The 67,050-nt window shown below is 53.3% G+C and overlaps 1 protein-coding gene and 1 long non-coding RNA gene across 2 annotated transcripts; one reads left to right on the top strand and one right to left on the bottom strand.

The window, feature by feature from the left end:
- Window positions 1-11,757: 11,757 nt before the first annotated feature.
- Window positions 11,758-16,007, bottom strand: LOC132648329 (uncharacterized). The gene is made up of 2 exons (XR_009586701.1): window positions 14,955-16,007; window positions 11,758-13,604 (listed from the first exon to the last, which is right to left on the bottom strand). It is a non-coding gene; the product is annotated as an uncharacterized LOC132648329 (long non-coding RNA).
- A 16,505-nt stretch (window positions 16,008-32,512) lies between these two features.
- On the top strand, window positions 32,513-43,892 carry Sik1 (salt inducible kinase 1). The gene is made up of 14 exons (XM_021645161.2): window positions 32,513-32,664; window positions 33,308-33,478; window positions 33,941-34,057; window positions 36,616-36,679; window positions 36,810-36,971; window positions 37,081-37,205; window positions 37,300-37,423; window positions 37,966-38,189; window positions 38,433-38,588; window positions 38,991-39,113; window positions 39,219-39,435; window positions 39,891-40,172; window positions 40,823-41,051; window positions 41,455-43,892. The coding sequence occupies exons 2-14, from the start codon at window positions 33,323-33,325 to the stop codon at window positions 41,804-41,806; spliced, it is 2,331 nt and encodes a 776-aa protein (XP_021500836.1). The 5' UTR covers window positions 32,513-32,664; window positions 33,308-33,322; the 3' UTR covers window positions 41,807-43,892.
- Window positions 43,893-67,050: the final 23,158 nt, after the last annotated feature.

Below are 67,050 nucleotides of genomic sequence, written 5' to 3'. Positions count from 1 at the left end.
TGATGGTAGGGATGATGGTGAGGTGTCCTCACAGGTGCTATGTTTCTCCAGTAGGAAGAAGTCATCTCTGGTTGCTTCGGATGGGTGGCTCTCTGTGAGGGTCACCACTGTGTAAACTGCCACTGTCCTCCTGCTGGCCAGTGTAGTTGCCCCTGGGGACAGTTGCCTCATTCCGGATTTCATTAATTGTTTACTTGAGTTTTTATTGTTGTCGTTTGTTTTGGTGTTGTTTCTGTTTGTTTGTTTGTTTGTTTGTTTGTTTGTTTGTTTGAGATAGGGTTTCTCCGTGTAGTCTTGGCTCTCCTGGAACTCACTCTGGAGACCAGGCTGGCCTAGAACTCACAAAGATCCAAGTACCTCTGCCTCCTGCAGTGCTTGGATGAGAGGTACGTGGTACCGCACTCAACTGATTGTTTACTTGTTTTAAAGACTTTATGCATGTGTGCACCTGTCTCTGTGGCTTTACATACATATGTGTGCATGATTGCCAGGAGAGGGTATCTCTTGGAGCTGGAGTTATAGGTGTCTGTGAGCAAAATGAACACTGGGATATGAACACTAGTCTTCACGGTTTAGCAGCAAATGATCTAAACACTGAGCCTTCTCGCCAGCTCTTCTTAGTTATGTATATTTCTTTCTTTCGTGTGTGTGTGTGTGTGTGTGGTGTGTGGTGTGTTACATCTGTCTGTAATTTCCTCTTTGTCTTCTCCTCCCAGGCCCTCCCCCTGCTTCTTCCATCTGCCCCTACACCTGTCTACTCTTTCTCCATTTCGTTTTAGAATAGTGCAGGCCTCCCATAGTCTTATTGAAACTCAGGTTTTTTTGTTTTGTTTTGTTTTGTTTTATCGGCCAACAATAGGGTTCAGTTCTGCCTACTGGAAGAGCTGTCCCTGCTGCTGGGGTGCAGGACCCCAGGATGAGAGCAGCGAAGCAGTCACAGAGGCTGGTCTTTACAGGGTGGGCGTGGCTTCTAGGGTTTCGGGCAGCTTCCTGTGTCCTATCACGGGGAAATTCTCAAATGCCTGGTTGGGAGGATGTCAGGGCATGAACGGAGGGCAGGGCCTTCAGGGGTTCTCAGCTGACCCTACTGTCAGCAGCAGGGCCATGATAGGGCCCTCCTGCGGCAGGCCACGCCTGTGCGTAAGGGGCAATAGGTGGGTTCATTTCAGTGAGTCCAAGAGCAGCTTCTACTCTAATGTGAGCACATTAAATGCGGCTGGGAAAAGGAGAATGACTGTGACACCCTTCCCTGCAGTGATCCAGGAGGAAGTGGGGCTGATGTCCCGAGATGTCCTTGAGTTTCCTTCTCTTGACACCTAGAAATGCACCAGCTCCTCACTAACTCAGCACACGGAGGACCTAGCTGCTTGATCATTTCCTATAAAGCCCATTCTCTTCAAGGATGACTGAGAAAAGCTGGTGGAATGAACTGTGGGAGAAATGGGTTTTAAGTATGTGTGTCTGTACGTGTGTATGTGTGTGTCTGTGAATGTGTCTGTGTGTGTGTCTTTGTGTATGTGTCTGTGTTTATCTGTGTGTTTCTCTGTGTGCATGTGTCTTTGTGTGTGTGCACCTGTGTCTGCTTGTGTGTGTGTCTGTGTGTGTGTACGTCTGTCTGTGTCTCTTTAGAAAAGATGAGGCTTGGGTGTGAAATGGAGAGATTCTGTTATTTCCCCAATTACTGCTGTCAAGGGGAGTAGCTCATCATTGTTCACTTTCCCTGTGGGCCCCTCAGGCTGTGATTACTGACACGCTTCCTGGGCACAGTGCTACCACCATCAACTGGACATGGCCTTTTCCACCCAGGGCTGGCTGCTGGGCAGGTGGCGTGGGCACTGCACCTCAGCCACAGATCTTCTGGACTTAGCCAGCTGGCAATACCCTGTGGTGGCATCCACTCAGAACGCCACAGAGAGATGGGAGGGCCCCCGGCCGAGGAGTCTTAGTCATCGGTGCCGCAGTGAATCACGTCCTGGCACCTCCAGACTAAGTGGTGATTTGTCAAGGCAACTGGAGACAGGCCCCAGCTGGCTGGCTGCCCCAGGCACAGCCTGGAGTCAGGGAGGCGAGGAGGCCCCAGGGGTGCCTCCTGACGAGGCCAGGAGGTGGTCAGGTTACAGGGTCGTCCTGAGAGCCCAGAGCATGGCCGCTCATCTAGACTCTGCTGAAGGGAAGCCTCCCACACAGGGCCGGACTCTGAAAGCTGCCCACGCCCCAGAGAGTTGGAGTTGTTAAAAAAAATAAAAAAGTCTTTGACCTGCTAATTCTCCTCCTCCTCCATTTTCTGTTGGAAATGGAAAGACGTTATTTTCTTAGAGTAGTTTTAGTTTTACAGAAACGAGAGTACAAAAAGACTCGCATAGCTCCCCACCTCCCTTCTCATACGGATTGCCCTGGGAAGGGACATGAACACACCGATGGAGTGGATATGCTAGGCATTTAGGGAAGTGCACAGCAGCACATGTCCCAAGTGACAGTGACTGCAGAGTCGCTTCCCAGCTCGAATCTCTTCCTCGCCCCACCCCTTTCCCTACCTCCCTCCCCCTGCCCTGCATCCCAGAGAACCACTGGCAAGTTTGCTGTCTGCGCTGATCTGCCTTTTCCAGAGTGGCCTGTGGTTACAATCTCACGGCGTTGCAGCCCTGCCTGGTTCTTTTCAAATGACAGCGTGTGGAATTCTAAAGACATTCAGGGGTGTGTCGGTGTCTCGGGCTCCCCTGGAGTTTTGTTCTCTGGCACTCGAATGTGTACAGCCAGTCTTGTTTTCTCTTTGGCTTCCTAGACTCCATCTGAGATCCCAAGGCCGCTGTGACTCCTGGGGTTTCAAGGAGTCGAAGGAGGTGTCTCAGAAAGCTGTTTAGAGAGATGAGGAAAGGGAACAAGGCCTCAGCTCCTCCAGGGTCTCGGCTCCTCCGGGGTGTGTTGTGTGAGTGTGCTCATGAGTGTGAGCAATGCACATGCGCCGACCGAATGTGGCACTGAATCTGTCAGGGCACTTTAAAGGTGAGTGAGGATGCGTCTTAGATAATGCACATGCACACACACAGAGAAAGAGAGTGAGAGAGACAGAGAGAAAGAGAGTCCATGTGTTTGCGGGGGGGATGGAGATATCCCAGGTGCTGGGAGGTCAAGCTCCATCGCCGTGGCTGAAAAGCGAAAAGGCTCCTTCTCCAAAAGAGTTCTGGGTGGGCACAGGTGCAAGTGTTGTTCTCGGGGTCGTTGTTCTCTGTTTGGAGGTCCTAACTAAATTCTCAGCAATGGCTGCAAAGAGCGTGCCTCCTTGCCTGCCTTGCCAGGGGGTTATTTGGCTTTGGCTGTTGCTTCCTGGATACTGGGGGCAGAGGCTAGGCTCCCATTGGGCTGGGGTACCAATCTCCACAGTAGAATCACTGAATGTCGACAGGGCTTCTGTGGTGGGCAAAGGCTGGCGCGGGGCCTTCTGGAGGCAAAGCGTTCACCTGAGGGTAGGGCTGCTGGTGCTGACATGGAGCTGGGCTGGGGTCCCTCCTGTCTCTGCCTCTGTCCTGGCCGCTAGTCCTTGGAATCACTTGCTCATGACCCAATTGTGGTATTGGGGTTCTCAGGGCTTCTTCTCAGGCTGTTCGTGTGCACCAGAACCCCAAAGGTCTGCAAGTTGATGGTCAGTTCATGGGCAGGCCAATGGACTGCCTTGAGTTGTGGAAAGGAAAAGCCCTGGAGGCCAGGGAGGTGGAGCCTTCTGCCCGGCCCATGAACCTCAGAAACACAAACATCAATAATTCAGTGTTTCAAAACTTCAGAACTCTTTACAGGTTTTTTTTTTTTCCCTCTCCTTCTTCTTTTGACTCAGGGTCTTAATGAAAGTCCAAGCATTCCAAGGATAGTTTAATATTTAAACAGTAGTTTCGCTCTGAAGGTCAGACCCAGCATGTGGGGTGTGAGACAGAGCCAGGGTTGGAGGAGGTGAGGGGGGCATGTGGGGGAGGGGCTGGGGTGTGAGGCTGGAGGCTGGAGGAGGGATGAGAGAAGGGTGGTGAGGAGGGGTTGTAGAGCCTTTTCTGCCCTAGGTTTCTAGATATGTCAGCTAAGTGTTTTCATGAACACTGGGTCCCCCTCCCGTCCTCCCCCCCCCCCAGGCTCCCACAAGGGACCAGCTTCTAGGCCTTAAGCACAAGGCATCCTGTGTGTTCTGGCCACACATGGGGCCTCCCTGCTGGGTGCAGTTGCCCGGCTGTTAGGGATGGCATCCTGAAGGAGATCCTGGAAGCAGGACCCTCCCAGCTCAGAGGGTTCCGCCTGTCTGCTCAAGGCTGGCGCTTTGTAATCTCTCTCTCTCAAAGCAGAGCCCTCTGAGACAGATGGGTGCTGTGACAGCTACACCCGGAGGACAGGACTGACCTGAGTGAGTGGAAAGGAGGGAGGAACAGCTCTGGGGCCACTTGCTAGCCCTCAAGTTAAACCCCTTCCTGCCTTTCCCAGCAAGGCTTCCCCCAGCCTGAAGGAGCCTTTGGCAGGAACAATGAAGGGGCTTCATTTATTTGGCCATGGGTGGTTTAAAAAAGCCAAATACAGCCACAGGCTGAAGCACTCACAGGAGAAAGCGACTCCAAAGCACAGCCCGGGCCACCTTCAGGGTCTCTGAGGTCAGTGGAATGTGGCAGGCGATGGCACACAGCTGAAACTGAGGCTGTGTAATCAGGCCACGTTTGACCATTTATGGTGCCCATAATCCAGAGTCCCCAAATAGAAGAGCGTCCGGACTCCGAGCCATGTATGAATGATCAGCCCGGCGCCCTGACCATGCAGCTCTCAGTGTGCCCAGGCCAGGGCTTGAGGTGCTGCTTCCATAGTTAACGTATCTAAAAGGCTCAGTGGATCACTCACAGCAGGGCCGGAGGAGGTGAGCCAGTGCTGTGCTTAGCGTCTCTGTGGACATGCTCACTGGGTCAGAGGAATGGCCAGAGATGGGCACATCATCCCTGACCCTAGCACCTTCTCATGAACCCTGGAGCAGCCCCGGGGTTCCTGTCTCACATCATCCTGCCCCCAGCCCTCTGGGTGACTCCCAGTCTCACTAGCACCTTGCAATGGAGGCTTTTTTTTTCCCCTGCCCATAGCGGAAGTGTCCGCAGGGGTCTCAAAATGCCCTCTGGGGCCCTCCACTCCCTCTCCAGCCCACCTCTTCATCAACACTGTCCATGACGCCCAGCACCACGAGGCTTCAGGACATGCTACACATGCACACGACACCACTAAAAATGGCGCCTGCTCCACCCTGGGACAAGGAGGTTGAATGAGGCAGGCGGGGCCCTGCCTCCAGGAAACCCTGCAGAGAGCTTTCAGGGCGCTGGAGCGACCTCTCACAGGGCCTGCCTGACTTGCCAAGTGCACCTCTGAGGCTTCTTCCTTGGGGAGCTTTGGATTTTGCAAAGGCACCATGAAAACACCTCGTACGGCGTGTGTGTGTGTGTGTGTGTGTGTGTGTGTGTGTTTGTGTGTGCTAGCTCACACCATAAGAGGCAGGAGATGGGGGTCCACTTGGCACTCTTGCATTCACCTGCACCATGCCACCCCATTTTGGGTCATTGAGTCAACATTGTCAGGATTCCCAGTACACCCTGAGTTCCCCTTGACCCCTCAGGGTCCCCTAGGATGTTCTTTTCTCTGACCTCTGTCATCCACTGTGTGTCCAACTCCTCTCCATGAGTGTCTGACTATGACCTAAGGCTGAGCCTATGGCCTCAGCAGACTCCTGATCCAAGACCCCAGTCAGAAAGCATCTGGTTCAAAGTGTTGGGCACCAGTCGGTCCCACCGGAAGCAAGAAGGAAGCATCTCTGACCTCAGAGGGAGGCCACTCTTCTTGAGTGACCAGGACAAGGCCCTGACAGACCATTCGACAAGTGGCCAGCCACATTCTCACAAAGCCTGGAGACAGAAACTACACACCAGCACCAAACAGGTGCTCATCTGAGTGAGCCTGAAAGGTGGGCTGTTCTGGCAGAGACATTCCTTTGACTAGCACCCAAAGGAACACTGCGGCTATGGGGAAGTTCTGGACCTCATGCAGCCACCTGAGAAGATCCTCAGTATCCGGTAAAGACAAGGCATGCCCTCCTTCCTCTGTCACACACCCCCATTAGGACCCCATGAAGCTCTGCTCCACTTACAGCTGCCAAAGGGTCACAGCCGGTGACACGGAGCCTGTGGCTGGCTCCTCACCCAGGATTGAGTTCCTGAGGTGATGCAAGCCTCACCCATGTGGCTCTTTCTCACTGCCCTGCAATTATCCACAGTTCAACTTTTACACTGAGCCTGGGGCCCACAGACCTGAGGACACTATTGTGCATGTGTCCTGATGTGTGACTCTCTGGCCAGTGCCCACACAGGGGTTACCCCTCCTTCTTCCTTAGTCAGAATAGCGTTGGCCCCATTGGGGAGTACTTGGGGTGTCTGTTGGTTATCTTGCTTGTGACATCAGACCCGTGAAGTAGAGCACACACTAGGGTAGAGATGGGCACATGTGGGGAGGAGTGCATTGTGGACACTCTGCTCCCAGCATTTGTAGGGGCAGAACAGACGGTGCTAGGGAAGTGTGGTGCCTCTCTGCCCACCCCGCCCCGCGTCTGAAAGGACAGCTGGAAAGACGAAGATGAGCAAAGACAGAGACCCAAAGGGCGTTCCCACTGCCCTCTTCACAGCTGGTCCTGCTGCAGAGCAGTGGCAGTGGCAGTGGCTTGTCCTAGGTGCCGAGTTCCTGGCCACACGTGGCTCTGCTACACGGGACCCTGCCGTAGATATGTGCTGCTCATGACCCTGGTTCATCTGTTAGGCCTGCCTTGGACTTTAGGGAGCGGATGGGTGCCATGCACCTTGGCATGTGTCTCTGAGGTTCCAGGAACCCCGGAAACAACAGTGCTGGGGAGATGCTGGCTCACCCAGTGTGGTTCTGAATGGACCTCAAGGGCTGGAATCCAGGTACATACCCAGGGTTTTGAGTGAATCATGATGAGTACTGGGTTTTCTTAAAACACACACTACAGTGGGCATGGTGGCCCACAATCCCAACACTTGGGAAGGAAAGGCAGGAGTATTCTGAGGTTGATGTCATTATGGGCTATATAAGGAGATCCTATCTTAATAAAACAAACAAACAAACAAACCCACGTATTGTATTAAGTAACATTCCCCAAAAATCCAAGTCAGCTCACAACCTCAGACGTTAACTCATGGGGAAAGAGGGTCTTTTAGGAAGTGTTGCTTCAGACGGGGTCACGCTGGAGTGAAGTGGCCCGAATCCGATGATCATCCCTCTGAGAAGAGGGATGTTAGATCGACAGTCTCAGGTGGAGAAGGAAGGCAACCTATGACAGGAGGCTGGAGGGATAGGAGGGACCCTCCCCGGAGCCTCCAGGACAACAGAGAACGTGTTCTTGCTGCTTGGAGCCCCCTATTTGGTAGCAACTGGCTCACACAGACACTCAGCCATTTAGGATCTCCTGAACATTGCTCCTCCACCTGTCAGGGACATCTGTGGCCCTCTTTCCACAGCGGTGGAGCTGACGACGGTCACATTCTCAGGGACCTTTCTCTGTTCTCAAAGGCCCTGCCTGTTCCTCTGCTAACCACCCACCTGGTGCAGGGCCAGGGCTCACCAGCCCGCACGTGTCCCCAGGGACAGGGTGACTATGGGGACCCAACCCCTGTGAGGGTGGTAGGTAGGACAGCAACCTCTACTAGTGGCTGGTCTCTTCGTTGCTGTGGTACAGCAGTGACTCTGCTCCCCAGGCCGGCCGGCCAACAGCCATGGAAAGCTCTAGAAAGAAAAAAAAATCCTTGGCAAACTCCCCCTGTGCCCATGCAGCTGATGGCAGTCTCTGACTTCACAACAGTCGCGGCACTGAAATCAAGGGAAATGACAGTACTGAGTAGAGTCACAAGGATTTGACATCCCGGTGGCATGGGGGTGGGGCTGGGTGGGAGGGCAGCTGACATCATCCTTTAGGAAAAGGTCTGGAATGACCATTCTGGACACAGTCCCTCAGCAACCGGCCCCCGACAGCCAAATACACCGCCAACTGCAGCCGGGTGACATCCGCAGAGCAGTCCCACCCACCTGCACTAGACCCTGAGTCCACCCAAGGGCCCTCAAAGAGAACAGGTCACGCTGGGTCCACAAACCCACTCAGCCTTGATGGGCAGCCACAGGCCTTCTGTAGGAAGAGCCTTCCATCTGGGTCCTGCATCCCGGAAAGTGACCTCTGAGATCCAAGTAGGCAGTACGAAGGGAGGAGGGGAGAGTGACAGGGCTGTCCTTGTAGACGGAGAACAGAGGTGTAAATGAGCCACGGACTTGTGGAGCCAGTGTTTGCCTCTGGCCAAGGGTCAGGCCCAGGAAGCTGGGGCAAGGGGGTTGCCCAGTGGGCTAGAATAGCTTTGCTGATAAGGTCATGGAAGGTGCAGGGTGAAAAGTGCAGACTGCAAAGAGGCTCAGAGAGAGGACAGGCCCTGATGGTTAATGCAACTGAGTTAGTGTGGGCTGGGGGTGGAGGGGGTGGGCAGGATGACAGGTGACGATGCTGCTGGCCAGCCAGGCTCTGTTCTAGGGCCAGCTTGAGCCAGAGAATGTGGGAGAGATTAGTGGACTGGACCCGCAGGAGTGCCTCCCACCAGAATGAGGCAGTAGAGTCTTGTGACGGTTGGAAGCATGGGCGAGAGAGAGATCCTAGTAGACCTCTAATGGTTACAGCTTAGACTGTGAGCCTATCTTGCCAAGTCTGCAGCCAGCTCTGGGCCCTTTGCCCTTTGTGACCCCAAAGAGAGCCTAGATAGTGGCTCAGGACTGTGAGCAGGGTTTGCACAGTGCCTCAGCTGGGGCTGTGGTGAGAGGAACATATGAGAAGATAGGGAATGACGTCATTGGAGTCCCTGTGGGGTAATGTTTGCCCTAGCTACAGAAGCCCCCATGTCTACCTGGGCCAGGGAACCCAAGATTTTGCTCCCAAACATATGGCTCTTGGACAGAAGTTTCTAGACCCTATTATTATTATTATTATTATTATTATTATTTTATATTTTCTTTTTTTTTTAAAGACAGGGTCTTTTTATATAGCCCAGGCTGGTCTGAAACTCTGAAACTCACGATCTTTCTGCCCCAGTCCCTTGTGCGCTGAGATCACAGTGTGTGCCACAAGTCAGGTAAAGCATAGCTTTCTCATTATGGAGGAGTGGGTGGCAAAGCCAACGCACCAGGGACTTGACTGTTACACTCTAAGAAGAGCCATCCCTGAGGGAAGCCACAGGGAGTAGCCAGGGGTCAGCCAGGAAGCAGGGGGAGCGAGGGGAAAGGTGGGCAGGGGCTTTGTGTGGTTCCTGTGGGCGGGAACTAGTGAGGCCAGGCAAACAAGCAGCTGAGAATGGAGTGGTGTGGGAGTGAGGAGCAATGGTGATCAGGGCGGCTTGGGAGCTATGGGCTGTGTTTGGGTAGGTACTGTTTCTGGAGGGAAACCTTTGGATGTCTCTAGGTGTTAACTTATCCTGAGTCTGACTGTCTGTCTCTTCAGAGGCAGCGGGGCCCATGTCAGGGATAAAGAAGTTATAAAATGTAGCTGCTCCTCTCCAGGCCTGGGAGACTAGCTTGATTGGAGGAGAGGCAACAGTCAGGTGATTGGCATAGCCAGTGATGGGCATGGCCAGCAGTCAGCGCCATGCAGGCTTCCACCTGTATAAACATCGCTTATCCCATATGCTGGCATCTGGCCTGGTGCTCACCGGAACCTATTGCCCCATCCCACAATGGGGCCTTGGGCCTGTGTGGCTCATTCTCCCCCTCAAAATGTCTTGAAAGAATCTTGAATGAGGATAGGGGGGTCTCAGGACTGACCCTCTAAGGGCTTGGAGGGCATCCACAAATGGAGATGGGGGGAGCATGGGTGATCTCCAGTCCTTACCAGCATGTCCAGAATAGCATTTTGGATGCTGAGGGGTTTCCCTGTTCTGTTGGGTTTCCCCTGAAAGATGGCCCTGCCACCAGCCTCCTTCTCTTTCTCCAGGGCCTAGAACTAGGTGTGGTTGGAATCAAAGGGGGCTGGATTGCCTCAGGCATCGGGGAAGCCAGCCTTCACCAGCAGCCAGGACACAGCCCAGCCTGGAGTCCCTGCAGGCTTCCCCAGTGACAGAACTCTCTCTGGGGCCCCAGCAGTGTTTTGACTTCCACACGGGCCCATGAGGAACACCCCGAGGCATCTGCCGGATGTGCTGTCAGAGGGTTTCTGGAAGACAGATGGCCAAACGGAAGTTTGGGACGAGGTGTAGCAGCGTGGGTGCAAATGCTAACGACGCCTACTTCAGCTGAGAAGCATTCTTGGTCTTCTCTGAACCTCCATTTCCTCTCTTGTGAAGTAGAAAGGACAGCAGGCGTTCGTCAGAGAGCCGGGGAGACTGAGAGCTGGGGCTGGGCAGGAGGTGTGAGCAAACACCAGCTGCCGTGGGTGCTGCAGCAGCAGAGGCTCCGGGGAGTCGGGGAGCCAGCAGGGAGAGGAGGGCCCTGGAGTGGTTGTCTCCACCAGGAAGGAGCAGGGAAACGCTTTACCGGGAGGGCTGGAACCCCAGCACAGCAAAAGAAACAGCCGTGTTGCAGGATCTAGCAAGCCCTTGCTGACGCAGGAGGAGCCATTTCAACAAAGGAAACCAAACAAGCAAGAGAAATCCTCAGGCTCGTACTAGCCAGAAAGAACCTTCTAGAAATGCAGCACGCACTCCCGTCTTGCCTCCCACCCTTCATCCAGGCCCGCTTGCAGAAGGAGCAGAGAGACAGTGGTTTGGGAAGCCAAGAGTGCCCAGCCTCTGGCCTAGGAAGCTACTGTGGGGGCCAGCCAGGCTGACAGACTGTTATGTAGAATGCCCTTTTGCCTATCTGGACTCTAGCCGTGGCTTTCTACCCTTGACCCAATGCTGCTGGTCCTTGCGCCGTCCTCTGTGGATGTGCTGGCTCATTCAAATAGACACTCCCCCCCCCCCCACAAGCCACTGTGCAAAGAACAACTTTCAAAAAAAAAAAAAAAAAAAAAAAGGGTTCGGTATAACCCAGGTTTCTGTGGCCACAACTTAGGTATCTTACATGGCTGGCCAGCCTGGGTGAGGCTTCTGTCTCTGCCGTTGGAAGCTCTGCAAGCCCATTCAGGACCTGCCCATCTGTGGGACTACCCACACTGGCCTTAATAGAGTTTGTTCTTTTGAGAGAGCTATTCCGTGTGGAGAGGAGGAAGGGATACAGAGTATCTGTTGCCTGGCAGGAGCCACCAGCTGCATTTTATGTTTAATTTGATGTGAAGCCGAACACACACAGTTGGCTCTTCCCTGGCATCAGACAGGCCCAGGGTGACCCTTGTCAGAGCCCTGCTGGTGTCTCCACGGCAGGTGAGCCACAGGAAGTCCTGTCCAGCTGATGGCCAGGGGCTCCTTTGCCCACAGGAGAACATACATCTATCTTCAGGGACACTGTCCACCTACACCGCAAGCTCAGGCCACATCAGACCCAGAAAGCTGGAAAGCCGGAGCCCCACTGCCCATCCCACCTTGGACCCAGAGGGGCAAAGCAGAGGGACAGGAGGGTTGAAGTAGTTCTCAATCAGCGTCATTCTTGGTTGCTCAGGAGCTTCAGCCTAGGCCTTCAGTGAAAATCCCAATTCTTGCCCAAAGCTGGACATACCCTGTCATGGAGTCACAAAAAGGGACATTTCTGTCGGCTGTCGCATGTGAGGTCACACAAGTCTGTAGGTGCTATTTTTTAAATCTTATTTTAATAGGGTTTCCTCTACCTTCCTTCTCCATCCCTTATACCCCCAACACCCTAACACTAGGTAGGAGAGAAAGGTTATCGGGGAGAGGGGCCAGAGTTCTCTTCAGCTACTTGCAGTTGTTTGGGGTTGTCGGGTTCTTTGGGGAAATGCTAATATCAGTCATCAGGATATCTAGTAGTCCAGTTAACCAGCAAAATGCAGCCGCAGCCTTCCTCTTCTGACTGTCTCCTCAAATCATCCTGGAAGCCCTGTCTCTCTTGGCTCCATCATTTATCCCCTCTCCAAGTCCCCAGAATTAAACTATCTGCAGTTGGTAAAGACCACGCCCTTCTCTGAGCCACACGAGGCTGTCTGTTACCAGCTGGCAAAGACCAAGGCCCTGATGAGACAGTTATCTGTGGTAGATAAACTAAAAGCAGCTCCATATCCCACACTTAGGATTAAAACAGAAACCCGTTTACATAACATAACCGAGTTTTTAAAGAAACCAAAACGTCCACAACACAAGTCTGTCTGTTCAAGACCACGTAGGGCCACAGCACGCAGCCTGGTCTGGAGATGGAATCTTCACAGAGGTGCTTGAGGTGAATCAAAGTCCTTAGGGTGGACCTGAGCCATCAGGACTGTGTTCTCATGGTGCGCAGAGTGGAGGACCCCGTGAGGACATGGCGAGGGAGAGCTGCCTCAGGAGATGTGGCCCTGTGATAGCTTGACCATGGACTTCCAGCGTCAGGATCCTCAGGATGCGATGGTGAACCTGGCTGATGGCCTCAGTGTGAGGTGCTTCGTTGTGCAGCCTCAGAACATTTGCACAGGACTCCCACGGTGATAGTTTCTGAAGAGTTCTCTCCCTTGGGACGGGATCCCTCCCCACCATGCTGATGGCGTCGGGTGAGGCGGGGTGAGCTCTGTAGTCTGCATTGAGGAGGCTTCTGAAGTCCCACAGCTGATTTCCTTTGTGGGTGAGGGGGCTGGGATTACCGGCCTGCCAGCTCCACCTGGCTTTGTGGCCATTGGTTCTGTAGGTCCAGGAAACTCACCTCCCATCTCAGTAAGGTAGTGAGTGGCAAGTGCCCAGATCCTGCCTTCTGACGATGCTGGGACATCTGTCCCCTTGCTTTCTGTGGCATTCGCGGTGTTTTCTGCCTAATGCCTTCTGCCTGAGGGTGCCCTTCACATTCCTGGCTGTCAGTGATGCCCAGCTACAGCAGGGACCAGGCAACAGCGCAGCATGGCTAAAATTGATGCCTTTGTTTGTGAGACAGCCGATCACTGATGCCCTGAGGCTCCCAGTGTGCAACCTGTTTGATTGTCCCCTTGGGATGCAGAGTTCCTTGGAAGTCAGGTCTTCCCCGTCTCAAGCCTGGCGTGCCCAGCTGGACCCCAGCTGAAGTGACGTGGGGTACGAAGAAGAGGATACAATGTCTGTCAGACCATACTTCCTGGAAACCACTACTTAACTTCTCAGTAATTTGCATTGTGTTTCAATTTAGAATTTAACAGGTCAGACTTCCTCAGTTGGGTTCCCCAGGAAACCCCAGTGGTCACCCTGGAGGAGATGTTAGCTGCTGATGGGATTTTCCCAGCATGCTCTGCTTGGCTGGGCAGAGATGCAGATAGGAGTGCATCTACCTAGCAGTGTGGGGGTAAGGGGCCACCCCACACCAAGCTCCCTATCAAGGCCTCCAGAGGCAGAGAACTACTTTCAGCCACCAGGGATGACTTCATTACGAATCTGAGTTCTAGCACATTCCACAGCTCTAACACTGATAAAACAGCCATTAATTCTAGCTGACATTATTTCCGACTTCAGGTGGGGTCAGGTCTGGAAAAGAAACAGACAAACAGGAGTGCTTGACAGTGATGACATCAGTTCCTTGATGATGGCCTTGAGTGGTCAAAGGGGCCGAGTGGAAATTTGTTTCTGCCTCCCTTGCCCACGCCACCCACCTGGTCTCTGGGTCGGTGCTTCCTGCTGAACTTCTGCTGTCTGGCTGAGCCAACAGGGCAAGAAGGGAGGCCATCACTCACCCTAGTTCTCAGCCCTTGCCATGCCCTGCCTTTGTGGCCCTGTAACTCTCACCTTTCTCTGAGCTGCCTCATTTGTCCACACAGAACTTGGATTGGTGTGGGTTCCCCCAAAGGGTAAAGGAAGTTGTTTTTGGAGTCCATCCCAGGAATCCAATCGATCCCCAAAGGGGACGTGGAGACCGAAGGACAGAGAAGCTTCGAGAACAGCTGACTGATGTGTGCAAAAACAGTGTCTGCCCTCGGGAGGTCCCGTGGAGGAGTGGTAGAGAAAAGCTCTGTATTATAGCCTTACAGTGATGCCAGCCAGGCATGACCAGCTCCTAGTCCTGCTGGCTGACCTTTGTCCTTGGGGGCTCAAACAGGCTGAGTACAGATTAGCATCAAGCAGGGACATATTGGGCACAGACCAAATAAGACCGTTTTCTTTCACCTCATTAACAAAAGCTGGGTCTCCTTGTGCTGCTCTCCAACTGTTCCAGCTGAGGGGACTTCCCTGGGCTGACAGGGAGATAGGGGCAGAAGGCAGGCCACAAGGGTGAGGCAGGCTAGAAGCAAAGCTTCCCTGATGAGCTTTTGGGTCACCACCCCTTGGTCAAAACAGTACCTAGAGAGGCATGCTTTGCCATGAGGACTGGTCACTAAGGAGGAGGGACATTTGGCCTAGTTGCCTGGGGCTCTTCCTATCCCCATCCAGGGGATGGGGATCTCCAACGCAGTCACTTTCCTGGATCCTATTTTGATACGGAAGTTTAGTACACAGCGCTGACCCTTGCCCTCTGTGCAGCTGTGTCTCGTCCAACTGGGTGATCTCACCCTTTTTCCTGTTCGTTTCCAATTAGGCTGACTCACCCTGACCCCTCCACGGGTCACTCACCCCAGCAGTTGGGTGCTCTGCCCAGGCTCCAGGGTAAATAAAAGGAGCACACATGCCCGCAGGCAAACTCAGACATTCAGGACGCTATATGCATAAGCGCATGTACTCGGGGAAGGGTATACGGCAAGCCCACATTCATGACACACACACACAGTCCTGTGGACACACAGACAGTACACATGGGCACCCATGAGCAGGCACGCGCACAGAAACACAAACATGCAAGCCTGCACAGACGCTCCTCTGTGCATCGATTATGCACTAACTCACCATCCATTAGTCAGCGGCCTTGAAAGCCGGAGTAGGCTGCACTCCAGGTACCGAAGCCAGCAGCAAACACAGGGCCGTTGGAGACCCCCAGGAAGCACCTGGTTGTGCCTGGCCTCACACTGGGCTTCCTTTGAAGGACAGAAGGCTTTCCCCATAAAAGGAATCTCCTGGAGTTGGTGATGCCTGCCGCATCCCGTCCAGCACTGACTTCCCTTGGACCACAAGGAGCAGAGCTGCTAGGAACAGGGCACCCTTCTGCAAAACACGGGGGCTGGTACTTGTTGGGAAAGTCATGGCCACTGAGTGTACTGTGCTTATCCTGCCGGGAACTTGTCTCCCCAGTGTCCTGGCCCCCAGTCCTCACCCTAGCCCATGACCTTCAGCTGAGTCTCTCCTATTGCTCCTTCAAAGTGTTTGTGCCTTGGTGGCTTTGGTATGGCGTGTCTCATCCAAGCCCCTCCCCACCACACACACAGGGCATAGGGTAGCCAGCATCTATTTTGGCCTTATCTAGGTAGAGAGCAGCAGGGGGCATCTGCCCAGAGGGTTGAGAGACTACAGATAAAATGAGGGAGGGGACCCTGAGACCGCACATTGCCAACAGACCCCCGAACCAAATGGTGAACGCTTTGAGTGCCTGCGCTTTGCCTCGCCCACCTAGCTGTGTGTGACCCTGCACGGGACCCACAAGAGAGGCCCAGTTATCTCAGTCTCCCTCAGGGGTGGCGCTGGAACCCTCACCCTGAGAGAGCAGGTTACCCTCCTTAGTTGAGGAGCTCTTTGAAGCCTCCTCACGCCAGTTTCAGGCTCCCTGTGTTTCTGTGTGAGCCACGGACACAGCGTGAGGCTGTGCACACAGGGCATACTTTAGTAGAGGCCCTTGTCACCGTCACCCTTGAGAGACGCCTGGGCTAGGTTTCCTTTCCTTCCCATCCTCCCCCTCCCTCTTTCTTCGTCCCTTCCCTCCGGTGTTCCTTCAGCACAGGAGAGGCAGGCAACTCCAGCTGCACTGTTGCCCCACCCCACCCCACCCCACCCCACCCCCGTTCTCTAACTTGCCCCTCTCTTTGCTGTTTATGTCCTGCACTAAGTCACCTCCCAGGGGCTGCTGTCAGTCAGCGTTGACATCTTTCCTTCCTGGGTAGTGACAGTAAGTGAACGGGTCAGCCCCTGCAGCCACAGCCAACTGGACCCTGAGGGATGCCTCCCTGAAGTTTGGGGGACACGGTTCCAGCACGGATAGGGCCGCTTTCCCCGGGGACACTTCTCTGATGCTCCCCCAGCCACTCGAAGCTATGCAGTAAGGATCAAGTCCTTCAAGGGCCTTCGGCAACAGAGCCCTCGTCCTCCTCCTCTTCCTCCTCCTCCTCCTCTTCTCCCGTGACTCTTGATTTTAAATCACGGAAAGGGAAAAGCCGGGTGCCAACAGAGATGCTTCGGAATCTATCCTGACCAGACCCGTGACTGGAGGGTACACCACGCCATGCAGACTTCTCGTCTCTTCCCTGGCTCCACCTGGTTCCTCCCACGCAGGGCAGTACCAGCCTCCGGGAGAGATTGGCATATCACCTATTTGCCTTTAGTTCACAGCTCAATCAAAAGGCTAACCGGATCAAAGTTACATTTCTTATCGCTTTTTAAGATTGAGTGAGGACTTGTGTACTGGGCGGAGCGGCCCCTGGTGTCTGTTCTTTCTGCACAAACATAGGAGCTTTTATTCCTCCTCCCCACCCCCACCCCCAACCACTGACCTTCATTAGGGGCAGCCACGGCCGCTTGGCTCCAGTGTTTACCTGTGACGTCTGTGTGAATGACGATAAGCTTCTTGATGCCAACCACTCACTGAAGCACTAGCTGCACATTCTCTTGCCTCCAGTGGCATTGTTCATACCCTGAGAACGTGGCCTGGTGAGAACCTCTGATTGTGTAATGAGACTACCGAGCAAGGGTATCATGGTCACATTGGGATTCAAAGGCAGCCTCTGGCCTCATGGTGGTGGTGGTGGGGGGAGACCCACCAAGGCAAACCTAGGAAACATAAGAAAAAAAACAAAAACAAAAAAAAACCCACCAACAACAAAAAAAAAACCACACACACACAGGTGAGAAAGCTGTAAAGGACCAATCTAGAAAGAGCTCTCGGGATAAATAAGAAAAGCATGTATTTACCTTGGGCATCTCTTGATTTGGGTCAACCAAAGAAAACTGGGACCTTTGTTTGGTAATAGCTTCCAGGAACAAACTCTTTGCCACTGCGTTTCCGGGGCTTGGGCGGCTGACCCATACACCACTCCCAGAGTTTAAATGCCACTTTCCCTGGCTGATAAAAGTCATCCCCAAGACAAACCAGAGCTATGGGCATAGACATCTCTCTGTAGCCCATAAAGCTGGAACACCTGTCCGAGCCCACTCTACTCTGCTGTGAACAGACACCCAGCAAGCACAAAGCAGGCCATCTCCAGGGAGCAGACATACCGTCTCACCATGCAGGAGGCTGGGAAGTCCAAGATGGGGGCGGGGGCACCCGATGAAGGCCTTACCCATGTGTGAGCCTGTGGTGACAGGCAGAGAGCAAGATAGGACAGCAACGCCATCGTCTTTCAAGGGAACCTCTCTTGCTGATAATCTTGATCCCTCTGTGTGGGAGATCCCTCACACCTCCCCACACACAGCATTGGGATCAGGCTTCAACACATACATCGTAGAGAACACAGCAAAAGCATGAAGTTTCCTACGAAGGGAAGCGAGAGTGGGACCGAAGTCCACACCGGGAGCTGGGCTGAGATGCTGGGGGAAAGGAGGGGAGCAGCACAGCATGGGGTAGGGACCCGTGTGCTTTGATCTATCTCACCTTTTGCTCCTGCCTGTGCTAACCGCCAGTTCTCATTTTTAGGTTAAACAGGCTGGGCTGCATTTCAATGAGAGGCCTTGGCTGAGATCCAGTAAGAGAAACCTGGGTGGAAGATGATAGCTGATCCTTCAGACTAACACGCAGCCAGTGGTGTGACCGTCCAGTGGGAGCCCTCAGCCAGTGGCATGAGCTCCCATCATGGCTGCCAGAAAGTTCAAACGGGTCATTTTGGCTGAACTGTATCGTCCCAAAGATGTCCTAAGTCCCCAGCCCATGTGGAAATAGAGCTGTTGCAGTGTCCTTGGTCAATCAAGATGGGGTCATCCTGGAGCAGTGGGATATCCTAAATCCCAAACTGACCTTGGATCCTCATAGAAGAAAGAGGCAGTGGTGGCACACACCTTTAATCCCAGCACTTGGCAGGCAGAGGCAGGCCGATCTCTGTGAATTCGAAGCCAGCCTGGTCCTACAGAGCTAGTTCTAAGACAGCCGGGGCTACCCACAAGGAAACCCTGTCTCAAAAGAAAAAGAGAAAGAGAGAGACAGACAGACAGAGACAGAGAGAACGAGGCGAAGAGAAGAGACCAGCAAGACAGAGAGGCCTCTGGGGCTTTCTGAGGCCTCCAGACCCTGTAGTTCAAGAGGTGTGTGCCATACAGACCAGGCTCAGTTCTTGAGCACTGGCACACCATAAAGTCTGGAGAATCCTGCGAGCCACCCTCCTCCAAAGGAAAAAGTCACACAGGAGTTCAGTGTGCTCCAAAAGACATCGTGGCCCCGCTTCAGAAGGCGTGCACACAACATCCATCCAAACGCAGGAGGGTACCGGACAAAATGTGAGGCACAGTGAAATATTAGATACTAATCACAGTGCTTCCAATGTAAGGCGCAAGGATCGTCTTTCTAAAAATAGGAAGTTCTAAATATGAGTTTCTAAAGTTCTGATATATGAATTTGTATAATATAAAAAGGCATCATGTTTACCACATCACCAGAACAGTGAAATATGGATGAGCTTATTGTTTATTCATATATATATAGTTTATTCTTTCATATATATATATATTTCTCATAACTATATGTTAAATTTCTCTTTTGAGATGGAGTTTTGCTTTCTTCCTCAGGTTAGCTCTGTACTTGTAGGCTCAAGCAATCCCCCTGCCTTGGGGTCGGTGGGACCGTGGGTGTCATATCACCACACCCAGGTTACAGATCCCATTTCATCATGGGGAGGGATGGGAAGGGGGAGGGGGGTTCAAAGCTCCATACTGGGGCAGTCACACTGATCTTTGAAACTGCCATGGAAGACCCAGAGCCGAGATAACCCTGCCTACCCCAACTTCGGCAAACTCCCTGCGTATTCCAAGTCATAAAGTAATTTAAATTTGGTAGCAAAGGTCTCCTTATGGGCTTGGTGTCTCTAAGTGACATCTGGGAGGCAAAACAAATAGTGGAGGCTTTCTTCTAAACCCTCTGGGGTGTGGCTGCACTCCAACTCTGGAGAGCTGCACTTTTTCTCCGTGGTCCTCTCTGTGCCCCAACCCCAGCCTTGGCCACTGAGTTTCACCACTCTTTTATCATATTTGCATAACCTGTATTCCACAGATTATGCTCCAGAAGGGGCGATTTACACAGGACAGCACCTACACCTGACAAGGTGGAATGGCTTGTCCCAGGCCAAGAACCAGTCAGTGACAGTCTGGAGAGAAGATCAAATTGGCTAGCCTCCCCCCTGGTTGTGGTCCCTTTCTGGAGGAGCAGCACCACTGTCCAGGGAAATGTGTCACCCGCCCTCCGACACCATCCTTTCAGAGTCATGTGACAGGCTCTCTGAGACCTTCCTGACCTCAGCGTAGACAGATCTCCTGTCCTGAGGTCCTCCCAGACTGAGGCTGTGGCAGTTACAACCGGGTCACCTGCTGCGGGGTAGGGCGGGCCCCACAGCTGATTCATCGTTCCTGCCCTCTCTGCCAGCATGAGTGGGTGAGTGGGTAGGGCCTGGCAGAGTCCCTTGGAGCCTCTCTGGAAGGAAGGGGACATCTCTGCCTCTTGGCTGACTAACCCTGCCAGGTGCTTGAGTCTCCCAGGACCACCTTTGCCCTGTGGCAGTAGATGCTGACCTCTCACTGCAGACCACACTCAGAGAAGTTCCGGATGTCCCCTTGCTATAGTGCTGGTCCTCAGTGCCCAGTTGTCTCTTCTGGCCTGGCCAGGCTGCCTATGGCCTCACCCCCCACATCGGGTTTTATGAGGCTGCAAGAGTCCCCCACCCCGACCCTAGTGTTGCATGGACTTACTGGGTGCAGTGTGGCCAACCAGGCCGCCATAGTTGCCATCAACTAAGACACAGTCACATGACCCGACCCGGGTCAATTAGGTACCTACTTACTTATTTATCCACACACATTGCTTATCTGGCCACTCAGCCCCTGGCTTCTGTGTGGATTTGATGCAGCAGACACCAGGGGCCTTTTGAAGCTTAGATCGTGGCTGAGATCCAAGTCTCTCCCAGCAGGCCCTGCCCTCCACAGAATCCACGTCTTAGCTGAGGAGAACACTTCCCTTAGGTCACTAGCTGGCACCTGCTGTGTGCAAAGGGGAGTCCTGACATTGGGGTGCTCCAGTTTTCGAGAACCCCAAGATCATTTCCCACGGATCAATTAGCATTTCTGACGTATGAGTTGGGGTTTATAAGTTCCTGGGGGTCTCTGTCTCCTGAAGGACCCCAGACCAGAGTAAGCCACAGAGAACTGTGGCACATAGGACTCTCCGTTCTGTCCACCGTCACCTGTAAACACAGCAGACACCCGAGAGAAGCCAGTCACCTGGGGTGCAGGACGCTTTGGCGACTGTCTGTCCAGCCTGAGTTCTGTACGTTCCTGTGTTAGGTTTGACGTGCTTGTGTTGCATGGGCAATGAACGAAGCACAGAGCCCTGGCTGAGCTGTGTCCCATGTAGTTGCTGGCCCCCGCCAAACACTGAGAGTGAGCAGCCTCAGGCCAGACACTGAGCCTACATGTCCTAGCCTATCTGCCTGCAGGGTGGAGCCTCATCTCAGGGCGCTTAGGTTACCTCTGCACCCCTGTGGCCTCTGGAGTCTCTGAAAAACAAGATGGAGACTCCTAGGAGGTTTGAGTATTTTGCATTCCTTCTGAACTCTTGGACTTGGCTTTAGATGCTTTTTACATTTCAGTGAAACATAAAATGTAAATTATACCACTTGGCCACTTATTTGTTTATTGGGTTTTTTGTTGTTTTTTGTTGTTGTTTTTTTTTTTTTTGAGACAGGGTTTTTCTTTGTAGCCCTCACTGTCCTGGAACTCGCTCTGTAGACCGAGTAGGGCTGGCCTCAAACTCAGAGGTCCGATTGCCTTGGCCTCCTGAGTGCTGGGATTAAAGGTATGCACGACCACTGGCCCCTGGCCCCCTCCCCCAAAAAAAACACAGGGTTTTGCTGTGTAACTGGAGCTGTCCTTGACCTGATGACCCTCCTACCTTGGCCTCCTGAGTGCAGGGACTGAGATTATGGCAAGACCACGTCTGGCCACCTTTAACCATGGTTGAGGATACGGTTGCGCTGTATCCACCTCCAGAGCTTTCCCATCCCCCAACTGAAGGACTCTCTGTCCCATTAAACTCTCTGTCCCTCTCCATCCCCAGCCTTAGCCCTTGCCACTCCACTCTCTGCGTCTATGACACTGATGCTTTAGGGACCTCGTAGGAGTGGCATCACACAGTGGCCTCTTTGGACTGACTTATCACACCGAGCATGGCACCTTTGCTGCCCAGCCGTGTCGCAGGGTGGACTAGAATTCCCTTCCTCGATAAGCAGAACCTGTTCTGTTGTAGGAATTGTGTTGCTTCTCCACTTGTCCACAGATGGGCACTTGGGTTACTTCAACACTGTGCCGTGTGGACCCTTTCCACGGTGGCTTCATGCCTATCCCTCCTGTGCCTAGGGCTCAACTTATTTCATTCCGCTGTGCTTTGCCAATGGTTGTCCTCATGTGTATAAACCTCACTCTTTAAAAGGGATGAAGAGAAAGCAGTTGGTGGGAGGTGGATGGGACTCAGGAATTTTTTCACATCCCCCATCCTCCCGCTGTGGAGAATGTGGCAGAAAGAGCAGCCAGGTTCAGCCCACTGTCCTGCGGGGTCCTGTGCTCTTCCACCAGAAAAGCTGGCTGAGGGAGCCATCACACACCTTGCCGTCCTTCACCCACAGTCAGCAAGTGAGGAAGGGGCTGAGCCTCCCAGGGGCCCAAGAAGTCAAAACTGGCCTGTCATTTCTTGGCGTCCTGAGAAAGAAGTGCCAGACCCCACCTCAGCCTGTTTCTTTGGGGTCCACATGGGAGCCAGCCTCTGAGGTGTTTTCTCCTTGCTCATCTTTCCTTTCTTATTTGGTTTTGGGGACAGGCCTGGGAGAACATCCCGTCCCAAAGGACTCTTCTTAGTGACCTTGGAGGAATACTGTGGACGACGTTGAGGTTCAAGAGGATGATGGGATTATAGAACAGTCCTGGGACTAAGGGACTCACACAAAAAGCGGGGGCGGGGGAATGGGAGATGGAATGGGTATAGCAGACCAGTCTCTAGACACTCTACCTCCGGGGACACTTCACTAGCCCAGGGCCTGACTCTTGGGCATTCTCTCTGAGTGGAGGAGCCCGTGCTAGGGTCCCTGGAGCCTGGCAAAAACGGACTAGGCACCATCAGGATTGTGTCCGTCTCCAAGCCCCGCCCCTTTGGTCTCCCTATAACCCCAGCCTTTCTCACCGTCCTAGCTCTGGATTTGCCCCTGCTTTAGGTTTGCCCATCAAGAACCTTCTACATTCTATCCCGGCTCAGTGCTGTGTCTGGCTGAAGACTATCTTCCGGGTTGCTGGCCCCGAAACACAAGTGTGGGTCTCTGGTTTTCAGACTGGAGAGGACACATCTGCCATGCTATGCCCAGGCTATGACCCTCAGCCCTATTACACCATTGATGCAGCTGCTTCCGGGATGCTCATGGTGGCTCCAGACTTTTTGATCTGAGCACTAACACGGAGCCTTGGACCCTAGGCAATGCGCGTTTCCTCCGTGCCTGTCCTTTTCCTGTCTTCTGTGGCTTCCCTAGACTAGTCCACAGAGACAAAGCCAGCCTGACAGTGTGTGCTGAGGCCACTGGCTCTATTCCACGCTGCTGCACATCTTTGCATGGCTCCTGGCTGTCATGAGGTCCCTGTGTAGGATCTTCGGGGGGGGGGGGATGTGTGGTATGACAATAGCGTAGCCATTTTTACTAGCTGATCCAAGGATGTTTTCACCATCTCATGACACAAGTTGGTACATTTCTCCTTTAAACAAACAGCAACAATTCCTGATGCCATGGAAACCAGGTCAAAGAAAATGAGTATCCTTCTGCTGGCCAAGAAAAAAAAAATGCCTGTCAACCCCTGCAGCCTTCCTCACAGGCGGGAGCCTGGGTATCGCCTTGGTAACCCAGGCACAGGCCTCCACATGCGACATGGCCTGGCTGTTGGTTGACTGTCAGCCTCTGTCCCTTGACTACCAACGGCGTCTCCTGTGCCTGTTTTCATCTCTATGGAGTTCTGCATCTTTCCGGTTTCTGCTGCACATTTCCCAGAAAAGCCATTTTCCCCCTTCCCCGACCTCATTTCACTTTCATGATGTCGGTTACCTGTGGTCGTGGTCGGGAAATGCTTCATGGAAAATCTCTAGAAATAAATCATTGCACAACACCTGGGCACCAAAGGTGAAACCTCAGGCCACCTTGTCCCACCCTGTCCAAGACTTCACGAGTCAGTGTATCCGCCGTGTATACGACACCCACTCGTTTGCCTCACTGAGTTTCAAGGAGACTGGCTCAGAATTCCGGTGCTTGTGTTCAGGGGGCCCATGCCAAATCCCACATGACCACAATGTCTGTGTCACGTGCCTCACTTCATCGCATGCCAAGGGCCCACGGTCATGGAACGTCATCCTCATAAGAAAGGTGAGCACAGCCCAGTGATATTCGGGGAAGACAGATGACATTACAATAGCTTGTGTTTGATGCTTTCCGCTGTAGTTTGACTTGTCGATGTTAATCTCTTACTATGCCTAATTTATATGGCATAGTGTATATATATATGTATATATGTGTAGATATGTTCATATACACATACATATGTATATATATGTATGTGTACATATATGTGTATATGTATATGTACATGTATGTATGTGTGTGCATGTGTGTGTATGTACATATATATGTATGTGTACATATATGTATGTGTGTATATATAAGGCCCGTATAAGCAGAGAAACATGGCTCTGTGTTATACTGCTGTTATTACGGGCAAGCCTGTATATCTGTATGTACACCATGCTGCTTGATCTTGATCGTCAGCTTGGTGAGCTTTGGACTCACCGAGGAAATGACAGTTGCAGGCGTCTTTGGAGAGACTTAACTGAGAAGGGAAGCCCACCCTGAATATGGCAGCCCCAGGCCGTGGGCTGGTGTCTGAGACTGTATCAAAAGGGAAAGGGAAGGGAGCCAGCAAGTACCAGCATTTGTTTCTCTCTGCTTCCGACAGGAGACAGCATGGCTGGCCACCTCATGCTCAGAGCTAGAGCCCCACCACTCTGATGGACTGTAGCCTTAAGCTGAGCTTCACGAGAAACCCTCCCTTCCTTGCTTTTGTCGGGGATTTTGTGAGAGCAGCAAGGAAACAACCGATGCACACCCGCAGGGGAAATGGAGACACAGCTGTGTACACAGCATATCTGTGGCCTGGCACTTGGCTCGGTTTCAGAAAAAAGAAGGTCTTTTGTGCATGAAAAGAGACGGTTGTAATTTTATCTGAAAGACCCGTATGCTTAGGGGGCCATCATCTTCTCCCCACATCAAGCAGCTGGAATTGCTGGAGAACCATCCAGCAAACAAGGGGAAAGACAGACCCTGGCCCTTAAGTCTCTGACTGTCCCGTTGGGATGATCTTTCTGTGCACTGGGTAAAGGTTGTCCTTGTATTATTCAAATGCTGACTTCTGTAACCAGAGACTCGAGTACAGGTCAGACTTAGGTATTGTCATCTTTATGAATCATCTACGTAGGCTCAGTATTTGGTAAACATTTTTCTCCATCACCTTCTGATTGTCTGGATAAAGAGATGAACGACCTATAGCAAAGGCAGGACTTCCTGGCAGATAGAAGGTCTGGGAAAGAGGAGTAGGAAAAGGATTCAGTGAGGAAGAGGTAACAGCTGTGTGGCGGACCATAGATTAATATAAATGGGTTAGCATTGGTTATAAGAGCTAGTTGGGAACAAGACCAAGCTAAGGCCTAAAGCTGCTACAGATAAACATAAGTCTCCGTGTCATCATTCAGAGGTGGGGTGGACATAGAAAGTTCATAAGGTCTTACTATTCCTCCTCAGACCACGGAGGGTCTTACCGACAGATCGCTGTGGGTCCTCGCCTTTCGCAGGGTCTGAGCTGTGAGAAATGGCAAAGAATTGTTTTTACCTCTTAAGCTACTGGGCTCCCAGCTCTGGGCTCCCCCTCCCTCCCTTTCCCACCTTGCTTGCCAAGGTCAAAGCCCAGTTTCTTTGGCTTTCCATCCTCCCCACCATCCTTGTCAGCAATGCCCCAAGGCTGGGTAAACCTGAAGTGCCACACCTGCCCTCAAGCACCTCTGGAGGAGCCACACAAACATTGGGGCAACACACTGCAAACAGACACTTGGCCACACTCAAGGTCAATGACAGATTTTCCACCCTGACCTCAGAGCTTGTCCCAGGTCCCATACCCAGCTCAGAATTCACAGGGAAGAGGCAAATGTCTGCCTCCTGCCTGCAACCTCTGGCCCATGCCAGTGCCCACACCTCACCTCACAGGCAGTGTCCATCCAAGGCCTCTCTCCCTGCCAAGCCCTCAGTTACACTGTCCTGCATCATTAGCCTCTGCAAGCAGCTTGCTTAATGGTTTCCTGTCCCAAATGCCCATCTGTTTTTTAAATATATATTATTAGCTGTATGTGTATGGCTGTTTTGTCTGTGTGTTTATCAGCATCTCGTGTGTGCAGAGGTCAGGAGAAGGTGACGGATTCCCAGGAACTGAAGTTACTGTGAGCTGCCACCTAGGTGTTGGGAGTTGACAACAAGGCCCCCAGAAAGGGCAGCCGGTGCATTTAACCACCGAGCCATCTCTCAAGCTATTCAGTTGCCTGTCTTCTTAGAACCAATGCCTTGGAGAGAGGGTGTCTGTGGCATCCAACCCCAAGGCTTCCAACACCCAACAGTGCTGGCCCACAGTAGGTATCCCATGAGCCTTTGGGGACCGCCTGATACAGACTTCCTGACAGTGGAAATCATACTTGGGTTGTCCTGCTCCTTCTCACCTCGACCTTGGCAGGGAGTCTTCCTGTCTGTCACCATTTCTTGGCAGTCTCACTCGCGTTCTTACCCATGGCACCTAGCACAGCTCTTACAGATTGCAGAAAGCTGTATGTGTGTTTTCCAGATGACTAAAGAAAAAAAATAAAAAATAAATAGAGCAAAACCGGCAGCCTGCTGCGTGCGAGGCTGATGGATGAGAGGAGGAGAGCTGCTACGGAACATCTGTCGTGGGAGTCACGGTGCCCTGTGCAGCCCTGCAGAGAGCGCAGAGTGAAGAGCAAGGCCAGCTCGGGCCTGGGGCTTCCCAGGCTTTGCCATGTGGAAAGAGTCACTCCCTGTGCTGCTTGAACGTGCTGTTGTCGCAGCCCCCTCCCCAACCCAAATTTATATGTTGATGTTTGGTAGAGCTGAGGCTTTGGAGAGGTAATTGGGATGAGATGAGCTCATAGAGGAAGGGTCCCCTGACACCTTTAGTGGCTTTAGAGGAAGAGGAAGATACGGGGCCTGCGCTGGCACACTTGCTGCCTGAATCAAGTTACAATGACGCCACAGTGCAGGAAGAAGGCCCTGGAGGGAAGCCAGCATCCTGCTCTTGGACATCCCAGCCTTTAGAGCCGTCAGCCATATAAACTATAAACCATCCTCAGCGACCAAGGAAGCCTGGAGCAAGGCAGCTCCGGTCTCAGGCATTTTGTTATAAGCAACAAAAAACAGACTGACATTCCCCAGTTGCTTGGTACCTCTGATGGGACAGTGGAGAGCTGACCTTTAGAGACACAGCTCCCTTCCCCCTGAAGGAGACACAGAGGACTTCCTCCAGACATGCCTCCTGAGGGCAGGTAACCAGGCCCAAGCAGGTGTCAACGCTACAGTTCAGAAACACCTCCCCCAACTAGGTTCTGATGCTCCCGCTTTGGTCCTTGCTGACCCTCCTGGACACTGATCTCATCTTGTGCTCTGTCTCCAGCTGTCTCACGATTTTGTAGCACAGGTTAGGGACACAGGCATCCAAAGGCTTCACAGTCCTCGGGTTCGGAATAGGTTTGCTTGACCATCAAGCAAGACCATCAGGGGCAAGCACCCATGATGCCTCACTAGGGCTGGCAATGTAGCTCAGTGGTAAACCACTTACCACTTACTTTAAGGCCTGAGTTCCCAGAGAGTAAAATATATATATTTGTCACAACCTTTATTTATTGATGGGTGGGACTACAAAATTGTGTAGCCACACTGGTTAGTATGGAGGCACTTTCCATTGCTGTCATAAACACCCCAACCGAAAGCATCTTGGGGAGGAAGGGGTTTATTTTAGCCCATTATGAAGGGAAGGCAGGGCAGAGGCTAAGGCAGAGGCCATGGAGACTCCACACACCATCCAGTATGACCTACGCTGGGTGGGCTCCTCCCGTGTCAACTGTCTATCAAGAAGATGCTTGTGGGCGATCTGATGTTGGCATCTTCTCAATTAAGGTTCCCTCTTTCCAAATGCCTTTAGTTTGTGTCGAGTCAGCAAAAACTAACCAGCACAGGAGATTTCTAAAACAAGCAAACAAAACAAACAACGAGAACCCTAGAAATAGAACTATGAGATGACCCAGCCATACCGTTCCAAGAGAACATAGCACAGATGTTTTGTAAGGCCATGTTTCCGGCTGCACTGTTCCCAGCAGCTAGGAGGGGGAAGCGGCCTGGCTGTCCATCAGTGGGTGAACGGCTAAGGAAAATGTGGTCCATGTACACAGAGGAATTTCGTGCAGATGTGGAAAAGAAATGAATTCATGACATCTATAGCAAAATGAATAGAACTAAATATTCTCTTAAATGTCCTTGTTCAGAAAGACAAATACTTGCCTTCTCTCATATCTACATCCTGGACTTCATTTCTGTGTGTGTTAGAATTTAAAAAAGGTTTTTTATATGCCTGCTCTAGCCCCCAATTAATGAGATGGAAACCTGTTAGATTTATAATAAGCTCCAAGCACCATACCCGAGCTGTATGGATCTATTCTGACTCTTTTAGCCTGGCCTACTTCCCAGCCATGTGTCCTGTGACCGGTCCTCTAGTCTCACCCTGGCCGCCTCTGCTCCGTCCTTGTCCCCATGGTGACTTCTCCATAGTGACCTCCTCCTCATAGGCATGGCGATCATTTCCTTCTCCTCTCTGCACCACCCCCTTCTCTGGGACCCTCCAGATTGAGAAAGTCCCGCCTACTGTCTCCTCCGCCCAGTCATTGGCTCTTGAGCTTCTTTATTGGCCAATCAGAGATAGTTGGGGAATAATTCTTTCACATTGAGAAAGGAGATTCCTCAGTAGCAATGACACTACCCGAATCTGTTAGCATTTAGCTCTCTGCCAGTTCAGAATATACAGAGACACACCTTAATGCAATATGAATGAAAGTCACCTCTACATATGTGTGTGTCTATACGGAGTACAGGCCATCAAATGAGGTCTTCTGGGAAGGCTGGGGGGGGGGAGAGACAGTTAAAGAGAACACCTGAAATGTGGAAGAGAAAGGAAGATGCATGGAGAGAAAGGACTGGGGGAGGGGCAGGGGATGAGAAGACAGGAGGGACGAGAATAAGTAAGACAATGTATGAAAGCCTTATGGCGAAACCTATTGCTTCATGTGCAAATCTTACAAAAATTAATGAAAAATGAAATTCAAAAGACCCAAAAGTTGAAAAACTAATCAAGTTCCCCACTACAAACAGGAAGCCCAGTGCTCTGGAATTAAGGCCAGCTGGTCACGGGTGCTGGTCATGGATGCTTTTGAATCTGCTGTACACTGGGGTCGCCTCTCCAGAACTCAGATACTTCCCACTCTTGTTCCAGTGTCCCCAGGTCCTCCACCTCCCTCCAGGGGAGCTGAGGGGCTCAGCTTGCTTTGTTGTTTTGGTGATCTGTTAAGTGGTCCCTGCTGGCTGATCCGTCCTGAGAGGCAGGGGTCCCTGTCCAGGCCCACTCCAACAACAGTGATGCTCTAGCCAAGTGCTGCTGTGCAGGTCAGATGCTGTCAAGGTCAAGGCCAGGCAGCCTTTGGGTGGGCTTGCTCACTGAGCTCCTGGCCCATGACTGGGGATCCCTGGTCTTAGGCCCTCTCCCAGCTGTCTTCCCAAACCTAGGCTGTTACTCCTGCCTTAGCACACACAACAGTTTGTCAAAGTCCGGAAGTAAGGGGGAAGGGGACAAACAATCCAAGGCAAGGGGCCAGACTGAGGTAGCCCACTTTTCCTGACCACTTCAGAAGCCACCAGGCAGAAGCTCTACGAAACAACAGAACATGAAGCCAGAGGGACTCCCGTTCAGTACTGAGAGGAGCAGGCCAAGAAAGAAAGGTCCTGTCCAAGTCTTGATAATACAGGAAGCCACCCCTCTCCTGAGAGGGACACCAAGGTACCTCCAAGGGACAGACAGCTCAGAGTAGTAGGCCCATTCCTACTTAGTCTCAAAGTGGTGCAAAACTCCGCTCTCTGTGCATGTCGACTTAGGTCGTTGGAAAGGTAGGACCCTCGCACAGTCGTGCAATCATGAACACTGAAGGGTTCCGACAGAGCCTCCGGTCTCATGGTCCAAACAACAAAACCAACCTCCAGGGACCATCGCACCCCCGGGACAGGCGTGAGAATTCCAAATGAAAAAAGAAAGAGTGGTTCCCGTCTTCCAGTCAGAATGCTATTTCAAGAAGGTGCCTCACCGGCGAGGCACAGCGAGGCACAGGCCCTCCCTTGCTGTAGGTGAGGAATCCCTGAGTCATTTGCTCGCGTCTCTAGAAGCTCATGCCAGGTGTTCTCTACCTCCTCAAGTGCCAAAGCATTACCACAGAACTCGACCAAAGGTGCTGGAAGGATCAACGACACAGAACCGCCTGGGGCAGACGGGGTTCTAAGAGGGTGCCAGGTCCCAGGTGGGCCCAGGGGGCCTGTTCCTCCCCACCTTCTGTCTTTGTGGACAAGCTCCTCTTCTAGGACCTGGGAGGGGCAGATATGATGGCCACTGCTGGCACAGGACAGTTATGGGAGGTGGGCACTCAGGAGCAGCCAGATAGCAAGCAGACCTAGATCCAGGTTTGCCCCCGAGGCAGCACCCTCCATGGGGTCTAGACCCCAGGTTTTCCTTTGGTGCTGACTGAATGAAAATAAAGACATGACAGCGCTTTGGTGTGGTTGAAGAGAAGCTTTTTTATTGTAGGTATGAGGGAGGGAACATCCAGAGGCATCTAGAAGGGTCCAGACTGGGCATGGCCAGCACAGCCGACTAGGAGAGGAGACAGAGAAGGAAGAGCAAGAGAGGAAGTGAAGAAGACCAAGAGAAGAACAGAGCAGAGGAGACCAGAGGGAGGGAGAGAGACAGAGAGACACACAGAGAGAACAAAGCAAGGGAAGGAGGGCCAAGAGAAGAATCAAAATGGTTTGGTTATATAGGAATGAGAAGCTGAGAGGAGGGAACAGAGCTCAAGAGCTGATGAGATTTAGGGTACCGGGTGGTAGTGAGAGGTGCTGAGAGGAGCCAGCAGGTACAGTGAGAGAGACTGGTGGCCAGTGTCCTCTTTGATACATTACTAGGCACCTCCGTTAGCCATTTGTCCTTAGTTTCTTTGGGACCTAATGCTGAGGACGTGTTTGCAAACATCTCAGACCTTTTGAAAGGTCCTGGCTAGACTGAGGCCAGTGAGAGGACGAGCTGGGAAGGGAGGGCCGGTGAGGTGAGAACAAGGGGGCTTCTCACCTGGTTTCTTACCCTCTGTACAGTTCCCTCCTAGGAACAGAGCAGGTCGTTAGGACCCCCAGGGGTGAGGGGACCAGTGGTAAGCTGCCCCGAAGGGAGAAACTAAAAACACTCCCCCAAATCCTTGATTTGGGACAAATAAAGGGAGCACACCGAAAGACTAAAGGGACTTTGAGACGCCTTCAAGGATGAAGGTCCTTGAATGACCTTCAAAACACACTGGTCCCGGAAAGGCAATGCTGAGAATGGTGAAACCCTGCTGGGGCTGAGAGGTGTGGCAGCAGTAGCACGAGGGGGGGGGGGGTTGTGGCCTCCCTCAGGCCAGCCTGCACCACTCCCATCTGCCCCTAAATGCTTCCTCCCTTGAGGAGGTATACCTGCTCAGGAGCTGGTCTGTGAAGTGCTAGTTCTCTCTCACACAAGAAGCCACAGGGAAAGGATCCAGAGAAATTTATCCCCCAACGTCTGCCTTCCTAGCCTTGAAGAATCGTCTGTCCATGACTCTCATGTCTGCTGCCCCTTAGAACACGTCTTACTCTCTGATGAGGTGTGAAGCGCCAGCCCACCACAAATAAAAGGAGTCACACACTTGCCATTTTCCCTCTCCTCCACACTCCATCTCCCCTTTAATGGGCCCTGCTTCCGGCAGGCACTCTCAGGGTCAGTCCCAAGGTCCTAGGCGCCCTGTGTCCTATCTGTTGTCTGGAAGCAGCTTGGGGACAGACAGGGTGGGCCAACTGGCAGACAGCATCAGCCGCCAAGGGAGTGGGCAAAGTGCCCAGTCCTCCTAGGGCCCCACCTACCAGCCCTGAGTGGGGTGGAATGTTGGCAGGGGTTGGGTCCTTCCGCTGCCTGGGTCTGAAGCACCCTCCTATTCAACTGTCCCGGGACACTCAGGACCAGTGTGGTGGGCTAGTCTTGGAGGGGCTCCTTCAGGGCCATTAGAATATCTGGCTTTAACTTTCCAACTTGCTGATTATTTTGAGGGTTTTTGTTTGTTTGTTTTGTTTTTCTGTAACAAAAGTAGCTGGCGTTCAACTAACCGTTTCTTAGAGCCAGGCATTCCGGCAGCTGGCCGGCTCTGGGAAGAGGTGAAGGTCAAAGGGTAACCACTGCTGGCTGTACACCGAACGCCCGACATAGTTGGAGTGATCAGTCCAGAGCCATCAGCTCTACAGCCCCACGCCGAAAATCCCGTCCTGCTGCGTCCGAAGGGGTCAATGAGTACCCACGGGGCACCGTACCCGCCACGAGGCCCCGGGAGAACTGGTCCCCAAGCAGGCTCGGCCTCCTGGTCGGTGGGCCAGAGCAGTGTCGCCCGTGCCCGGCAGGGGGCGCCGACAGTCTCAGGCGGCCGCGGAGCCCGGCCCCTGACGTCACCGCCCGCGGTCGCCAAGGCGACGGCCTCAACGGCGCGCGCGTCAGAGCCTCCAGTCTCTTGGCAACCGCCCGATCTCCGCTCCCCCTCTGCCGGCTCTGGGCCGCGCGTCGCTCTGGCGTCAAAACGACGTCAATGGGCTGTGCCTGCCGCGGGGGGCGGGGCGGGGCGGGGCTTACGCTGGGCGGGGCGGGGCGGGGCGGGGCGGGGCGTTGCCGCGTGCGGCCGGCGGCGGCGGGGCGCTGACATGCGGCGCGGCCCGGGCGGCGGCGGCAGCGTTGGTGGCGGCGGCGCGAACTGCGGGCGCCGGAGCAGAGCGAACAGCCGAGCGGGTGGCGTCCTGGGTCGGGCGCACGGAGGGCGGCGGAGGTGAGCGGCGGCGCGGGTTCGGGTCCCCGCGGCCCGCAGGTGCGCGCGTGGGGTCGCTGGGCAGGACTCCAGCCTCGCGGGCTCCCCATTGTTGCGGGTCGGCGCCCGGAGGCGGGTCCGCGAGCACCGGATTGAGGAGCTTGTCCTGGGGAGCCAGGAGCGGGCGCTGGTGGACAGGAGCGCGGTGAAAGCCCGGGACCCCAGGGTGTCTCGGGACTGGCGTGGGGTCGACGGCGGGTGGACTGCTGGCGCGCGCGCCCGGCCGGGACCGGGGGTCGGAGGGCGCGTGCGTGGGGGCCCCGCGCTCAGGGAACCTGGGATCGTGGGGGCGCGCGCGTGGGGGCGCGGGCTGGGAGCCCGGGATCCGAGGGCTCTGGCTGGTGGGATCGTGGTAGAGGACTGCGTGCGTAGGGACTTGAGCCGGGGACACGGTGTCCAGGAATGAGCGAGTCGGGGTGCGAGCTGGGATCCAGGGTCGGGGGCCACTCCGCGGGCTGAAGGAATACGGGGTCGAGGACGCACGCGTGGGGGCCTGGCGGACACAGTTTCGGTGGCCACGTCGTGGAGGCTGGGGCTGGCGGGGGACCGAGCGGGGTCGGGCCGGCGTCGGCCGGTGCTGAGCGCACTCCTCGCTGACCTGCAGGTGCGGCCCGAAGCCATGGTGATCATGTCGGAGTTCAGCGCGGTCCCCTCAGGCACAGGCCAGGGCCAGCAGAAGCCCCTCCGGGTGGGCTTTTACGACGTGGAGCGGACCCTGGGCAAAGGCAATTTTGCGGTGGTTAAGCTGGCGCGGCACCGAGTCACCAAAACACAGGTGCGCGCGCGTGTTGTGTGTGTGTGTGGGGGGGGGGTACTAAATCCGGGGAGGGGGGGTGTTGGTGAGTGGATCCAGCCAGGGGGTGGACCCCTTTGCTGATTCAGTCCTGTAGAGTTGATTGTCACAATTGTAAACGATGGCAGTGTTTAGTCTGGTAAGGGGGGGGTGAAGCTTTGTATTCTGTTTCTGCATAATTTGTACAATTACTAGGGAGCAGCAAAGATAATAATGACCAGAACCACCCCCTCCCCGCCAAAAAATAAAAAGAGAAGGGGGAAAAAAAAACCAGAAATGAGTGGTTCCTTAGTAAGCACAAGGTTATTGGCCACTTTTTATTTTCTCCCCAATTTCTTGTGACCTTTTGAAGGCATCAAATGTTTGAGAAATTCATTTGCAGAAAAAAAAAAAAAAAAGTGCAAATGAGGTCTGTTTACCCCCTTTTCTTCTTAAAATCTGTAGGTTGCAATAAAGATAATTGACAAGACCCGCCTAGACTCTAGCAATCTGGAGAAGATCTACCGGGAGGTCCAGCTCATGAAACTCCTGAACCACCCGCACATAATCAAGCTGTACCAGGTGAGCCTGGGCGCCTCGCTGCTCCAAGGGCATGTGCATTGCTTTTCACGTGCCACACCCCGAGCCTGTGGTCCCTGAAGGTGGCCCGGCTTTCCGCTGCTGTGCAGGACCCGGGGGATGGGGGGTACCAAGTAAATGCACTGACCTCCCTTAGATTGTGTAGCTCTATTGATGGTTTTAGTCTCTTGCTCTGGGGTATACTCGCTTTCCTCTCGTTTTGTCTGGTATTGTGGTTTGTTGCAGTTTTGGAGGTGCCGAGATCTGTTGATGAGTCCTGTCATTGTGAGAATAGCCACATGTAGGCTCAGGCTTAGTGCAGAAGGACAAACTTGAGGGAAACTCGAAAGTTCCGCCTTTGCAGATGAGTACTAAATGTTTAAAAAAAAAAAAGCAGCAGCTGTTCTTTCCAGTTTCCCTTAATGTAGCTTTGTGATGGCAGTGGCCAGCCCTTGTCTCCGGGGAGTGTAACCGGTGGTGCCTGGGGAAGACAGGGTGATACTTTAACCCTAGGAACCTGACATTTAATCTCGGGTGAGAACGTGCCTCACCCGTTTGTCTGTTGGCTGCTCCCTGACAATCTTCCTCGATCTGCCTAGTGATAGATAAACCGCGGCTCCCGCTGCCACGGAATGGGTCTATGTGCAGAGGAGCCAGGCCTGGTGAATGATGCTGTGTGAGTCCCGTCGGTGGCCCTCAGAATCCCCGAGCGCCTGAGGTGACTACAGGCAACTGTGCAGCTGGGAAAGCTGTGTGTATGGTGCAGCAGGGGAGAGAACTGTAATTTAAAATTACCCCTGGCCGTCCTTCTCAGAACAAAGGCAGACAAGTCGCTGGAGCTCGTATTTGGCCTGTGGTGCTGGCTCCCTCCTGTCTCTAAGCACAGAGCCCGGGGCTGTGTGCTCAGGGGTCATGCAGTATTCCAGTTTTCATCTTTTAAGCTGTGCTCCAAGATAAGTTTCCTCCATGGCCAGTGCTTGGGAGAGGGGGCCGGTAAGATGCCTCCCCCGACCTTCGAAACAGGCCCACTCTTGTGCTCCTGCCCATAGACGCCAACCTTTGCTGCTTGCAGAACCTTCCTTTCCTCCCTGCCTTCCACTTGCCGACCAGGTCAAAGCTATGCCATGCGGAGGAAATGTTACCCGGGTGATGGTTGCCAGCATGGATATTTTAACTCCTGTCTTCAGTGGCTCAACTTTCAGGATTGGGTGGGCTGCTCTCCACACTGGTGTCCAGCATTCATTCCGCTGGCCTGGGCCCTGAGTCCTGCTGCGGCATCGTTCTCTCCTGTGGGTGGGAGCGGGGAGAGTTTGTTTGGCTCAATTTGTTGAGAATAGGGTCTTGCTGTGTTGCTGCTCCAGCTGGCACGCTGCTCTCTGTGTCTTGATGGCCTTCGACTTGTGGCAGTCCTCCTGCAGGAGTCTCCTGAGTGCTGGGAGTACAGATGTCTCCTGCCACACTTGGTTTATTTAGGGTTTTAAAAGGTTAAAAGATGTAGACTCTTAAGTTCATTTCCCTTTATCAAGAAGAGGAATAAGCAGTATTGTGGGGAGGTGACAGATAAATTTTTAGCCAAATTGCTATTTTTTTAATAACAACACTTTCTTAGTAAATTTATGACTCAAAAAGATTCTTTAAAATATCTTTTAAAGGAATAACAGTATGTCTTGAACCCAAAGAAATCTTTCTTTCTGTCAGGGTACATCCTCTTTCTCCCCCTGAAATGTTTTATTCATTTATTTGTATTGAGACAATTTCACTATGTAGACTGACCGTCCTGGAATGTGCTGTGTAGTCCAGGCTGGCCTTGAACTTCTGGCAGTTGTGCCTCTGCCTCCCTAGTGCTAGGATGACAGGTGTATGCTACCATACCTGGCTCCTCTGGAACATTTAAACAATACACGTACACGAGTGTCTTTTAATTTGTTTCAGAACCAAAAAGTTGAATTTTACTTTGTTGCTTAGTTACGGTTTAAATTTTTTTAGCTAACAAAGTTGGTCAATGAATGAACTCTGAAGGTGAATGTTGACGCTGGCCCTTACTGCTGACACATACCAAGCAATGCGCTGTACAAAGAGCAGTCCCTGTGTTCTTAAGGCTTAATGCCTCGTCAGGAAAGCAAGTAGGGGGTAGGATATTTGTATTGATCACTCAGTTTGCTTTTTTTTTTTTTTTTTTCTTGAATGACCATTTGTCCATGGGGCTTCTGAAAGGATGCTCCTAGGATTCTGACGTCCATGCCCTCCAGAGCTCCCAGGAGACATTGCAAGGCAAATGGCTTGCCCTGTATAGCTCTTGTTTGTGGCTCTTTCCCTTTTAAGAGCAGAGTTGCCAGGACAGACAGGACCAGGAGATGGTGGGGCGGAGGTGTTTATCCGAAGGCGTCTGAAGTTGTATCTCTCCCTGGATTATGTTTCTTTCCCCTCCGTCTCTCCTTCCTTAAATGATGGAAGCAGTTTCTTGGACAGGTCAAAGGTTGTTTGGGGTTCGGGTACATCCATGATGGCTTCCGTGTGATCCTTTCTCCTCGGCTTAAGTTTTTCCTTTTTGGTTGTTTCAGGTTATGGAGACAAAAGATATGCTATACATTGTCACAGAATTTGCGAAAAATGGAGAAATGTTCGGTGAGTCGCGTTCATTTTCACGTCAGGCGAAACCCGCCTTCTCTGTGGTTCTCCGTGTGTATCCCTGCCCGGCCCCCGGTCGTGGCAGGCTCAGCATCTTGGGGTGTGACTTTGTTTTATTGCCCCTCAGATTACCTGACCTCCAATGGGCACCTGAGCGAAAACGAGGCTAGGAAGAAGTTTTGGCAGATCCTGTCAGCGGTGGAGTACTGCCACAACCATCACATAGTGCACCGGGACCTCAAGACGGAGAACCTGCTGCTGGACAGCAACATGGACATCAAGCTGGCAGGCAAGACTACGTGGCTCGGGAGGCCCCGTGGGGTTTCCGGTGTGCCCTCCAGCGCAGCGCTGCTCGCCAGTCCCAGGCTGATGCCAGTGCCTCTTCCTCTGCCTCACAGATTTTGGATTTGGGAATTTCTACAAGCCAGGCGAGCCCCTGTCCACCTGGTGTGGGAGCCCCCCCTACGCAGCCCCTGAAGTCTTCGAGGGGAAGGAGTACGAAGGGCCCCAGCTGGACATCTGGGTAAGAGCCCCTTTTGGACCCTGCCGCCTGTTTACCCGATCCCTGGAGCCGGCAAGCCCAGCACCAACCAACGCTGCTCTCCGGTCATTCACAGAGCCTCGGCGTGGTGCTGTACGTCCTCGTTTGCGGCTCCCTCCCCTTTGACGGACCCAACCTGCCGACCCTGAGGCAGCGGGTGTTGGAGGGTCGCTTCCGCATCCCCTTCTTCATGTCTCAAGGTGGGTGGGCGTGGAGCTGGGCCGCCCTGGCTCCTGTAGGGGAGTGGTGGTGGGTGGGTCTGGCGGTGCCTGCCCAGCCGTCTTAGCAAGTCTGGACTTAGGTCCAGGCGATCAGGCTGTAAGAGAAACTCAACCCACAGTTGCTTTCCCGCTGCCCTCCTCACAGCATGGGCAAGAGCCCCCCCCACAGTTGTGTCCTGTTAGTCTCATCTCTGCAGTGCCCCCACACCTTCAGGCACAACAGTGCCAGCCCCTCTCACACACATAAGCCTTTCCGTTTTATAAAGATGCCTTAACCTCATGTGTGCCAGGAAAGGAGGGAGAGTCTGAATGGTTTCCCACAGGGGACATTTAGAAAGAGTAGAGTGTGTCCCCTGGGTCTGGTCCCCCACTCGGTGGCTCTTCTCCACAGCAGGGGGAAGACTGTAGGGGCAGCTCCACATGTCCTGGCTATCCACGGGGGTGGTTTTCATGGGGGTGGGTGGGGATAAGCCCCCCAGTCCAGCACCCCTGTCCTCAGTGTGCGACCTTCACCTCCACAGACTGTGAGACACTCATCCGACGCATGCTGGTCGTGGACCCCGCCAAGCGCATCACCATCGCTCAGATCCGCCAGCACCGGTGGATGCAGGCCGACCCCACCCTCCTGCAGCAGGACGACCCCGCCTTCTCCATGCAGGGCTACACCTCCAACCTGGGCGACTACAACGAGCAGGTGCTGGGTATCATGCTGGCCCTGGGCATCGACCGGCAGAGGACGATTGAGGTGAGCGCTCAACGCTTAGCCCTGACTAGGCCTCACGTCCTGGGGTGGCGACAGGATGGGCTTTCTCGGGCAAAGCAGGCCTGTAGGATTAAAATGGGAGTACAGTCTAATTTAAGGGCCGCTTGTCCCCTTCTCTAAGGCTATTCTTGGCCCCCTAAAAGTTAGCTGGGGACAGTCCCGTAGACAAGCCTAGTGGCCAGGGAAGCCGGGGCCCTGGTCTGACCCATGGTTCCTGCTCCCCAGTCCCTGCAGAACAGTAGCTACAACCACTTCGCTGCCATTTACTACCTCCTCCTGGAACGCCTCAAGGAGCACCGAAGCACCCAGCCCTCATCCCGGCCCGGCCCTGTACCTCCCAGACAGCCCAGGATCCGAAGCTCGGACCTCAGCAGTCTGGAGGTGAGGAAGAGCTCCTACCCAAAGCCCTGTTCAGTCCCCTCAGAGCCAGCAGCCCCTTGCTTAGTTAGACATGGCGCTGACTCTCAGGGCAGGCCCCTGGACCTCACTGCACCCCCAGCTGTGCTTCAGCCACAGGCTGTGGGAAAAAGAGGGGCTTTGGGGATCAGGGGACTGCACTCTAGGCCAGGCCCTGCCCTGCCCTTCAGACTCTCATTCCTAGCACCCGGTCCTGGCCACCTGCACATGCTTATGGTCATAGATGAAGGCCCCAGATCCCGAACCCCAAGCCCATTCGGCTAGCTTCTGGCCTTTGTCGGTTTCATCTGCAGAACCAGCTTGCTGCCACGGAGAGTTGACCGTGGAATCACTTCCTAACAATTCCTCCCTCCTCTCTGGCCCCAGGTGCCTCAAGAAATTCTCCCGTGTGACCCTTTCCGGCCCTCTCTGCTGTGTCCGCAGCCCCAGGTCTTGGCTCAGTCTGTCCTGCAGGCCGAGATGGACTGTGACCTGCACAGCTCCCTTCAGGTGTGTGGTTGCTGGTCCCTCGTGGGTGACTCACCCTTTCCTGGTGGCTGTGTTCCATCAGTCTTAGGGCTCTGGAAGTTACCGGCCTCTGTCCCTCTCCTGCAGCCCTTATTCTTCCCTGTGGATACCAACTGCAGCGGAGCATTCCGGCACCGTTCCGTCTCCCCCAGCAGCCTGCTGGACACAGCCATCAGTGAGGAGGCCAGGCAGGGTCCCGGTCTGGAGGAGGAGCAGGAGGTCCAGGAACCGCTGCCTGGCAGCACAGGCCGGAGGCACACGCTGGCTGAAGTCTCCACCCATTTCTCCCCACTCAACCCTCCTTGTAAGTCCCAGTACCCGGCATGCGGGTTGAGGGTCAAGTCCAAGTTGAATTCACTTCAAGTGGGCTCTTTGCCTGGCACACTCCTCCAGTTAAAGGTTTTTGTTGTTGGTTTTTCAGTGACCCTGTGGTTCATCCTTGGGCATGCATGTACCTTTCTCAGTGACAGGCCACCCCTTGGCTGCCCAGGCACTGGAGGGCCTCTTCCTGTCCTGGGGTCTAAGTGATGCTGTTAGCCTTTCATCTGTGCTTGCATCCATGGGCTTATTTTATATCCAGGGCTGCTGGACTCTGCTGGCCCAGAATACCATACTAGCAGGCCCCCTCAGGGCCACTGGACCCTGGTGGCCCAGAATACCACTACTACTGGCCCCCTCACTAGCAGGGTGTGAACCCCATCCCTCAGGCTGTACTCTGGGGTATGAGGTCTCCTTCTCAGGCAGCTGATCTTCCCACAGGCATAATCGTCTCCTCCTCTGCCACAGCGAGTCCCTCAGAAGGAACTAGCTCTGACAGCTGCCTCCCCTTCTCTGCAAGTGAAGGTCCTGCAGGGCTTGGTGGCGGCCTGGCCACCCCAGGGCTGCTGGGCACCAGCTCTCCAGTCAGATTGGCCTCCCCTTTCCTGGGGTCACAGTCGGCCACCCCTGTGCTACAGGCTCAGGCAGGTCTGGGCACAGCTGTCCTACTTCCTGTCAGCTTCCAGGAGGGACGGAGAGCGTCAGATACCTCACTCACTCAAGGTAAGTGCTGCTGCCCATCCCTCCTGCCCCAGGTAGTGCTGCTGTCATGGCAGGCCGTCTCTGTTCTTGGTGGAAGTTCTGCCCCAGCCCCAGCATGAGCAGGACCATCAGTGCCCTTTAGACAGAATGGAGGCTCCACCCCAGTTCTAGGCAGCCTGTCTTACAGGGTGGACTCAGACCTGGCCCTGAGTGTGAAGGGCAACCATTTGGGGCAACAACTCCTGCCTGGCAGGAGAGCGAGGGCCAAGGAGAGACTCTTGACATAAGCGGTCCCATTCTGTGTCACTCAGGGTCAGGGGTAGCTGTGAGGCCCCCTCTGTACAGACAGAGCCTGGGAGCCTGTCAGTCCTGGGAGCCTCCAGAGCCGAGTGCACTGCACACACCCTCCTCCATAGCATAGTACCTAGACACACCTGTCCTATTGTGGGAGGGACTACAGCCCCAGACCTGCAAAGAAGGCTGGCCATGGAGGAGGCGTGGATGTTGGACTCAGGAGCTGGCACTTGCCAGGCCCCATTGGGAACCTCGGCCATAGCTGCCCGGCTATCCTTTCCTTCCCTCCACCTCAGGGCATGGCAACTCCAGCAGGCTGAAGGCTGTTGGCCGTAACCTAGAGCCAGGCCTGCTAACCTCTGCTCTTGTCTCCACAGGGCTGAAGGCCTTCCGGCAGCAGCTGAGAAAGAATGCGAGGACCAAGGGGTTCCTGGGACTGAACAAGATCAAAGGGCTGGCGCGCCAGGTGTGCCAGTCCTCCATCCGTGCTTCCCGGGGAGGCATGAGTACCTTCCACACCCCGGCCCCCAGCTCAAGCCTGCAAGGCTGCACAGCCAGCAGCCGGGAGGGCAGGAGCCTGCTCGAGGAGGTGCTGCACCAGCAGAGGTAGGCCTGCCACGCCCTTCCTGTGCTCTTCACCCTTTCTTTTAAGGAGCTGGTGAAGCAGGCATCCCCCCCTTCCCTGTGTGCTGGGACGTCCCCTGTCATGTGGCCCCTCGGTGAGGTCCCTGCAGCCTGGGACCTCGGTTGTCCAGGATAGAGCGAGGAGAGGCAGTGGGCAGGTTTGGTAACCTTCTGTGGGTGGAGGGCCGTGATGACCAAGACTCTCCTGTTGAGCTGGCATCTCTGCTCAGGAATGTGTCACACCACACGCAAAGCTGTGTGAAAGCTCGTCTGCCAAGAGCAGCTCTGAGGTGGGCGGGACCCACCTGGGCAGTGTGGAAACCGGAGCGCTTCTAGGCAGAGCCAACAGAGTGACCTCTTCCCTCCCCGTCTCTCTGTTCTTCAGGCTGCTCCAGTTACAGCACCATTCAGTCACCTCATCCGGCTGCCAGCAGGGCCCCCAGCCATCCCCTGTCCCATACGTGCTCGCGCCCTGTGATGGCCTCCTCATGTCTGGGATCCCACTGCTGCCAGCACCCCTCCTCCAGGCTGGCATGTCCCCCGTGGCATCTGCTGCACAGCTCCTGGATGCCCACTTGCACATCAGTGCTGGCCCAGTGGCCCTACCCACCGGGCCCCTGCCACAGTGCCTCACCAGGCTGGCCCCAAGCTGTGATCCTGCTGGGCTGCCCCAGGGGGACTGTGAGATGGAGGACCTGACCTCTGGCCAGCGGGGGACATTTGTCCTGGTACAGTGAGTGGGGGTGGCTCTGCCTGCCGCACCCCGCCGTGGCCGACTGACTCTTCCAAGCAATAATTTCAGAGTATGTGAAGATGGTTTCGGACTCAAAGCCAAGAAATTTCTAGACGTGAAACAAGCAATATGTTTGGTGTATGGGCTTTTTAGGAAATTTTTTTTTTGTTGGTTTTTTTTTTGTTGTTGTTGTTGTTTTTTGTTTTTCCTTGCACTGAGTGACCTCAATGGTGAGTAGGGACTGAAGCTTTCTGAAGAAAAATAATAATTGAGGGTGTGTCATACAGGCGGGTGGATGGGAGGGGTAGCGGGGTGAGAGGAGAAACCCATGCAGCTGGGGTGAAGAAGAGGGGGGCCACGCTGCTCAGGGACCTACACTCCCGCTGTCAGTTCATCGCTGTAACGCGGCGAGCTTGGTCACCCCTGGAGGGGAGCGGCACCGAGTGTGGCACATACCCGTGTGTTGGCTGTCACTGTCCTGGGCTTGGGTTCACAGCTCTCCACTTCTGAAATGCTTGTGCTTTAACAAAAACTGTGAACTTGCTGCTTTCCGAGTAGGACCGGCCTAGGGGAAGGCCAGGCGCAGAATCTGGATTTTTTTTTTTTTTTCCTGTCAGCCCGTGGACGGCCCCGTCGTAACGTAGCTTGAGCTTTGTAGCTAGCTGCTCGAGTCAGTTTGCCAGGCTTATTCAGAGGACTGGAAGGGGTTTAGGACCTGCAGGTAGGAGCTCTGTCCCATGGTCGCTCGGCCCAGAGCCCCTCACACCTCAAGAAAGCCGGGAAGTTCCTTCCTGCCGCCTCTCTCGACTCCGCTGCTAATTATCAGATTTTTACGCATTTCATTATCAGGGTCCAACAAGAACACCTGACTTGGGGAAATTGTGCAATACCAAGGGGCTGTGACCAAGAGGGGTCCAGTCAGCCAGCGGGCATCTTGTTTATAACCACCTGCCCTTGGTCTGGAACCCAGGCCTGGGCTCGGTCTGGCTCGCATTCCAGGAATATGAGAAGTACAGTTCAGTGTTTGTAAAGTTTCTTTTTTAAGCAAATACTGTATATGTATATAAATAGGAGACAGTACTTATTTTTTCTATTTTGTAGACACTCTTGCGTTCCTGGCTTAACTCTCCCTTGGTCACATTAAGATGTGTCCCCATCTGCACCACCCTTGTGTTGAAGGGGCTGCAGGCTGCCCACCCCCAGCACACGGTAGAGGGGTCAGGGAGTGGCCCCACCTGACCAGTCTACCTCGGCAGGTCAGTCCAGGCACAGCTCTGCCATCCGAAAACCTCTGGAAGGAACCAGGGGCGTCACCCCCTCCCACCCATTCTATGTCAGGCGGCTGTCCCTCTGCCTCCCGGGCGACTTCCACTGTGGCATGCCACCACCTCAGTATTAACCTGAGGTCATTAAGGGAGAGGAAAGGAGGCACTTCTAAAAGCCAAAGATTGACTGAGTTACCTGAGGCCAAGAAGAGGCTGCTGTGCTCAGCCTGACGTCACAGCGTGGTCCTCCCCGTTGGCCCCGTGGCCCCGTCTTACACCGCTTACTCGAAAGACCGTTCTGGGTCAGAACTGGTGCCCTCCACAGAACAAGCCAAAAAGTGTCCCTCCTGCCGACCTGATGTGTGGATTGGGGAAGTACCCCAGTATCCTGGGCTGCCAGCCCTCGTCTCCCTCAGTTCCTGTCTGGATACCACAGATCAAAGGCCTGGGCACTGCTGTGTGTCAGAAGCGACAAGCACTTTACTTTCTGGCAGTTTTTGTGTCTTCTAGTTGCTGTCAACCCTTCCTGGGGGACAGTAACGTCATGGTTTTTAGTTCTCGTTTTTTTTTTTTTTTTTTTTTTGGCGTGTGTGGTGTGTTTTTGTAGATCCTCACAGCCCCGTCCTGGACTGTAATGGAATCGCCTATTTAAAGACACTACGTGATCTCAGATGTATATATAATGTTTTTTTTTAATTTGTTTGTTTTTTTTTACTATGATGGAATTGTTTCATTTCTCATGCTAATGTGAGAAACGTATGCCAAATGATTAGTTTGATGTATGTTTTTTTAATTTAATATTTAAATAAAATATTTGGGGGGAAACCTTGACTTTCCATTGGTTTACCTCTGGGAGTGCATTCCTTTGAGACACTGTTAGGAGGCCCCAGAGGCCTGGGGACTGTTGTCTGCAGCAGGCAGAGCTGTGCAGGACTGCCACAGTGGCCTGTCTTAGCACAGGGTCAACAGCAGGCATTTCTTTCCCATGGCCATTACCCTCTTTTGCCTCCCTTCTTCCTCCAAACGTTCTCTGAATCCCTTTACAAATTCTAGAAATTTTAAGCCTTTGCAGGTTTTAGAAGAATTTCGCAGGAAAAGCCCTCCGGTCAGAGTCTACTATCTCCCCGTATAGGGCAGTCCCATACAGCAGCTCCTTTGGGTAAAGAAAATTCTTCAACCTCTTCACAAGTAGATGCCTGGCCCTGGGGTGGAGGCCAGGGTCCCTGCAGTGGGTAAACGCCACAGAAGCTAATGGAACAGTTCCAACTCTCTTTGGGCCTAAACCCAAAATCTGGTCTCAGAGATGTTTACACACAGGGTTCACAGGAGCACAGTCAGAGGTCAAAGTTTGGGGGGCGGGTTTGAGCCCAGTGTCCATTTGTGGATGAATAGGTGGGCAAAATGTGGTCCCTCCCCATAGTGGAGTAGTTAGCCTTCAAAGTGAAGCTCCTGGCCTGAGTGAGTCCCGAGGCCTCGCCCAGAGAGTTAAGTCAGTCACAGCAGGCAGAGGCAATGACTGCACTTCTGTGGGGGGCCTTAGGGCAGCCAAACTCAGTAAGTACAACAGCAGGTTAGGGAAGAGACGGTGTCTGTTTTTAACAGAGACACAGATCCAGCTTGGGACAAGGAGAGCCGCCTGGAGGTGACGGCCGCACAGACGTGAGCTTTAATGCCACCGAACTGTACTTTCAGAAGCAGGGTGGCACGTTTCATGTTGGGTTTGTTATGCCATAACTAAAAGTATTCAAGAGAAAAGACTTAGTGAATGGACAGTATCTTCCAGGAAGAGCCAGAAGGAGCCGTGGCTGAGCACAGTGGACTCGAAACAGGGACACTGCAGGTAGTGAGAAGGCAGAATCTGAGCCAGGGCCCTCGAATGTCTGCGTGAGGAGCATTGTTCCCAGGGGACAGCCCAGCCCCTCAGACTGCTAAATCGTACAGGAGGCTATGGGGGCGCTTCCTTGAATTCTGGTGAGCCTCGGCGGCTCATGGTGTGTGTTTAAAAATGGTCATCGCATCCAGACTTGCTAAGCCAATCACCCATGAGGAAAGCCAACCCAGACTACAACTCCAAGAAAATTTGGCAGGGCCAGTTCCTAGCCATGCTGCCCTTGGGTATGGCACTTAGGTTGGGAGGGATGGCAGGGTCATCTCGGCCCTGTGCGCTCTTGATGGCGTCGTGGCTGAGACTATAGGCTCCATTCAGGCTTTCATCTTGATTCCGTGGCAAATGCAGGGCCGTGTGATGAGATAACCCGCTTATTGAATGGAAAACTGACCCAATTCCAAATGAACCTTGTCTCTGGGCCTCCCTGTGTATTTGGCTCTCAACGTATGTTCTTACTAAGTCATATACTGATATATATGTCTCGGTTCCTCACCTAGGTGGTCCTCCCCTAATGGGGAAACAAGGATATGTAGGTCAGAAAGACTGAATACAATCCCATGTGTGTAGCTCGAGTCAGCTGCTCTTTCCCCATGGCTTCCTCAGGAACTTGTGGTGTGCCAGGAGGGCGATGGAGATGATAAAATGTCATTTATATCTCTCTGATTAGAAATCAGAGCCTTGGAAAACTTGTAGAAACTTTGTGGGACCCCAGAATTCTGTCCCAGGCTAGATGGTCTCTTCACAACCTTTTTCCAGGCACTCTGAAGAGCAGCAGCCATTGTTGCTGTGGGCGGCTGAGGTCCCTTCCCAGCCCTGCCCAGGTCTCCCTGCCAACATTTTTGCTCTGCAAATGGCCCCACCTTCCCAGGGAGTTTCACAAGATGTTTACATCAGGAACATGTTCATTCCTGTCCTGGAACTAGAGGGGCTAAGTGGTGCTTTGACACACCCCTCACCACACAGCTGCTCTTCGGAGAGATGGGGTGTGCTGGGGTGCTTCAGCTTTCTTCCTCCTGATCCTTCTGGCCAGGGTCCAGGCATACCCTGGAGCAGTGACCGCTTCAGAGCCAGCAGCTGCTTACGTCAGATAGAGCCCTGTGCCCGTCGGACTCAGCACACCGTGTCTCGGTGGCGAAGAACGTGGTCTTTGCTGTCACATACCGCCCTCTGTATCCCAGCTCTACCACTTTCCAGTCCTGTGACACCGGACAGATGACCTGGATGGGCTGTGTACTATTACTGTTCTTGTTTGCAACATGATACACTCAGTCACGGAGTCACATCTTAGGGCCGTGTGGGTTCTGACTAGTTTATGACACACCGAGGCAACAGCATAGCGCCTGCCTGGATGCAGTGAGCGTTAAGCAAACACAGAAGCAAGGACAGGACAGAGCGCTCCTCCCCCCCACCTCGAGAAGGAGAGCTGTCAAAGGGCCACAGAGCTGCAGGCCCACCTACTTGTCCTAACACTCACACCGAGAGTGCCAACTCCGACAGGAGTCAGGAGGTTTCACTCAGCAGCCCCTAGATGCTCCTTGGCCGGACACGATTAGGTGTTTTTATTGCTTGGCTGCAGGCTGGCCATCTTAGCAACATGACAGGCAGGGAGGATTTCTGTTGGCAGTCTCTAGGAGTGGGACCCTCTTCTCTCCCTATGTCCCAGCATGCACCAGGACGTGAGGGTGTTCCAGGCGGGCCCTTCAGAGCAGGAACTGAATCTGCCTGAGGAGGAACTGAGTGCCGGGGAGCAGAAGAAACAAAAAACAAAACAAAACAGTTGTACTAGTTTTGCTTCTAGAATGAAGTGGTGTGATAGACACCCTGGTGAGTGGTTGGCCAAGCCCCGCCTTCAGGAAATATGACCTCGGTCTTGCAGTGTGGGCCCTGAAGAACATCTGGTGGGGTTTCTGTAAGGCCTGGGAATCTGGGCCAGCCACTGCTTGTGGCTAGGTAGGGGCAGAGGTTGTTCAGTGAGGCTGAGGCATTTCAATTCCCCTTCCTCAGAGAACTGCTTGCCTCTCCATCCACTTTCATTATTGGTATTCTATCTATTTGAATGTGATTCCTCTAAAATACTGAAAGGCCTTTAAAACACTAAGGAGACCCAATGGCCAGCCCCAGTGACACTGGCAATCCATCTGTTGCCCTTTGACCTGGAATAACTCCACGGTGGGTTGGAGCCAGGCTTCCCCATAGGTGCCAGAAGTTTTCCTTGCAACGTGCAGGAAAGATGCATTTTTCTTTTCTTTTCTTTTTTCTTTTTTTTTTTTTTTTTTTTGAGACAGGATCTCATCTTATTAAACCCATGCTGTGCAGTCAAGGAGTGTCCCAAATGCTGGGATGACAGGTGTGAGTCACACGCTTGGCTAATACCATGCTGGGGACTGAACCAAGGCTTCATCCTTTCTAGGCAAGCATTCTCCCAACTGGGCGACACTTCCCCAGCCCCCGAAGATGCATTTTTAAAAACTGTCCAGCCGCGAGCAAGAGGTTGGATGAAAAGCAGGAACATATCCACCCCACCCCCACCCAGCTTGCAGAAGGGAAGAGAAAGACTGAAGTTTTTCAGAAGAAATACCCCCAGAAACTGCCTCCCCGCCCCTGAGGAAAGAGAGGTGAGATTGAGGCCAAACTGTACTTGCAACCCCAAGCCTTTGTTTAAACTTGATGGTCCAAGGGGATGGACCACAGATGGTCCAATGCATACCGCATGTGGACCGTTCCCACTGGGCAGTAAGACCTGCTGTCCCCACCCCAAGTGCCAGAGGACCTATTTCCTGTCGCTGTGGGTTGGTTGGCATTTTCTAAAGTTTTCTACCGAGCCACAACAGTGTGGCTTTCTGGGCTTGGCTCTGTTTGTTGGCGTCACTGGGTGGAAACTCACTGAGCGCTGCTACATGGGTCACTAGCTCCCTCCTTAAATTGCTGAGAGGCATCCCCGGTGCACAGACACCACAGTGTGTTTGCCCAGCCACCTGGCGATCGGCGCGCGGTTTGTTTCCAGCTTGGGGCTATTAGAAACGCTGCTGCGGTGTTTGTGTGCCAGTCTGGGTTGGGGATGGTTTCATTCCTCTCAGATGATATAGGTCAAAGGGCAACAGATGGATGGTATGACACGACAGCTGCCAACCTTACATGAAGCTGCCACACTGTCCTGCTCCAGCTCACATCCCTACCTGCAACGTCCGAAGTCCACAGCCCTCACACCCTACACAACATTTGGCATGGTTCTCTTTAGCCATGCTGTCCTGTCTAGAGGGGCAGCAGCACCTTTGTGCGATGTTAGTTTGCCTTTTTGTCAACATCTAATTCAGGCTGGCTTCAAACTTAGGACCCTCCTTCTCCACCTTCCCCATCCCCGGCATCTAGGATGTGCACCAACGCAGCCACTATGTGTTCCTTTTTCACCGGGGACCTTTAAAAGCATGTAATGGATCAATAGCCACCCGGTTTTTCAGGTTTATTTAAATCTATTTGCTACTCTCCCTCTGTGAGATGCTATGATTCGAACCCAACCTCACACACGCCGTGCACATCCCTTCTCTGCTGCCGGGCCACGTGCCTAGCTCCTTGCCAGTGTTCCACTGGCTTACCTGAGCCCTTATTATTGACTTGCTGGAGTTCTTTATATATTCATCATCTTAAGTCTCTCTTTGTTTTATGGGTGTGTGTATACAAATACATCTGTAGGAAGAGAGAGGAGGACAGTATTTCAATGTGAGGCTTTCCTTTTGTTTGAAAAGAGCTGAAGTTTTTAGTACATTTAACTTGTGTGTTTTGACAAATTCAAATCCATTGGGTTTTTTTGTTTGTTTGTTTGTTTTTGTATAGTGATTTTGTATCTTGCTTAAGAAATGTGTCTACTCTGATGTGTTTTAGAATTATTATTATTATTGTTTTATTTCTAGGTCCTTTGTATAAATTTTATCAACATCTTGCCAGTGTCTGACTTGAATTTAAATGTCTGAGAAAGTGGTTTTCTTCCTTCTTTCCTTCCTTCCTGCCTCCTTTCCTTCCTTTCTTTCCAGTTTTTTTTTTTTTCTCATGTTTGGTGGAATTTGTCACCAGAGGCACTTCTTTGTAGGAGGCTTGAAACTTCAAATTCAATTTAAGAAATACATCTACAGCTATTCAGAGTCTCAATTTCATTTTCGAGTAAGCTGTGGGGATTTGAGGGCAGAGGCTGCGGGTTTCACCAGGTCTTATCATATTTTCTAGAATGATACTCTGACAAGATTTGTTTTTATGACCACCCCAAAGATAACAGTGAAAAACATTTTAAGCCCACCAGCAGATGCCATCAAAAGGCATGGCGTCAGACTCAATGTATTCTGCCCCTCCAGACCCCAGCACAAAGGCTGGCCTTTTGTCCATGTGGTTTCTGGATCCTCCAACTGTAGGTGGGGTGTACACACACACACACACACACACACACACACACCAGGCAGAGCTGCAAAACTCCAGCTTACTCCTCCTGTCAGCCAACAGACCATACCTTCAGGTGCCCAGCTGCCCGAGGACCAGACATGGCAGGCCCAATAGAATGAGGTACGGGGAATGTCTGACAACCTGGACTGTGTTGTGTATTATAAAGCTCGTCTTGTGACACATGCGGCCAGGCTCACATCAGAGTACATTGGTTCCTGACAGGAAACAGAAGAGTCAGGAGGAGCTTGGGGCCTGGGCTTAGCACTTCAAGGCTTCAGCGGCTGAACTTCATTCCTGGCCCTATTGTTAGATGCTATCTATGCGCTTGCCACCTTTGAGAGACCCCTGGGGCTCCCAGAAACACCTTCACTCATGCCCAGAGCTGCAGGCGGGCATCTGAGCAATGCTCATAAGACACTTTATAGGCCAGGCCCCCTTAGCATGGGTATAATCATTTTTCCCGAAATATCCTGACAGCCCAATCGTCCCTGCCACCTGAGTCAGACAGAGATCATCGCTTCTCATGGGCGTGGCTCGCTATTGGCCACTCAGGAGGCAGGCTGGAGGTCCTCGGCTCTCCAGGCCCGCTGGAATGCTCCAGGGCATGAGGCACAATACGGCAAAGGAGACGCTGCCCTGCTCAGAGCTTCTGCCCAGAGCCCTAGGATAAGAGGCAGTTTCTAGGTTTAGAGTAGGCCAATTATGGGCACACAGAAGTCACAAGCTGGCAAAGGGGGACTCAGATAAAGTTGGCAACGGCAGCTGGAACTGCCCTTTGTGAGAATCCGGGGCCAAGCGCTGCCAGGGAGAGGGGAACCTCAGTGTGCCACCCTTGAGAAGAAGGGGAAAGATTCCTGGGCTTCAGTGAGGTCAGGCTGATGACCACTGCAGGTCATCAGGAGCAGGAGCCAGAATGTGATGGAGGGTGACCTTTGTGTTGGGGATATGAGTCAGCTACTTGCCCCCTTTACCTGCGTGAGGACGCAGCCTCGAGCTACCTCGTGCGCTTTGAGCCAAGTTGTCTGTTAGCACAAACTTTGTCATTCAGCACTGGGTTCTTGTGTGGGAGCTGCACATATGGAGGTCCCCCTTTGTTCCCTTGAGCTCCCATAGAGCTTCTGGCTTCATTTTGCTTTGAGGTGCTTCCAGGAAGCCTTCTTTTTTGTTTTTGTTTGTTTTATTTGAGACAGGGTTTCTCTGTGTAGCCTTGGCTGTCCTGTACTCACTTTGTAGACCAGGCTGGCCTCGAACTCACAAAGATCCACCCACCTCAGTCTCCCAGAGTGCTGGGATTATAGGCATGAGCCACCATGCCCAGTACAGGTAGCCTTCTTGTCAGAACTTTGTCCGTGGCTTCCCAACTCCAGAGGCCAGTTTCTCCCCCACTCCTGAGGGGAAGAGTCCTGTCCGTGTACTCAGAGACCTGTCCCCTAAGCCATGAGCACCGTGTCATCAGTACTGGTCTCTGGCCCCTGGCGCCTTCCACCTTGAGATTCTCATAGCTGAGCCCTATTTGAAGGGTTAGAAACAGGTGGGGGGAGGGGAGTAAGGTTGTACTTACTCCCATTCCCTTCTCCGAGAGAAAATGTCCCTAGACACCACGGGTCTGAGAGGCTGGAACCCTGGGGTTGGAGACAGCAGGGCACATCCACTCCCTCTCGGATTTTTGTTCTCCCCTGCCATAGTAGACCATATGACCTTCATGTGGAGATGGGGAAACTGAAGCCTCAGAGCTTACTGAGGAACTGCAAAAAGGCCACTTCTAGAGGCGGAGCCGCCATCTGGTTTCTGCAGGCAATAGGAGCCAACCACCCTCTTCCTTAGTAGGGAAGGAGGTTCTGTGGCCACGGGCTTCCCTGACTGTGTATCCAACCCTCCCACCTGACCTAACCAAAAAAGAACTGGAGACAGAAGCCCTTGGTCATGCAAGAGTGGAGGGTGGAGAACGCTCGTGGGTCTCAAGGCTCTGTGACACGCTGAGCTCATGGCCCTGGGCACAGCAGGTTGCCTTGACCTTTCAACCTATGGAGCCTCCCTAGCTCTGAGCCCTGCCTGGGACCACTAAACTTAATATATCTGGTGGCTCCGAAAGAAGATGGCAGTGGAAACACGTTGAGACAAGGCCCCGTGACGGTGGAGGGAGAGCAGGAGTGATTCCCTACCAGCCAAAGAACACTGTGGGTCACCATAAAGCGGATGAGAAGTCAAAACAGGCCCTTCCCTCGAGCCACTGAAGGAGCACGGCCTGTCCATAAGCCTTGTTTTCAGACATCGAGTTTGTAGGACTCGGCAGAACGAATCTTTGTAATGACAAGCCGCAGGCTTTGTGGTAACTCAACCCAGGAGACTCCTACAGGGGCCCAAACCCTAAAGTTCCTGGTGTGAGGAATCTGCAACTGTATAGTGTGAAGGCACCAGGACTCGCTTGGTATAGAATTCCAGCAGCTAGCTGGCCCTGACCCTGGTCTGGGGACCCAAGCATGCTATGCCCTCTCTGGGTTTCAGTGGCTCAGTGAAGTCAGACTTCAGGGTCCTCACATGTGACGGGGAAATATTTTCCCCAGTGGAGAGGCTCCTTCCTCCTTCCCCTCACTGTTGTGTTTCTGCTTTGAGACCGAGTTCCGCTGCCAGAAGAGTGACATCTTTAAACAAACACACCCTCCTTGTTGGAGTAGACAAAGGCAGATGGAGCAAAACAGACTAGCAAACCCGCCTGCCCGCTCCCTCCTGGTGCCCTGCTGCCTCTCCCAGGGCTGGGGCCAGCGAGTTCCCATCCCGCAGCCACAGAAATGACCTCTCTACTCTTTAGTTCCCAAGGCTGAACTTAAGAAAAGAGGGATGCGCTTCAGCTCAGCCCCTCTGTAGGCCTCCCCCCTGTCCTCTGCAGCCTGGGAGCTCCCTGGCTTCCTGAGGACAAGGCAGGGTTGTCCTGTCCCACCGTCAGAAGGACGGATCCCACATGGTGTCTGTTCCTCCTTGTGCATGACCCAGCTTCACCCCAGGAAATACTTCCCTCTGGGGAGTGTCTACAGACTTGTTGGGCCCTCTGCCTTGGAGCTACGGTGACAGAATGGCAGCCCTGACACCTGGACCCTAGGTCAGAGGGCCAACAGGACAGCACAGGGTAGGATAGATAGTCCCGGGGGGAAGGCCTGGGTATAGTGGAAGGTGAGTGTCTGGAATCATGGGAAAAGTTGGGATGGTGCGGTGGAGAGCCCAGGTAGAGCCTACTACATCCAGTCACAGGAGCAGGCAGTGACACCCAGGGGCAGTGAGTCAGGCCAGCTGCTGAGTACCGAGCTGGGAGTCCCAGGGAACCGATGACACTCCAGCCATCGCTGCAGAACCTTTGACTCCTTACCAAGTGAGCGGCCAGTGCTGCAGAGCGGGCAGTGAGTTCCTAGCCACTGTGCACGTATGGGACCAGAGGCAGGATCAGAAAGGCACGAGGCTCACTCACCCTACGCTGGACACTGATCCTGAGTCTCAAAGCCTCCTCCCATCAGCTGAAGGCCAGGTCCCGTTGACACTTGTCCTGGTCCTGCTGGACGTGTGGGCTCAGTGCAGACTCCTCGAGTTGAGGATCTCCTGAGCATGGCAAAGCAGACAGTTGGGGAGCTGTAAGGAGATGCCCGGGGGAGAGGCAGCGGGCTACGCTGCCTTCTGGACCTGTGCAGGAGTGGGGTTGGCTGCCTGTCCTCACTCCCACCTTTGGGCTTTGTGCCTAGCTACCTGGGCATGACATTCAGTGGAAATCCTTTTGCAATATTCTCTGCATCTCCGAGTCTTAGCTGTCCCCATCTTTTTCCAAAGTGTCCCAGCACTGATTGCCTGGCCGGTCCGGGAATCATGCCTGTGGCACACCTCCATAGCCCTAGCTAAGGGCTGGCTGCAATTAAACTGCTGCATTTCATTTCCTTCCTGTCCGTGGTCAGGGGGTGCCTCTCCTGAACATGAATTTAGAAAAGATGCGACCCCACAGTACCTCCCACGCCTCTGGTCAGAGGGTATTGGTGCCCTCCTGGGGAAAGGGAAATGGAAGCAGAAGAGGGAAGTAGTTTGCCACAAACTGGGGTCACGTCCTTGGCAGAGGACACAGGGTACAAAGGTGACAGATACTTTCTCAGGCTGCTATTCTGTCTCCAAAGCCCGTCTGCCCTTGAGCAGAATCTGCTTAGGATCCTGAAAGTACTTGGGCACCATCAGGCAGCTCCTCTGCCTTCCACCTCCCTGATGACTCAGCCGGGCCTCTCAGGCCCTGGTGGTGTGAGAACCCACCCTCCGGAGACTCTGCCTTTTGAGAGACTGGAAGGTGGCCAACAGTATGCACAACCCAGGCAGATGGCAGAAGCCTGGACCCAGAGTGATGACGGGGTTATAATGAGGGGATCTGGTCCAGTTGGGGTACCGGGCACTCTGTGGCTGTAGGTCCTGAGAGATCATCGGGAAAGTCCACAAGTGTTACAGCCTGTAGCTCCCCAGCTTGCTTGCCCTGCTGTGGAGCTCAGAGCTGCCCCACAGCAGTCCTGGCTGTCAGCAAAGGGCTCTCTGCAGTGAGGACCTTCAATGCCAATCCACACACCAATGCAGGTGCTAGGAAGAACAGAGGCTGGCCCTGGGTGGGGCCAGCAGAAAGCAGAAGTGACAGCGTGTGGCCACCTGTCCATGCTGTGCCCGCCACTACTAGAGTCATGCAGGTCCTAGCAGCCCCTTCTCTCAGGAGTCTTAGGGGACTGGGAGGTTCATGCCTAGAGCAGCCTGGGAACCCAGTCACCAGTGGGCATCTTAGAGATGTGTGCAATTTACACACACTTGCACACACTCAAGTGCACACACGCACACATAAGAACCTGGGCACACAGCAGCCAGCTGTCTTCCCTCTTGTTCTGGCTTGCTCACTACAACAGAGTGGAAAGGCAAATGTTTTTGTCCCCGTGCTGTGGAGGAAGCTGGAGCTCAGGCACAGAAGAGTGAGTCAGAGCAGATCATCCAGCCTGCCAGGCAAGGCTGGCCATGTGACCCCAGGTCAGGTGTCCCAGAGCTGGGGAGGGCCACCTTCTGGGGGAACAAAGGCAAGAAGGGCTCCTTTCTTCTGGTAGTCAGCTTGAACCTGGGGCAGAGGTGACCTGGAGGGCTGACCCCAGGCAGAAGGTGACCTTAGGAGGGGAGATGATTAGAACGAGAACCATATCTGTATCTCCCCAGAGCAGGTAACCATAGGGGATGATCTTGGGGTAAGAAAAGAAACCACGGGGTCAAGTGACCACAGAATGAGGCAGCCACAGGGGAAATGACGTCTGTCCCACAGAGCAGGATGGGGGCGCCCCGTGTTCTCCCTGCATAAAGGCCCTGTGTGCCAAGCAGAGGAGGCAAATGCTGCTGGGGGCAGCGCACCCCGCCTCTCCCAGTCTGCAAATGTTTGAAGCTATGTGACTACCACGACCTGGAATCTTAGAGCTTCCAGCCCCTTGGCCCTTAGCCCTCTGCCATGCCAGGTGGTTTGTGGTTTAGGCACCTGCAGTGCAGGCGTCATTTCCCACCCTTTTCCCTCCCCTCCAACTGTCCCTCAAGGCACAAAAGAATCTAAGTTGCAAACATAACTGCCCAGTTGCCGGGCAGTTTGATTACAATAATGAGGGCATCGTGGATGCTGGCAAGGCTCAGCCACTCGGTGGGAATCAGGGACTGGGGCCTGTGTGGATGGAGAGCACCGGGGGACAGCCACTCGGTTCAGAGACCAGTGTGGACTCTCTCTTCTCACTCAGCAGTATCCTGCAGGTCCAGGCAAGAGGAACTTTGAACTAAAACTGGTTCCTACAGCCTCCGTGTCCTCAGCTCTGTCACAAAGCCTGCTTATGAGAGGCCCCTGTGAGGGAACCAGGGCGGCAAAGGCTCTGGGGAGGGCAGCTTCCTGCTCAGCTAGGGGTCCCCAGGAAGAGCTTGCTAGCAAGTCCTAGCTTCTGCGTTTGCCCAATTTTGATTCCGACATGATGCCTACCCTTGAAAGTACGTGGCAACCCATCTCTTGAGCTTCTTTTCTAGGCCCCTGAGCCCAGAGAGACAGAGGGACAGAGTTGGGCTGTGGGCCAGCAGGACAGAGTTGGGAAGCGGGGGCAACTGACTGGACTCATGCTATTAGCCACAAGGCCTGGCTAGGTCTGAAGGAAGCTGCTCTTTCTCTTCCCACAGCTCTGCTTTGGCCTCAGGATGAGCTTTGGCTTGAGGACACGAACAGCCTCGAGGCTTGTAATAAGAGCCACATCCATACCGTACTGACGTACTGACGGTTGTAGCTTTCTTGAGCTATGAGCTATGACCAATTCCCGGGACAGCTTGGTGCCACAGGAAATGGTTCTGCAATGCCCCGGGCCTTCCAGCTGGGACTCCCCACACCCCTGGGTATAAACCAGCCCCTGGAACAATTCCTTGTTCGGTGCCCCTGCCCAGTACCTACCCACTGCTCCCCGACCGCCGTCCCCTGGGGAGGTTTTTATTTAGAGACTGAGCCTGTGGCCTGGGAACATGGAAAGCACCAAGACTCTCAGGTGGAGTTCCAGACCTCTCTCTGCTCTTCTCCTGCTGGTCTGAATGGAGATGGACTCAGCTTTGCAGCAGAACGAACCTCGAACAAAAGGTGGGCTTCCTGCCCTAGGGCCGGCCCACTGTCTTTCCTAATCTTTCAGTCAGGAGCCGAGGCCTGAGCAGGTAGATGGCTCATGCTGTAAAGTGCTTGCTATGCTCAAGGGGCTGAGTTCTATCTCTGGTATGTATGCATTGAAAAGCTGGACGAGGCATCGTGAAGCTATAATCCCTGCTCTAGGGAGGCAGAGATAGGGGACTCCTGGGGTTTTGTGGCCTGCAGTCCTGGCCAAATTAGCATGTTCCAGGCTCAGTGAGAGAACTTGTCTCAGAAAATAAAACAAAACAAAAAACAAACCACCAAAACAAAACAAAAATAGTGTGAAGAGCAATTTAGCCAAACACCCCATGCCAACCTCTGACCTCCATACCTCCCACCTCCACCGCCCATATGCAAAAGCCAAAAGCCATAGTGTGCAAAGTCCACTCTTGGACAACAAGTTTAAAGGGGCCCTGGACACTGGTAGCCATGATCAACGTAGCCAGCCTGGGTGTAAGGGCAGACTCTTGAGACCAGGATTTGGATTCCTGGATCCGGCCGTGCCTGAAGTTCTGCTCTTGGCGAAGCTGTGAAGCCAAGACTTTGCATTGCTATTCCAAATGCTACAGCCCAGGAGCCAGCACAGGCAAACTCTATGGGCTAAATGGAAATGGCTTCCCCAGCAGGCACTGTGGTGGCCGAACCACGTCACTCCCCAGGGTGAGCAGAGAAGACAAATGAATTGGGTTCCTTTGATGAGTGAATCTTTCTTCATGAGTGGTGACTTCTTCATCTGGGTTCTCCCAGTTCTACACAAGCTACCAAATATGTAGCACCAAATATGGTGCCACAGTGACAGAAATGGCCACAATGTGCCAAGTTCGACTCAATATTGACTACAGGGAGAGGCAAGAAGCCTCTTTGGCTCACTTTGTCTCTCTGGAGTGCCCTTCAGACCCCTCCTCTTTCTTCATTATCCATTTCTCCTTAAGGCACAGACAAATGCAGCAATTTGACCCTCCCACAGTGCCAATGAGGACGAGAGCAACCAACCGTGCTGGGGAGAGCACGGAACCACTGTATTTTGGGGTGGCTGCGACCAGCCAAGCTTCTCTCCTCCCCGCCCCCCTTTCAACTTCTCCTGGGGCAGATTTCCCTAGTGTCTGGCCACTGTGTGTGTACACACGTGTACATGTTAATGTGCATGCAAGAACATATGCAGGTGTGGATGCTTGCATCTGTGTTGCTCAGAGATCAGCCTTGGACATACTGCTCCTTAGGAGCAATCCATCTTGGTTTTGGAGACAGATTCCCTCACTGGCCTGGAATTAGGCTACAGGGAACTGTCTGTGATACCTCAGAGCAAGCACAAGTTTGAAGTGAGTTTGTCTCCCTCTCCCCCACAGGTTCCGGGAATCAAACTAAAGTCCTTATGTTTGCAAGGCAAACTTTACCAACTTTACCGCTGAGCCATCTCCCTAGCCCACATCTGGTTTTAACTGTGCAGGTGTGGACTAGTCCAGTTTTCACTTTTCATCCATTGGCTCCTCCGGAGTTAGCCTTCACTCTCTGCAGGCATGGTGTGGGAACACAAGCACAACTGCTTTCGCCCTTATCCCCCATCTTCTGCCGTCTTCTGGGCTGGCCCCTTCAGGCTGCCCGCCTCTGCAGGCTCTTGCCATTCCCTTGCCCACACGGGCTGGGCAGAAGTAGGCCCCACAAAGGAGCCTTCAGGCGAGGCTGGCTTTCTGGGATTCCCATGATATCAGGGAACTGATTGTACATGTCCTGGGGGCCACCTGTAGCTCGGCACCTGTGACATTTTTAGCTAGGACTCTTGACTTCCTGGGCCCTAGTAAAAGTCAAGACTTTTGGTGTCTTCCACAATGGCCCCTGGGCTCTTCACCTGTGTTTGTCACAACACGTCAGGTCCTCCAGGAACACAGAGCCAACGGGCTATGTATTTATCTGCCGTAAAGGATGATTGTACCTGGTTATAGAGACAGAATCAGCCACCCAGAGACCTAGGAGAGCCCATGGGTGGCTCTAATCCAAGTCTGAAGAGAATCAAGCATGATGCTCCAGCTTAAAGGACTCTGAGGACGAGGTGAGTCTCTCCAGCCAGCTATTGGGTCTACCCAGGGCCCTGGAAGACTGAAGGAGGCCCTCACAGTGAGGAAGCCTGCACCTCTCTCAGCTCTCAATTTCCACCTCATTAGCTCACTACCCAAAGCAATGCCTACCCAAGCAGGTGCCTCCCAGCTCAGGGAAATTAACACATACTATGCCACACATTGTAGGATTCTATCAGTGGGGCTGCTGCTCTATGTGACAATGGTGATGGTCGCCACAAGGTCACACGTGACTCTGATTTCCACCTAGTTCCACCTCGGATCCCTTTGCAGAGGGAAGTTTTTCTGTCCTATGAGGAAACCCAGTCAACCCTATGGAAATGCCAGGCACCATGTGGTAGTTGATGAGCTACCGCCATCAACCATGATACTCTGAAGCTTCCAGCCAATGGCCACACGACACACTTCATAGAAATGTAGTCTGCCTTCTTGGCTACATGCTCATGCTAGGCCCCGAGCAGGCCCACTGAGCTGGCGGCTTCCAAACTCAGAGCATGAGGGCCAACAGGCTTGGGGGGATTTGGTATACCATAATAGAAGTTCTCCTTTCCCTCTCCCCAGCCCCACCGCAGCCATTGTGTGGAGGAAGAACAGTAGTGTTTACTAAATATCTACCAGTCTTTTTCACGATCTGATCCCTAACTTCCCTTGGGATTAGACTGGGGTCACGTGACCAGCCATGACCAATGAGCTCTGAGCAGAAGTAGTACACATGCCTTCTTTCCAAAATATTCTTGGACTGTAATCTTCTACTCCTGCTGTGGCCTCCGGAACATATGTCTGTGGGGTAGCATCACAAATAGGGGGACCAGGATCCCTAAGTCCTCAGTGTAGGAAACGCTGACCTGTCCGCACTGCTCTTTGGAGTGCATTGTAACAGCATGGAGCCATAGGGTTGGAGGTGTTGGTTACTGAATCATTACCCAGACTCTCCTGACTAATCCACAGCAGATTACGGTGGTCACCGAAGCTTGCTAGTACACGAGGCCCATCTCCTGATGTTTCATCAGGAAAGCAGGCTCACACAGTCTTTAAGATGCTGTTTCATAGCTCTGGCAGGAAGGCCTGGCTGTGCCAGTGACCTGTTCCAGCCGTGCGTTGTGATACACGGGGGAAGGAGCTTTTACAGCAGGTCTCCAGCAGGTGACCCTATTCTGAGTGGTTTTTATAGACCCAGAATTCCCGGCCGAGTCCCTATTGAAGACGCCATTCCGGGTCAGTCTGAAGCAAGCTCCTGTGTTCCTGGGAGCTCTAACCTCTTGACCTCTCTCTCGCCATGTTTTGGTCCATGAGGCTGTGGAGACAAACAGTATTGGAGTTCCCACTCTGACTTCCTTTGTACCTAGCCAACAGGAAACCCGAATAACCTAGGACAGGAGAGGTAAAATTGGGATGAGATGATTAATTTAATGGGTCTTTAGGGCCAGGCGATAGTACCCAGTTATTGGCCAGATGTTGTTTGGGAAGGTGAGATTCTCACCTGCTGTCAGTCAACTCTAGGTAAAGGGGATGAGCCTCCAGTGTTTGGCAGGGCATGGCTCTGTCAATAGAGACCCTAAGAGCAATCCCCAGGTTTCTCCTAGGAAAGAATCTGTCTGGCCTTCAGACTTCTGCTATCTCCCACTCACAGGCCCTTAAAAATAAATAGATCTCACCCCCTGTCATTCGAACGTGCATTCTAGGTGTCCTAGGTGTCAGCGATTTGGCATCCACACACCAAACCAGGCAGGGAAGGAGAATGCGATCGGGCTGCTGGGGCCATGCGTGCAGACTCTGTTTCCTCATAATTGTGCTCAACAATGCAGGCTGACAACTGACTGGACGCTGACTCCACGTGGATGGAGTGAGCTTCAAAGGGCGTGGGACGGCAAGTGTGGGTCATGAACAAACACTGGCAGTTTACATGGATGACTTGAACATCCGGCTGGTTGAGTCTGGCTGTGTGAACCCACTCACAGACGGGGAGGGCCCCTATGGCAGGCTTGTGGCTCATTTCTCTGGAGGTCCCTGCATCTTAGCCTGCACTCCAGTGGGTAGGAGCTTGCCAGCGTCCTTTCCCTAAAAGCCGCAGCTGCTGTCAGGGTCTCCTACTGGTCTCTGGGGCTCACAAGTCAGTACTAAATCCCCAGATCTGACCCCCTCAGCTCCCTCATCCACACTGAGGCTTGCAGCAGCCCAAGTCCTCCAGTGTGAACAGAGCAGCAATTTCCCACCTGCTTTCCCCCGAGTCCTGCTCTCCTCACAGGCCAACTGCCATGGAGGAGACTTCCCAGGCCTCTGCAAGCTGTTGACATCTGGAAACAACTTTCCTCTCCCTCCACTGTCCCAGAGGCTGATGAAGACTTTTAGCCAAGAGATCAATCCAGAAGCTTAGAAACTCTTTTTGGCTCTCTTCCCGCTGAAGGCTGCTCTCCATAGCAGCTATGCAGAGGACTCAGGAGCAAACAGGAAATTCGGTATCTTTCATGTTCCTCCTCCAGGGGAGGGCTGAGGCTTCCACTGGGCATGCCTTGGGATGCAGGAAGACAGGGGTTTCTATCCTGTGCCCTGCGGACTATGTTCACATCCAAATTGGGATGAAGCCAGCCCAGGTCTGACCTGGGAAAGCCCCTTGGGGGCTTTCCTGTCACATCCTGACATGTGTTTCCTGGGGGAGGAAGTCCATAGCCTCTTCCTAGAGGGATTCCCCTTCCTAGGGACACCTCATCCACCTCCCCAAACCGGTCACTATGGAGACCGTCTTGTGGAGGCGGGGGCAGGTTCCGCCTGGCTTCCCTGGGCCCTGAGGCCAGTTTGGGGTGAGGGCTGAGGGAGCAGGGCGTCCTGACTTGCTGAGAGGTTTGAGGTTTGTTCATCATGAATTATGCCTTTGTCCTGATTTTAAACAGTATTGTGCTAAAACATTGTTGATCTCGATTAGCGAGGATTTAGTAGCCTCACATTTTGTCCCAAATGCCTGGTCTCTTCTTGCCCTCTGGGGCAAGGTAGGGCACAGGGTGAGATCTGTGGCATTTGCCCCGTGAGTAACTTTTGGGGTGTCTCTGACTTTATGGTCACTGGAAGACAAGGACATGGAACATCCCGAGGACCCCTGAGGCCATCAGGATTGTGCTTGAGGGTGTCATGGTGGCTTCTGAACCCCACTGAGATCAAACCTGGATAGCCCTGGCATATGTCCAGTATGCAGCAGTGACGACAAGGGACCTGACCCATGGAGCAGGCTGGGACAGCTTCCTGGCTCTGCGGCTGTGGGGCAGAAAGGGGCTGCCAGGTCTGGATGTCACAGCCTATGTTTCTGAGACAGGGGAGGCCTGAGGGCTGGGTTACATGCTCTCCAAGGAAGCCTGGGCCCAGCTTGGGTAGAGGTCCAGATCATCATTTGAAAGGCACTTAGGGCAACATCCCAGCCTGGGCCCAGGTTCCCTGTTAAGAAAGCCTCTCCACCAGCTTTCTTCATGTGGTAGAGGTACTTGGAAGACACTCTCCCATCTTGCCAAGAAACATCCCCCACAGCCTGTCCTAAGCCTGCAAAAATCCTCACCCTGGAGGCCCAGCCCTCCACAGCTTAGCTCCCTCAGCCAGGAAAGCCCCTGGCAGGGCCCTAGGAGAGCCAGGCACCAATCCAGCAGAGCTAGACATGGCTGGAGTGGGCGGGGCAACTCCACAGACAAATAGACTCCACTAACACACAACTGGGGACACACACCATAGACAAACACCACAGAGACACAAAGTTCACAGACATACAAATTGCACACACACATACAGCAGGGGAATGTGCACACCATGACAGTTGCACGGATACATGACGCCTGAGTGTCACTCACACCCAGGACAGGCTTTGCACCACAGCTAGGCACACAGAGCGGCATCAAGCTTCTTCAGCCCTCACCATCCGCCCAGGTGGCCCTGCTCCCTTCTTGGATGCTGCAAGGCTCTTGGGGAGGGTCAGGGGGCAGTGCCAGCTCTTTGTGGAGGACCCTGGGGACGGGTACCAGGCTTTCCTGAGGCAGCTAAGGAAGCAGTTAGCAAGTGGATCTATGCGGACTCACTGAGGGCTCCTTCCAAGTTGGAAACAGACAAAGCCGAAGCTAAGCCCAGAGAGGTCAAGTGTTCATTCTAAAATGCACAGGACAGGAAGGCCTCCAGCACACTCTACTGCTGGCCTTGTGCCTTCCTGGGCATGGGCTGGATAGTCATCTGAATTCGGTTGGAGATAAATTCTCCTGCCCACTCTGGTCCTTTCTTGCTTCCCAGTGCTGCATGGGGAAGGTAACGAGAACCCTGTCTATATTGCAGGGGGCCGCTGTGCAGCCAGCCTGTCTAGTAGAGACCTGGGGACCATGCCTCACCCTCCCAGAAACCCCTCCTAGCTCTCCAGGCCTCGCACACAGCCTCAGCCATGCTATTCTGGGTCACTCTTTCCTTCCCAAAGTCAGATAAATGTGTCTGGCCCCTTCTAGGCCTCTCCTTTCCCACCTGTTACTCTGTCCCTTGCACTTGCAGCCTTTCTGAGCCGGCTGTTCCCTCCTGGTGGATCCAGGCCCACCCTCTCTCCCCCTGGACTTATCCCTACCTCCACCGATGGAGGTCAAGCTGACAACGGGGCTAGCACATGTCAAATCCCGCATTGTGGCTGCTCTGTGGTCCGGGATAGATGGGTCATGAGTGGACACCAAAACCTTATGGCTGGCCTCGGAGAGAAAAAGGAAGCTGGAAAAGTTAGGTGGGGGCTTTGCTAGAGGATGAAATGGAGGTGATATGGATTCCCCGTGTGGGGGGTTTGCCATCATTCCTGTCATGACTGCTCGGCTGCCCTGTTAACGCTATTTCTAGTACCCTCTTTTACCAGGGAATATTCATGGCTGAAGTGGAACATGATTCAGACTGAGGAGAAGGACTCCAGAGTGAGGACCACAGCTGTTCCCAGAGGGCTCTGGGTCATTTCCCACTGGCTCTCACCAATGCTATGGTTCACGCTGTTGATTACAAAGTGGCTGCCATGGTGTTGCTTACCACTGCCACTCAAAATGGGAAGAGCAGCTCCTTGAGAGGCTTGAGGGACGCTTACACACCCCTATGTCTTGGCAGGACCAACCCCTGAGCTCACTCCTCTCTAGGCGTCGCTAAAGGTGAGGGCATCACCAAAGGTGAGGGCATCACCATGGTTGGCTTTACTAGCTGAGAGGTGAACTCATCCCAGCTCCTGGTCAAATGGAGTCATCTAGCTGAAAAGGTACGGGGGAATGGAATGTGTGGGTCCAGGCCTGCCATGTCCCTGGGCACATAGCAGGTAGCCTCTTGGGGTCCTTCTGCTCACCACCTTACATTGGCTATGAAACCTTACGGCACCTTGGCTTTGGTCCCACCCCAACCAGTTTGTCCCAGAACATCAAAATAGAAATCTTATAGTCACTTGCCTCAAGCGACAGAGAGATATTAAATGATATTTTACAAAAGAAGAAGCCAGGGCTCCGAGACCCATCTTTCCCTCAAGGCAAATGGCTGGACAGCACAGAACAGCCTGGTCAGCCCTGAGCCCCGGGGGTCATGTCAGCATCCAGAAAAGAAACTATCTACATCCCCCAAACTGAAGGCCCATGATGGCCAGGTGAGAGCCCTGATACCACCTTTTCCTGGGACACACGTGGCTCTGTGACAGTTTGCCTGCGACGGAGCTGAGAGACGAGGCAAACTCGCCCAACCTCTCCACTCCCGCCCCAGTTTTGTAAACTGCGGAGCTCAGACCCACATGATCAAGAAACTGAATATAGAGGTCTCTAAACCCTGGCAGCAGGAGAAGGCCCCTGGATTCTCAGCGATCAAACATCTGCTGTACGGTGCCTGCTTGGGTTATCGTCACTGCAGCTTCAGTCAGTGCACACAAAACGTGGTGTTTTCGATGTGCAAGCAAGTGTTTGTTTCCGCCTCTCAAGAAACGATCACAGAAAACAAGGACTTTCAACATCTCCCTAGCATCACCCTTCGGCACGTACATTCACGTCAGCGTTTGAGCTGGATCGGGATAGAACGTTTGCTTTTTAACAAACGGCTGTTTGGGTTGCTGATTGGGATTTTGTGAAATATTCTTTGTAAATTCTGACTTGGGATTAGGACAGGGTTTCCAGGGGTGCCTGAAATGGCCTAAGACGTACTCCTGCCGCTTTGCTCTACGCATCTCTATGAGGCGGTGCGCTAGGCATTGATGGCCATCAAATAAAAGCACCAACCCACTCTTGAAAACACCGAAGAAGCCCCAAAACTCTGTAGAACCAAACACTTGGCCTTGATTTAATGCATTATGTAGCTGTAAACAAGCATACTCATCTTAGTGCGCAAATCTGCCTTTTGTTTTCAACAATTGGTCAATCAGATAAACAGCCAAGAGTTACTTCAAAATAAATTCCTTTATGACTTACAGGAAGTGCTTGATTCACATACCTACTTTTTATGCTTACTTAACCTGGGGTCATGTAAAAATCTCTCCAGTGGAAAAGGGTCTACCCATCCCATAAAGGTCTTCACTTTGGGAGATACTTTCTATCATGAGAGCAACGTATATTTGTGCCCTAGCCCAGACAACACTCCTAGACCTGCCTATCTGAGGTCACCATGGCAAAGACTCTCCACTTCTTTGGCTCTGCATATTCTGTCTTTCTCTTCCCTGGGGACCCCTTGCCTAGGTGGGGACACCCAATAGAGCAGACACAACTTCAACTGGGCAGCGAGACCCTCAGGACAGCCATGCTGTTCCAGGTTTAAGGCAAAGCCACCATGTTCATGCTATGTCCCGGCTCGGACTGGTACCTGAGCCAGCTCTTCCCAGGAGACCTTGCTCTCCAAATGTCTATACTGGCTCACCCTTGTCTGGTCACAACTCAGTGGCTCTGGTGGCTGTCTGTGACAATCACATGGACCAGGTCTGAAGACAATCCCTGAGCCACAGGGTTGTTACATGGTCCATTAAAGGCTATAGTAGAAGATGGAACATTAGGGCACGGCAAGGGTGGCAGGCTTCCTGGAGGGGGTGGTGTTGGCAGTATGGTTCAGAAGAACACAGACTTGGTCAGGTGAAGGAGAATCATGGCAGGCAGGAGGGGATGGTGGAGGGCAGAAGTCTTAGGGATGATAGAGTGAAGCTTGGGAAATACAAGCTCCTGGATCTAGGACCAGGTCAGAGGCTTGCAAAGGCTACTGGAGAGGTGTGATATCTGTCTGTGGGGTCATAACCATGTGAGGAAACCATGTGAGGAAACATGGCTGCTTACTGTTCCGTGCTAAAGACATGGAGAACCTTTATTTAGCCTCAGACCTAAGGCAGGAAATGGCTAGATATGCTTAACCTTGTGGCCTGCCCAGAAGGACAGGACACAGAGTGGTTGCCTCCACATGGCTTGGTCACATTGACCCAGGGGCACAGTGGGGCCAGCCTAGTGGGAGGGACAATTTAGCACCTCCCACCCTGCACACCACACTCACTGGTGGTGCCTTGCTTCCTCACAAGCACCTTCCATGAGTCTTGTATACCTTCCCATCCATCCATCCACTCACCCATCTACCCATCCATCCATCTATCCACCCACCCATCTACCCATCCATCCATCTATCCACCCACCCATCTACCCATCCATCTACCCATCCATCTATCTATCCACCCACCCATCTACCCATCCATCCATCCATCATCCATCTACCCATCCATCCATCTATCCACCCACCCATCTACTCATCCATCCATCCATCCACCCACACATCTACCCATCCATCCATCCATCCATCCATCCATCTATCCATTTACTCATTCATCCATCCATCCATCCATCTACCCACCCACCCATCTACCCATCCATCCATCCACCCACCCATCCATCTCGGGGACAGTGGCTGGGACTATGAACCACTGAGAAGTGAGCTGGATCAGCATGTAGCTCCTGGACAAAAAAGCTCCTGCTTTTCTTCACCACTTCTGTCTGCTGTGTTGTGCTGTGAGTTCAGTGGTTCCCCAGCAGCCATCGGAATAGATGTGTCCTATGAGGGGAATAAATCCAGGTAGCTTTAGGCCTCTGGGGTCTCGATGCTATTTGTCATCTTAGCTGACCTTGCCTGTGGTGACAAAAAGGACCCAGCATCCTTAATTTGTTCTGGAGAGAGAGGAATTGTCGAGTCACATGTCTCTCCCTCATTCTGTCTGCATCAGGAATAGACAAAGCCACCGGAATGAGACCTCCTGCAGCACCCTCCAGCTCTCCCAAGACAACGCTTGAGTCAGTCCTGAGAAACCACTACAGCCTGCCTACAGCTGACATTTCACCACCCCAGTGGAGCTAGGACAGAGGCACAAGGGACTCTCCCAAGCCCTGACATTCTGCTGACCCGCCTAGCTCCTCCCTCTGGCTGCATAGCCCCTGGTAGCCCCCACCCAGCTTCCCTCCGTCCATCTGGGACCTCAGCTTTATGCAGCTGCTGAGGAAGATGGCTGGGGACCCTCCATCCTGCCTGTACTGCGCGACAGGAACAGGGTCCATATCTGTGCCGAGGGGCGGGGCTTATGTCTGTACCACTGAGTGATGCCCTGCAGTGCAGACACTCTGAGCACACTGAGTGTATGAAGGAAGGAAGGAGTGGGATGGGGGTGGTGTTCGCTTTGCTGAGTAGCTGAGCTAACCTTTCCCCTTCCTGTTCCTGCAGCTGTAACTCACCTTTTGGGGGAGGAGGGGGATCATGAAATTGCCCTTCCATGGGCCCTGCAGTACTTGGCAGCTCAATTTCAGCATGCCTGCAGCCTGCAACAATCTTACCCGTGGGTTCCCAGGGATGGGCAGGAGGGACAGTGTTCTCATGCTGCCGTGAGGCAAGGTGGGAAAAAACAAACACCAACAAAAACCAGCTCCATGTCCCCTAAGCAGAGCCCACAAA

Source organism: Meriones unguiculatus, chromosome 16, assembly GCF_030254825.1.
Source record: "Meriones unguiculatus strain TT.TT164.6M chromosome 16, Bangor_MerUng_6.1, whole genome shotgun sequence".
NCBI lineage: Eukaryota > Metazoa > Chordata > Mammalia > Rodentia > Muridae > Meriones > Meriones unguiculatus.
The sequence above is the reverse complement of the archived record's forward strand: the minus strand, read 5'-3'. Positions and strand labels throughout refer to the sequence as shown.

Bases quoted from the DNA above. Each gene is read 5' to 3' on its own strand.
- Sik1 (XM_021645161.2), top strand. From the start codon at position 33,323: ATGGTGATCATGTCGGAGTTCAGCGCGGTCCCCTCAGGCACAGGCCAG. The intron at 36,680-36,809 runs GTGAGTCGCGTT...ATTGCCCCTCAG, and splicing joins GAAAAATGGAGAAATGTTCG to ATTACCTGACCTCCAATGGG. The intron at 38,190-38,432 runs GTGAGCGCTCAA...CCTGCTCCCCAG, and splicing joins ACCGGCAGAGGACGATTGAG to TCCCTGCAGAACAGTAGCTA.